The sequence below is a fragment of the Dunckerocampus dactyliophorus genome, chromosome 15 (genome assembly GCF_027744805.1).
Source record: "Dunckerocampus dactyliophorus isolate RoL2022-P2 chromosome 15, RoL_Ddac_1.1, whole genome shotgun sequence".
Classification (NCBI taxonomy): Eukaryota; Metazoa; Chordata; class Actinopteri; order Syngnathiformes; family Syngnathidae; genus Dunckerocampus; species Dunckerocampus dactyliophorus.
In genome coordinates this window covers 26,057,654-26,122,500 of record NC_072833.1, presented here as the reverse complement: position 1 = coordinate 26,122,500, position 64,847 = coordinate 26,057,654, and the positions used below count along the sequence as shown (strand labels likewise).

The following is a 64,847-nucleotide window of genomic DNA, read 5'->3' as shown; positions in this document are numbered from 1 at the left end:
CACTGTCATGATCTGTGGATGGCAAAGGCAAAAAGGCTCTCTCTCTTTGAGAGCGTTGGGATCGTTGAGGCCTCTCACAGCGCGCCATTGGTGCTGAGGTTGCAGAGTTGAAATATTAAAGGAATAAAATGTTTTTTTTAATTCATAATATTATGGTAAACAAAAAAAACCAAAATAAAAGTTGTCATTTTGGGAAAATTAGGTTGGGCAAAAAGTTACAATATGCAAATAAAGTCAAAAGATTACAAAATTCATGAAACTTACTTAAAGAAGTTGAAAAATTTGGGGAAAAAAAGCACAACGGGGAGAAACAGCAGTAATTTTACAAGAAAAAAGTCAAAATATTAAGAGGAATTTTTTTTTTTTTAAGTCATCATTTTACAAGAATATTGTAAAACGTAAAATATAGTATAAAATATAAAAAGAAAAAAAGTGTAATCGAATATTATGAGGAAAAAATAATAATTTTAGTAGCATAAAGTTGATTTTTTTTTTTTTAAGTATTCACTTAAAAAGAAAAAACTTCTTTCAAGTCCTTGTCTCCTTCGAGGTTTGGAATTTGCAGGAGAGCACCAAACATGGGACATTGAAAGGTGGAAGAAAGTTTTATTCTCCGTTGACGCTCCTGATGGCTTCCAACGTTACTGGCATGACAAGGAGATCCCACCTGAGATGTTTTCCACATGGGGGCACCATCATGATCCTTCAATGGAACAACGGAGCTTCAGGTTGCGGGGGGGGCGTCAAACAGCATGTGATATAGGCAATAATGTGGCGATGCTGCAGTGGGCATCCCTCATGACCGAAGGCCCTCGTCTGTGTGGTGATGACTGGCTTTTTCAACAGGACAACGCTGCACTTCACAAAGGACTTCTTCCAGAGGAATAAGATCACTCTTTTGGACCATCCTGCATGTTCCCCTCATCTAAATCCAATGGAGGACATTTGGGGATGGATTTACAAAAATGGACATCAGTTCCAGACAGTGGATGCCCTCTGTGAATGCCACCTCATTCCCACATGCCTCCTGGAAACACTGGCATCAAGCACGCCCAAACCCATTTTTCAACTCATTAACAAAGATTTTGCAGCTACCGGAACATTTTATTTCTGTTTTAGGGTTTTTTGTGAGGTTTGGTCTTAAGCTTTTGATAGCTGATGAACAGCCAATTTCACTTTAATGCTTCTTTGCAATAAATTGCTTACTCTAAACTTTTTTTGTCTCACTCCCATTTCTTCCTTTTGCATTTCTGAAGTTCTACTTGTCTAAGATCCCACAGTGCAAAATGTACATTACTGACATTTTTCTTAAGATTTTGATGAGGAGTGTAATCTTTCACAAATGCTGGGAAGAGTCTCCTGTGCTTACCCTCAGCCTGAGAGTGGAAGATGAGCACGGAGGCGGCGGTGGACGGGTGGACGGGCTTGTTGAGCTGCAGCAGCTCATTGACGGCAGAGAGCGAGGGCGACAGCGACGGCAGCTCCTTGACAGTGACGTTGGCTGGCAGGGCGGGATCCAGGGCCAGCATGGGTGCCACGATGCAGTGGGACAGCAAGCATTCCAGCTTCATCCTGGAAATCCGCACCAAAACATCCCGGCATGGAGCGTATTTACAAAACTACAAGCACAATCGGTCGTTCCCAATCACCTGTCTTTTGGCTCTTCTGTCGTCTCGCTTGCATTTTTCCCCAGACGCTCCCTATGTGGGGAGAAAAAAATGCATATTACGAGAATGCTGCGAAAACGGTGATCATCTGTCTTTCTTGTGTGCCCGGGCTACCTCAGGGCTTGTTGTTCCTCCACCAGTTGCTCTCTCACGGCCTTCAGTTCCCTCAGCAGAGCCGTGTCGGTGCCATTCACCCACGTGTAGACCACATCAATGGGCATGGGCAGACAGAGCCTACAAGAGAACGCCCAGAAAGTTAATTCAAATGCAAATCCAGTGTACACTTGGCATGCATTTCACCTCACCTGCTTTGAAATGATTTACCACCCAAGTTGTCCCGGTAAGAGTCAAAGAGCACATGATACTGGTCTCGGCTCCACTCTACAACAACCTGTATGGAGAGCGAAATTGGCCGTAGGTTGTGAATAGGCGGGTGAATGGTTGTATATACAATATGTATCCTGTGACTAACTGGTCACCAGTCCAGCTGAGATAGGCTCCAGCTACCTCGTGACCCTAATGAAGACAAGCGGTATTGAAAAAGATGGATGAACTGCAAATGCAGTTTCCAGGGGTCATTTGAGCACTTAAATGAATTGTTACCATGCGGAATTGTCAAGAAGAACTTGCTAGAGGCAAAAGTCTAACAAAGTATCTATAAAGGGTGCTAAGGAGTTGTTTCGTCCGGGTTGGTGCTTAAACGCCCTTTTTATGATTGGAGTTTGGCAGGGCGAGGTAACTAGCTGTTGGCGACAGACGACGAGGAAGCAGCTCATTCTTCTTGCATGCAACCTCAACGGGTTTGACCAAAATGACAGCTCCCTCACCTCTCCAAACTGGAAAGCAGACACAATCATGAGGACGATGCCTCCGAAGCAGAGGTAGAGTCCATATCGGTGGGACAGACAGGTGTACGTCTGTCTCTGAAGCAGCTTGAGCACCGAGTTGACGACTACCATGGCTCTCCTTGGCCAAGCATAGCGCCGCATTCATTAAACGATAGCGAGCTGCGACAAATAAACCCAGCAAACATCAGGAGCAAGCCGGACCTGTCAGCTGACCGTCTGCACACATGATAACCACCCATCCGCTTTGACGCTTCTTCTGCGGCTGGAGAGTTTCCGCTTCGTGCTGCTATGCGATGTGTCGACCCCTAGCGGCGAGGAGAGGTATGCACTCACCTTATGTGACTTATTGAAAGCGACCTCAAATGTAAAATGCTCAATTTACTGCAGTTGACGCTTTACTAATATGGAATCACAGGGGTGCCAAAATTAAAAGGGAATACGTGCGGAAATACAAAGAGAATCATAATACAATGTCTACTTGGACAAATCCACTCCTTTGGACAAACCCAATTTCAATGGACTAACTCACATTTCTAAAGAGCCTATCCACCTACAAAATAAAGATGATTAAATGATTCTCTGACTTAAATGAATCTTTCCATTGTGTCCCAACTCTTAAAGAACCACTACCCCTTTCCCACAACAAAAATATACAAATGTGGAAATACAAAGAGAATCAATAATTTAAAAAATATACAAATGTAGTCATATTTTTTACTATATTGTTTTTGTTTTTTCTGTATTGTCTTTGTTTTTTCCAATTTGCCGTTGTTTTTCCTGTTTTGTATTTGTCTTTTTCACTTGCGTTTTGTCATTGCATTGTGTCATTGCATTTGATAACACCATGCAAATGGGGTTCGGCGGAGCCTCCATCACGGAGGTTAAGACACACCCGACTCATCGTGTCAATTCGTGATGACACGCCCCGCTTAGCCATCACTGGCTGCAGATAATCACGTTACATTGCTTGCCTTGGCCAATCAGTGCTGCGAAGAATTGAGCGCGCTCCTGGTGCGTTCCATTTGTACTTGGAAGCCGGAATTTCCGAATTGAAAGTTAGAGCATCCACACCACCTCTGAGTTAACAATCAATGATGGCTGCCTCGTGTGTCAACGGTAAATAATCAATAAATAATTTATCAAAAATATTGCTGTCGTGTAAAGTTTTTCTGACTTGGCAACTGTAAGGCTTTTAATTCGGAGATCACCTCACTCTCACTCCAACTTCCCAGTTCCGAGTAAAATTGAAACGCACCATCAAGTAGTCAGTTTGTGACTGATGTGCTAGCAGGTCGTGTGATTTCGTTCTTAATATTTTAATCCATACTATGTCGAGCAAAAAAAGAAAGTGGTCGGACGAATATGTACAGCATGGATTCACATGTATCACGGACCGTGATGGGAGTCAGCGTCCTGTCTGTGTAACAGATGCGGAAAAAAACATGTATTGTCATGTCTGAAATGTTTTTGTTTATGGGTTAATTTCTCCAAAATCCCTATTTTGTGATTTGTTTCTGGTTTCTTCTTAAGTTATAATTTAACATTTGTAACTTTATTTTCGTATTTCCTTTGTCATGGTATAAGCTTTTATTTTGAAGGTTCGGGGGATGTCGTACTGCTGCTCACGTTGTCAGCCAGTCCATTTTTGTGTTGGCTGACAGGTACGTTGGTGTGGGAGCAACTAAGTTCTGTAATAACATTTCAGTGGTTAAAATATCGTTTTATATTAACCTAATGGAAACCATGTTGTTACTTATTTATGTTTCTTCAGTAATATGTTGTGTAGTGTGGTTTTGGGGATGGTTTTGACTGTGGGAGAGCAAGCTAACTATCAGCCACGTTTTTCTCTCCTATTAGGGGTGTGCGTGAGCGTGCTATCGTGCATTGTGCTGAATGTGCCTTATTCCTGCACAGGCCCGTTGTTATTGAGAGGCTCACGCGCATGTCCTCTTCATGTATTCCACCACACTGTAGGTATATTGTTTTACTTTGAATGATTCATTTCTTTTATTCCATTTCTTGTGCTTCAGTTATGTGCATTTCAGTTAACGGAATTGGATTATTATTATGTATTGTATTCATTTCATGTCATTTCATGACCTTTGTTATTTACTTTACTTTCTTTACATTTTGAGTCCATTTTTGTGTTGGCTGACGGGCCCGTTGTTATTGAGGAGCTCACGCGCATGTCCTCTTCATGTATTCCACCACACTGAATAAACTTGTGTTCCAAAGCCATCTCTGTGTCCCTCTATCGTGCACCAGAACACAACGCAGTGTAGTCGGGACAGGCGGATACACTGGCAGCCCGGCTACATTGGTGCCGTGACCCGGATCTCTTCTCTTCAGATCATCGTCAGCGTGAACACCGGCAGTTGCTGGAACAAGTACAGTAGGGACACTGTAAAGATTTACACACTGAAGCCACCGAGGACTGATATTTTTTTTCATGAACCTCAGTTTAGTGAATTTGTTTGTGTGTATGTAAAATAGTTTGCCTTTCTATACTGTCAATGGATGAAAGTGAACACATTGGCTACGATGGCAGACAGTGAGGGTGGTATGGGATTGCTTACCTATGATGACAGTGTTCATACAAGTCTTGGGCAAGGTCGGGGTTTGGGAGGTTATGCAACTCCACTTAAGGGTGTTAGTATGGTGGGTCACCCAGTTTAATCTTCCACTCGCACGAACCATGATAGCCTCACACCAAGACAGCATGAGCCCAAGTCTGTCACTAGTTTTACAGGCATGGGGAGGGGAGCTGGAGTGGTTGGTCTCAGTACACCATGTTTAACCGACATGCACACTGATGCATCTCCTCCCAGGCAGCAATGGTTTGATGGAAGCAGCAACTCCCCAGACATAGGAAGCCTTATAACACAGTTAGCCCACCAAATTGGTGAGAACATTGCTAATCAGATACAGAAGACTGCAGGTAGTCAGAATGACAAAAGTACTCCCACATCTAGTGCAAATATTGGAGAGGCCCATCCTGAGTTAAATATGACTGGAATGAAGTTTGTGATGCAAGCTGATGTCAAGCACAGCATTTCAGGGGTGATGGAACTGATAAGCACACAATACATGAATGGGAAGAAATTATGGATGTCTATTTGAGGAAAAGGAGCATTCCAACACATGAACAATCACAAAAGGTAACGTCGAAACTGATGGGAAAAGCTCGACATGTTGTAAAGGTCACACTCCGCAGTATCCCTTCTTTAAAGCCTGATGAAGACCCCAAGCTTGTTTTTGATATTCTTAAGCAGCATTTCAGTGAGGTAACGTATTCGACAATGCCCCTTGCAGATTTTTATAACACATTACCTCTGGCAGGAGAAGGTCCAATGGATTATTGGATCCGCCTGAACAAAGCAGTGGATGTGGCTGACGAGTGTCTAAGGAGGCAGAGTAGGAATATTGAGGACCCTGCTCATGAAGTCACTATGATGTTTGTAAAACACTGTCCTGACACTGCACTCTCAAGTGTTCTCAAATGTAGAACAGCAGAGAAGTGGACATCACATGAGATACAGGAACACCTCATTGAACATCAGAGAGAGGCCAAAACAAAGACCCAAGGTAAACTGTGTCGCCCATCACCGCACAGGCAAGTAGGGGCCCATGCTCAGATTTCAACCCCGGAAGGTGTAACTGTCGATAAGGTGAGGGAGTTCACTGTTGAACAGAATGCGACAGGGCTGACGTCCACTTCCCCAGCGGAGAATACTTGCATTCAGTCACTCATCGGCTTGCTGGATCGTGTTTTGGAGCAGAAAGTCCATGCAGTAGTGGCCACAGAACCTAGAAGGGAACAATCACGTGTCTTTCAAAGGATTTGTAAAGTCTGCCAGGCCATTGATCATTCCACCACAATGCATTGCAGGCAGGAGAACCTTTGCATGAGCTGTTTCAGACCAGGTCACTGGAAGCGAGAATGTCGACAGCGTAGGTCAAGACAGAATGGCCTACCTAATCTGACCCAGTCTCAACCCAGAGATGAACAGGGTGTGTCATCTTTAAACTATATGGCTCACATATAGGGAGGGGGACGTGTGAGCGCCAAAGAAACAACCCTCAAATGTGTTGAAGATTTGAAGGAAGTGTATGCCAATGTATGTAAAGTGATACCAAATGATTGCACAGTCATTGTTCAAAACATCCACAGAGTTGACCCGTATGGCGAGTTATTTCATGCTGCAGTGACAATCAATGGTTCTGTTCAGTTGCAAGGACTGCTTGATTCTGGATCAATAGTTTGTACAATAAGTGAAGTGGCAGAACAGCAACTTGTATCAGAGAACATCCTGACACAACAGCAAGAAATAACACAGCGTGTTATCCTTGTCGCTGTGGGGGAGTACAGGTGACTCCAAAGGGCATGTATGACCTGGAAGTGGAATTGTATGGAGTTAAGTGCATGGTTCCAGTGCTGGTAGTTGCTGGACAGAAAGATGAGATCATCATAGGCACTAACATGTTGAAGTATGTAGTCCATCAAATGAAGAACGATGATGATTATTGGAAACTTATCTCTTGCAATGTACAGGAGTCTGCAGAGTGTGAGCAGTTTCTGGAGATGATGGCTAACCTGACAAGGTGGAGAGGGACTAATGTACCAGATAAGGTGGGCACAGTTAAGTTGACCCAGGCAGTAACACTACAGCCTAAACAGGAAAACCTGTTGTGGGGCCGGTTGCCCAGTAATGTCCCGATGTCACCTGGTAGCACGGTGGTGGTGGAGCACACATCTGCTAAGTGTGGCCCGCGAGGCACTGTTATTGGCAGAGTGATCACACCTTTGTGGGGAGATGGTTGGACTCCTATGAAAGTGACCAATATCACTGAAAAACCTGTCACTTTGAAAAGAAACTGCAAGCTAGCGGATGTCTCTCCATGCATTGCTGCTGAAGACTTCACACTGTTTCAAGGCTCTTGTCAGGGAAAGAAGGGCGCAGATGAAGTAAAGTATGATCAAAAGGACGTTAGTACTGCTACGACTGACCCGAAACAGAAGTTGAAGAACCTTGGCCTGGGAGATGTTGATATTGACAGTTACCAGGTGAGCCACTCTAGTAAAATTCAACTGCTGGAAATGCTGGAGCGATATGAGGATGTTTTCTCAAAACACCCCCTGGATTGTGGTGAAGCCAAGGGCTTTGTGCACAGAATTCGACTCACTGACGACCGTCCTTTCCGCCTCCCATACCGCAGAGTCTCTCCAGCTCATTATCAAAAACTGCGCCAAGTCCTCACTGAGATGGAAGAGCAGGGAATCATTCGCAAATCACTGAGTGAATTTGCCTCCCCTCTAGTGATGGTGTGGAAAAAAAATGGCGACCTCCGAATTTGCACAGATTTTTGGTGGCTGAATGCAAGGACCATTAAGGATGCTCACCCTCTGCCACATCAGGCTGACTGTTTGGCTGCCCTTGGCGGGAACTCTGTCTTCAGCACTATGGATTTAACATCAGGGTTTTATAACCTGCCCATGCACGAGGAAGAAAAGACGTATACCACCTTCACAACACCACTGGGCTTGTATGAATATAACAGGATGCCGCAAGGCCTTTGTAATAGTCCTGCATCCTTTATGAGAATGATGCTGAGCATTTTTGGGGACCTAAACTTCAGCAGTTTGCTATGTTATCTTGATGATTTGTTAGTCTTTGCCCCATCGGAACAAGAAGCACTCATGAGGCTGGAGATCGTCTTCCAGAGATTAAGAGAGCACAACCTTAAGTTGAGCCCAAAAAAATGTCACCTGCTCCGAAGGTCTGTGAAATTCCTTGGCCACGTCATTGATGGGGATGGAGTCGCTGTTGACCCTGATAAAGTGGAAGTCATTGTCAAAATGACAAAGAAAGTGTTGATGGAGGATGACGGCTGCACAGCTTCAATTCGAAGAGTAAAGTCATTTCTGGGGATGGTATTTTACTACCAACACTTCATACCAAACTGCTCTTCAATTGCAAAACCTCTGTTTGCTCTCACCGCAGGTCAAAAACGGAGAGGGAAGGTTGATAAATTAAATGGAAAGTCAGGAGTCTTCCGGCTGACTGGACTGATGATTGCGACTCTGCTTTTGTCAGTCTCAAAGAGAAGCTTTTGAACTGTGCAGTCCTCACTCACCCAGACTTCACTAAACCACTGATCCTGTCCATCGATGCCTCGCTCGATGATCTTGTGGTAGTTTTATCTCAGATACCGGAGGGAGAAACCAAGGCTCGTCCAATAGCCTTTGCAAGCAAGACCCTCACTGGCTCACAAAAGAGGTACCCTGCCCAAGGCTCTCTCTGGTGTGCATGACCTTGCAGGGCATCAAGGGCAAGCCAGGACCCTACACCTCGCCAGACAACGTTTTTTCTGGCCGCAAATGGAAAGAGACATTAAAGAATATGTGAAACGCTGCCAGCGATGTATTCTCGCTAAAACCCCTGAACCAGCTGCATGGGCTCCTTTGGAGAGTATCCATACTTCCGCACCCATGGAGTTGGTGTGTATAAATTTTTGGAGCGGTGAGGACAGCAAACAGAGGTCAGTGGATGTTCTGGTAGGAACGGACCACTTTACGAAGATGGCGCATGCTTTCCCCTGTCTAAATCAGACGGCAAAACAAGTTGCAAAGAAATTGTGGGATAACGTGTTTTGCATATATGGTTTTCCCGAGCGGATCCATTCTGATCAGGGAGCCAATTTTGAAAGCAATCTCTGATCAGAACTTTCCAATCTTACAGGGGTGACAAAGTCACACACAACTGCATATCACCCTATGGGAAACGGACAAACTGAGAGGTTCAATAGATCGCTTGGCAGTATGATACGTTGCTTGCCATTAGCAGCCAAACAGCATTGGGCACAGTAGATACAAACCTTGACTTTTGCTAACAATGCCACTGTGTATGAAACAACTGGATATGCTCCATTTTATTTGATGTTTTGCACGGAGGCGGCGGTGGACGGGTAGACGGGCTTGTTGAGCTGCAGCAGCTCGTTGACGGCAGAGAGCGAGGGCGACAGCGACGGCAGCTCCTTGACAGTGACGTTGGCTGGCAGGGCGGGATCCAGGGCCAGCATGGGTGCCACGATGCAGTGGGACAGCAAGCATTCCAGCTTCATCCTGGAAATCCGCACCAAAACATCCCGGCATGGAGCGTATTTACAAAACTACAAGCACAATCGGTCGTTCCCAATCACCTGTCTTTTGGCTCTTCTGTCGTCTCGCTTGCATTTTTCCCCAGACGCTCCCTATGTGGGGAGAAAAAAATGCATATTACGAGAATGCTGCGAAAACGGTGATCATCTGTCTTTCTTGTGTGCCCGGGCTACCTCAGGGCTTGTTGTTCCTCCACCAGTTGCTCTCTCACGGCCTTCAGTTCCCTCAGCAGAGCCGTGTCGGTGCCATTCACCCACGTGTAGACCACATCAATGGGCATGGGCAGACAGAGCCTACAAGAGAACGCCCAGAAAGTTAATTCAAATGCAAATCCAGTGTACACTTGGCATGCATTTCACCTCACCTGCTTTGAAATGATTTACCACCCAAGTTGTCCCGGTAAGAGTCAAAGAGCACATGATACTGGTCTCGGCTCCACTCTACAACAACCTGTATGGAGAGCGAAATTGGCCGTAGGTTGTGAATAGGCGGGTGAATGGTTGTATATACAATATGTATCCTGTGACTAACTGGTCACCAGTCCAGCTGAGATAGGCTCCAGCTACCTCGTGACCCTAATGAAGACAAGCGGTATTGAAAAAGATGGATGAACTGCAAATGCAGTTTCCAGGGGTCATTTGAGCACTTAAATGAATTGTTACCATGCGGAATTGTCAAGAAGAACTTGCTAGAGGCAAAAGTCTAACAAAGTATCTATAAAGGGTGCTAAGGAGTTGTTTCGTCCGGGTTGGTGCTTAAACGCCCTTTTTATGATTGGAGTTTGGCAGGGCGAGGTAACTAGCTGTTGGCGACAGACGACGAGGAAGCAGCTCATTCTTCTTGCATGCAACCTCAACGGGTTTGACCAAAATGACAGCTCCCTCACCTCTCCAAACTGGAAAGCAGACACAATCATGAGGACGATGCCTCCGAAGCAGAGGTAGAGTCCATATCGGTGGGACAGACAGGTGTACGTCTGTCTCTGAAGCAGCTTGAGCACCGAGTTGACAACTACCATGGCTCTCCTTGGCCAAGCATAGCGCCGCATTCATTAAACGATAGCGAGCTGCGACAAATAAACCCAGCAAACATCAGGAGCAAGCCGGACCTGTCAGCTGACCGTCTGCACACATGATAACCACCCATCCGCTTTGACGCTTCTTCTGCGGCTGGAGAGTTTCCGCTTCGTGCTGCTATGCGATGTGTCGACCCCTAGCGGTGAGGAGAGGTATGCACTCACCTTATGTGACTTATTGAAAGCGACCTCAAATGTAAAATGCTCAATTTACTGCAGTTGACGCTTTACTAATATGGAATCACAGGGGTGCCAAAATTAAAAGGGAATACGTGCGGAAATACAAAGAGAATCATAATACAATGTCTACTTGGACAAATCCACTCCTTTGGACAAACCCAATTTCAATGGACTAACACACATTTCTAAAGAGCCTATCCACCTACAAAATAAAGATGATTAAATGATTCTCTGACCGGAATCTTTCCATGGTGTCCCAACTCTTAAAGAACCACTACCCCTTTCCCACAACAAAAATATACAAATGTGGAAATACAAAGAGAATCAATAATTTAAAAAATATGCAAATGTAGTCATATTTTTTACTATATTGTTTTTGTTTTTTCTGTATTGTCTTTGTTTTTTCCAATTTGCCGTTGTTTTCCTGTTTTGTATTTGTCTTTTTCACTTGCGTTTTGTCATTGCATTGTCATTGCATTTGATAATACCATGCAAATGGGGTTCGGCGGAGCCTCCATCACGGAGGTTAAGACACACCGGACTCATCGTGTCAATTCGTGATGGCACGCCCCGCTTAGCCATCACTGGCTGCAGATAATCACGTTACATTGCTTGCCTTGGCCAATCAGTGCTGCGAAGAATTGAGCGCGCTCCTGGTGCGTTCCATTTGTACTTGGAAGCCGGAATTTCCGAATTGCAAGTTAGAGCATCCACACCACCTCTGAGTTAACAATCAATGATGGCTGCCTCGTGTGTCAACGGTAAATAATCAATAAATAATTTATCAAAAATATTGCTGTCGTGTAAAGTTTTTCTGACTTGGCAACTGTAAGGCTTTTAATTCGGTGATCACCTCACTCTCACTCCAACTTCCCAGTTCTGAGTAAAATTGAAACGCACCATCAAGTAGTCAGTTTGTGACTGATGTGCTAGCAGGTCGTGTGATTTCGTTCTTAATATTTTAATCCATACTATGTCGAGCAAAAAGAAAAAGTGGTCGGACGAATATGTACAGTGTGGCGCATGTTGGACATAATTCACCCATAGGAACTTTATGTCAGTTGCAGTTTCACCTGGGCCCTTATGGTTGAGGGACCCTTGTTTTTGCAGTAGAGAGACATGTGCATTTTGCTCTGTCAGGTTGTAAGCTCGAGAGGAGCAGGGAAATAAATGTTGCCAGTTGCTGTTCCAATAACTCCGCCTGCGACTCCTTCTTCCTGGCACCACATTGGTGACCTCGACAGTGGACCTGTAGTCTCCGGGACCACAGCGAACACAATGGCGGACAACGCCACACTTAAGTTGCCAGAGTACTGGGGGTCGGCACCTGAAGCGTGGTTTGCGCAGGCCGAGGCGCAGTTCGGTCTTCGCGGCATTGAAGACGACGAGAAGAAGTTCTGGCATGTCGTTACGGCAGGACCGCGTCCCAGGTGGTCCGCTTCATCACCTCGCCGCCGGCCCGGGATAAATTCGGCGCGCTGAAGGAACACCTACTCAGGGTGCACAGCCTGTCCCGGCGTGAGCGGGCCCGTCGGCTACTGGACATTAGCGGCCTTGGCGGACGCTCACCGACTCAACTAATGGACCATATCCTGAACCTCTTGGGCGACGAGGAGCCGGGTTCGCTTTTCAGGGAGCTGTTCTTGCGACAACTCCCCGTGCAAGTGCGCACCGCCCTCGGCAACTCCGACGTCTCGGACCAGCGCTCTCTCGCAGAGGAGGCAGAAGCCTATTTTACTGCGACCCCTCATACGGCGCACGAGCAAGTGGCGCCGGTGCAAGCACCTTCCGAGTACCTGGCCCCTGCGCGCAAGATGCGCGCATCAGCCGACCAGCGGGGGAGTCGACGGGACCGCGACCATCGAGAAGGCTGGTGTTTTTACCACGCCCGCTTCGGGGCCAAGGCGAGGGCATGCCGGCCGCCATGCACTTACTCAGCGGCGGGGAAACGCCGGTGCCCGCCCCCTGTAGTGGCCGGGGTGGCGGGCACTCCCAACCAGCTGCTTTTTGTGGTGGATTCTCTCTCCGGTCGCAAGTTTCTGTGCGACACCGGCGCGCAGAGGAGCGTGATACCGGCAGCGCCTGGGGAGCAGGCTGATGCTTCACCCGGTCCAGCACTCCGTTCAGCGGATGATACGCCTATACGGACGTATGGATTAAAGACTTTGGATTTGCGTTTTGGCAGTCAGCGGTTCGTGTGGGAGTTTGTCGTCGCGGACGTCGCCTTTCCCCTCCTTGGGGCGGACTTCCTTTGTGCGCACAACCTGCTGGTGGACGTTGTTAATGGACGCTTGGTGGACGCTCGGACATTCCTTTCCATTCCCGGGGTCAGGGGTGCGGCCGGACTTATTTGCCTTTCCAACTCGCTCGCGGAGGACAATGTGTTTTGCCGGTTGTTACGTGAGTACCCAGACCTCACCCGCCCTACCTTCTCCGCCGTCTCCGCTAAACACAGTGTCGTTCACCGCATTGTCACTTCTGGCGCACCAGTGCATGCCCACGCGTGTCGCCTCGATCCGGCTAAACTGTCTGTGGCTCGGGCCGAGTTCGAGAACATGGAGCGGCTGGGGATTGTTAGACGCTCCAGCAGCCCCTGGTCGTCTCCGCTACACATTGTGCCCAAGCACGACGGAGGGTGGAGGCCGTGCGGGGATTATCGTCGTCTTAACGACGTCACCACGCCCGACCGATACCCTGTGCCTCACGTGCAGGACTTTTCGGCGCACCTCGCCGGTTGCGTCGTGTTTTCCAAGATCGACCTGGTGCGCGGCTATCATCAAGTGCCTGTTCACCCCACCGATGTTCCCAAAACGGCCGTCATTACGCCGTTCGGGCTTTTTGAGTTTTTGAGGATGCCGTTCGGGTTGAAAAACGCTGCGCAGTCTTTCCAGCGGTTAATGGACTCAGTTCTACGGGACATGCCGTCCGTGTTCGTCTACCTGGACGACATTCTTGTTGCCAGCGAGAGCGTTCAGGAACACTTACAGCATCTGAGGGACTTGTTTGAGAGACTGAACGCCCACGGTCTTATCATGAACCCCGCGAAGTGCGTTTTTGGGGTCGAGTCTGTACAGTTCCTCGGCCATATCGTGGACAAAGACGGCGTGGTTCCACTCCCCTCCAAAGAAGAGGCCGTCACCGGTTTCGCACGTCCACGGTTGGCGCGGGGACTCAGGGAATTTTTGGGGATGGTGGCTTTCTACCACCGTTTCATGCGTCACGCGGCGCACGTCATGCGCCCACTGTACGAAGCACTCAGAGGTACGTCTCCCAGCCAGGTCATTGAATGGTCGGCGGACAGGTTGGCGGCGTTCGAGGCTACCAAAGCTGCACTCCGACAGGCGGCGTTGCTGGCACATCCTCGGCCCGACGCACCCGTGGCCCTCACTGCCGACGCGTCTGATTACGCAGTGGGGGCGGTCCTTGAGCAGTGGGTTGACGGCGCCTGGCAGCCACTTGCCTTTTTTAGTCGCCAATTGGCGCCTCGTGAGCGCAAGTATAGCGCTTTCGATAGAGAGTTATTGGCCCTTTGGTTAGCGGTGCGTCATTTCCGTTTTCTTTTGGAGGGCCGTGACTTCACCGCGTACACGGATCACAAACCCCTCTCGTTCTCGATGTCACGCACGGCGGAACCGTGGGCTGCGCGGCAACAGCGACAACTTTCGTATATTTCGGAGTTTACCACCGACATCAGACACGTCTTGGGGAAGGCCAACGTAGTGGCTGACTGTCTGTCCAGGGCGATCGCCAGCACGGTCCAGCTTGGTTTGGACTATGCCGCCATGGCACGGGATCAAGAGCATGATGACAGCGTGCGTGCTCTCCGTTCTGCAACCTCTGGCCTACACGTGCAGCGTGTTCCAGTTGGCGACTCGGGTGCCGTTTTATGGTGCGACGTTTCTTCCGGTGTTGCTCGCCCTTTAATCCCTGCACGCTGGCGGCGCAAGGTGTTCGATGCGGTACATGGTCTTTCCCACCCGGGTCGTAAACCGTCCGCAAGACTGGTGTCCCAAAAGTTCGTGTGGCGTGGTCTCAAGAAGGACGTGCTGGCGTGGTCCGATTCCTGCGTTGCTTGCCAACGAGCCAAGGTGCAGTGCCACATCAAGATGCTCCTCGAAACCTTTCAGGTACCTGAGCGCCGTTTTGACCACGTCAATATTGACTTGGTTGGGCTGCTGCCCGAGTCACAGAGGTTCACGCATCTGCTCACCATGGTTGATAGGACCACACGTTGGCCCGAGGCCGTTCCACTGTCGTCCACGTCCACGGCGGACGTAGCGCGGGCGTTTATTGGTACGTGGTTGGCGCGTTTTGGAACACCTTCTGACCTTTCGTCAGACAGAGGCGTGCAGTTTACGTCCGAGCTTTGGGGCGCTGTTGCCGGCAGCTTGGGAGTTAAACTGCACCGCACCACCGCTTATCACCCGCAGGCGAATGGGCTGTGCGAACGTTTTCACCGCTCCATGAAAGCTTCACTTCGTGCATCTTTATGTGACGGGGACTGGGTAGATCGGCTTCCATGGGTGCTGCTAGGTCTCAGGTGCGCACCCAAGGAAGATCTGTGGGCGTCTTCCGCAGAGTTGGTTTACGGCCAGGTGTTGCGTGTCCCCGCAGATTTTGTGTTGGAAGCGACCGTTCCATGGTCGGCCGCGAATCAGAGGGCTGACCTGTTGGAGTTCGCCGGCAGGTTTGCCCCGGTCCCGACCTCGCGGCACTGCGTGCCCGATGTGTGCGTTCCGGCTTCCTTGCGTTCGGCGAAATTCGTTTTTCTCCAGCACGATGCGCATCGCGGGCCCTTGCGGCCACCTTACGACGGCCCGTATAGGATTCTGGAGCACAGGGACAAATGTTTGGTGTTGGACATTGGAGGCCGGAGGGAAACTGTCTCACTGGACAGAGTGAAACCTGCGTGTTTGGACCCTTTTCTGCCGTCGGAGGTTACAGTACCTCCCCGCCGGGGTCGTCCCCCTGGTCGGCGTCGGGTGGAGTTAACGGATTCGTCGGTTCCCTCCCCCTCCGCCTTGGGGCCGCCGCGAGTGTCTTCCCCCCGACCTCCCACACCTGCCGCCTCCCCACGGCATACGCGTCGGGGTCGGGTGGTAGTGCCTCCTACCGATGCTGATTTTGCATATGGGTGAATTCTGGGGGGGCTTGTGTGGCGCATGTTGGACATAATTCACCCATAGGAACTTTATGTCAGTTGCAGTTTCACCTGGGCCCTTATGGTTGAGGGACCCTTGTTTTTGCAGTAGAGAGACATGTGCATTTTGCTCTGTCAGGTTGTAAGCTCGAGAGGAGCAGGGAAATAAATGTTGCCAGTTGCTGTTCCAATAACTCCGCCTGCGACTCCTTCTTCCTGGCACCACAACAGCATGGATTTACATGTATCACGGACCGTGATGGGAGTCAGCGTCCTGTCTGTGTAACAGATGCGGAAAAAAACATGTATTGTCATGTCTGAAATGTTTTTGTTTATGGGTTAATTTCTCCAAAATCCCTATTTTGTGATTTGTTTCTGGTTTCTTCTTAAGTTATAATTTAACATTTGTAACTTTATTTTCGTATTTCCTTTGTCATGGTATAAGCTTTTATTTTGAAGGTTCAGGGGATGTCGTACTGCTGCTCACGTTGTCAGCCAGTCCATTTTTGTGTTGGCTGACAGGTACGTTGGTGTGGGAGCAACTAAGTTCTGTAATAACATTTCAGTGGTTAAAATATCGTTTTATATTAACCTAATGGAAACTATGTTGTTACTTATTTATGTTTCTTTAATAATATGTTGTGTCGTTTGATTTTGGGGATGGTTTTGACTGTGGGAGAGCAACCTAACTATTTAGCTATCAGCCACGTTTTTCTCTCCTATTAGGGGTGTGCATGAGCGTGCTATCGTGCATTGTGCTGAATGTGACTTATTCCTGCACAGGCCCGTTGTTATTGAGGAGCTCACACGCATGTCCTCTTCATGTATTCCACCACACTGTAGGTACAGTATATTGTTTTACTATGAATGATTCATTTTTTTTATTCCATTTCTTGTGCTTCAGTTATGTGCATTTCAGTTAACGGAATTGCATTATTATTATGTATTGTATTCATTTCATGTCATTTCATGACCTTTGTTATTTACTTTACTTTCTTTACATTTTGAGTCCATTTTTGTGTTGGCTGACAGGCCCGTTGTTATTATCACGCGCATGTCCTCTTCATGTATTCCACCACACTGAATAAACTTGTGTTCCAAAGCCATCTCTGTGTTCCTCTATCGTGCACCAGAACACAACGCAGTGTAGTCGGGACAGGCGGATACACTGGCAGCCCGGCTACATTGGTGCCGTGACCCGGATCTCTTCTCTTCAGATCATCGTCAGCGTGATCACCGGTGGTTGCTGGAACAAGTACAGTAGGGACACTGTAAAGATTTACACACTGAAGCCACCGAGGACTGATATTTTTTTTCATGAACCTCAGTTTAGTGAATTTGTTTGTGTGTATGTAAAATAGTTTGCCTTTCTATACTGTCAATGGATGAAAGTGAACACATTGGCTACGATGGCAGACAGTGAGGGTGGTATGGGATTGCTTACCTATGATGACAGTGTTCATACAAGTCTTGGGCAAGGTCGGGGTTTGGGAGGTTATGCAACTCCACTTAAGGGTGTTAGTATGGTGGGTCACCCAGTTTAATCTTCCACTCGCACGAACCATGATAGCCTCACACCAAGACAGCATGAGCCCAAGTCTGTCACTAGTTTTACAGGCATGAGGAGGGGAGCTGGAGTGGTTGGTCTCAGTACACCATGTTTAACCGACATGCACACTGATGCATCTCCTCCCAGGCAGCAATGGTTTGATGGAAGCAGCAACTCCCCAGACATAGGAAGCCTTATAACACAGTTAGCCCACCAAATTGGTGAGAACATTGCTAATCAGATACAGAAGACTGCAGGTAGTCAGAATGACAAAAGTACTCCCACATCTAGTGCAAATATAGGAGAGGCCCATCCTGAGTTAAATATGACTGGAATGAAGTTTGTGATGCAAGCTGATGTCAAGCACAGCATTTCAGGGGTGATGGAACTGATAAGCACACAATACATGAATGGGAAGAAATTATGGATGTCTATTTGAGGAAAAGGAGCATTCCAACACATGAACAATCACAAGAGGTAACGTCGAAACTGATGGGAAAAGCTCGACATGTTGTAAAGGTCACACTCCGCAGTATCCCTTCTTTAAAGCCTGATGAAGACCCCAAGCTTGTTTTTGATATTCTTAAGCAGCATTTCAGTGAGGTAACGTATTCGACAATGCCCCTTGCAGATTTTTATAACACATTACCTCTGGCAGGAGAAGGTCCAATGGATTATTGGATCCGCCTGAACAAAGCAGTGGATGTGGCTGACGAGTGTCTAAGGAGGCAGAGTAGGAATATTGAGGACCCTGCTCATGAAGTCACTATGATGTTTGTAAAACACTGTCCTGACACTGCACTCTCAAGTGTTCTCAAATGTAGAACAGCAGAGAAGTGGACATCACATGAGATACAGGAACACCTCATTGAACATCAGAGAGAGGCCAAAACAAAGACCCAAGGTAAACTGTGTCGCCCATCACCGCACAGGCAGGTAGTGGCCCATGCTCAGATTTCAACCCCGGAAGGTGTAACTGTCGATAAGGTTAGGGAGTTCACTGTTGAACAGAATGCAACAGGGCTGACGTCCACTTCCCCAGCGGAGAATACTTGCATTCAGTCACTCATCGGCTTGCTGGATCGTGTTTTGGAGCAGAAAGTCCATGCAGTAGTGGCCACAGAACCTAGAAGGGAACAATCACGTGTCTTTCAAAGGATTTGTAAAGTCTGCCAGGCCATTGATCATTCCACCACAATGCATTGCAGGCAGGAGAACCTTTGCATGAGCTGTTTCAGACCAGGTCACTGGAAGCGAGAATGTCGACAGCGTAGGTCAAGACAGAATGGCCTACCTAATCTGACCCAGTCTCAACCCAGAGATGAACAGGGTGTGTCATCTTTAAACTATATGGCTCACATATAGGGAGGGGGACGTGTGAGCGCCAAAGAAACAACCCTCAAATGTGTTGAAGATTTGAAGGAAGTGTATGCCAATGTATGTAAAGTGATACCAAATGATTGCACAGTCATTGTTCAAAACATCCACAGAGTTGACCCGTATGGCGAGTTATTTCATGCTGCAGTGACAATCAATGGTTCTGTTCAGTTGCAAGGACTGCTTGATTCTGGATCAATAGTTTGTACAATAAGTGAAGTGGCAGAACAGCAACTTGTATCAGAGAACATCCTGACACAACAGCAAGAAATAACACAGCGTGTTATCCTTGTCGCTGTGGGGGAGTACAGGTGACTCCAAAGGGCATGTATGACCTGGAAGTGGAATTGTATGGAGTTAAGTGCATGGTTCCAGTGCTGGTAGTTGCTGGACAGAAAGATGAGATCATCATAGGCACTAACATGTTGAAGTATGTAGTCCATCAAATGAAGAACGATGATGATTATTGGAAACTTATCTCTTGCAATGTACAGGAGTCTGCAGAGTGTGAGCAGTTTCTGGAGATGATGGCTAACCTGACAAGGTGGAGAGGGACTGATGTACCAGATGAGGTAGGCACAGTTAAGTTGACCCAGGCAGTAACACTACAGCCTAAACAGGAAAACCTGTTGTGGGGCCGGTTGCCCAGTAATGTCCCGATGTCACCTGGTAGCACGTTGGTGGTGGAGCACACATCTGCTAAGTGTGGCCCGCGAGGCATTGTTATTGGCAGAGTGATCACACCTTTGTGGGGAGATGGTTGGACTCCTATGAAAGTGACCAATATCACTGAAAAACCTGTCACTTTGAAAAGAAACTGCAAGCTAGCGGATGTCTCTCCATGCATTGCCGCTGAAGACTTCACACTGTTTCAAGGCTCTTGTCAGGGAAAGAAGGGCACAGATGAAGTAAAGTATGATCAAAAGGACGTTAGTACTGCTACGACTGACCCGAAACAGAAGTTGAAGAACCTTGGCCTGGGAGATGTTGATATTGACAGTTACCAGGTGAGCCACTCTAGTAAAATTCAACTGCTGGAAATGCTGGAGCGATATGAGGATGTTTTCTCAAAACACCCCCTGGATTGTGGTGAAGCCAAGGGCTTTGTGCACAGAATTCGACTCACTGACGACCGTCCTTTCCGCCTCCCATACCGCAGAGTCCCTCCAGCTCATTATCAAAAACTGCGCCAAGTCCTCACTGAGATGGAAGAGCAGGGAATCATTCGCAAATCACTGAGTGAATTTGCCTCCCCTCTAGTGATGGTGTGGAAAAAAAAATGGCGACCTCCGAATTTGCACAGATTTTCGGTGGCTGAATGCAAGGACCAATGAGAATGATGCTGAGCATTTTTGGGGACCTAAACTTCAGCAGTTTGCTATGTTATCTTGATGATCTGTTAGTCTTTGCCCCATCGGAACAAGAAGCACTCATGAGGCTGGAGATTGTCTTCCAGAGATTAAGAGAGCACAACCTTAAGTTGAGCCCAAAAAAATGTCACCTGCTCCGAAGGTCTGTGAAATTCCTTGGCCACGTCATTGATGGGGATGGAGTCGCTGTTGACCCTAATAAAGTGGAAGTCATTGTCAAAATGACAAAGAAAGAGTTGATGGAGGATGACGGCTGCACAGGTTCAATTCGAAGAGTAAAGTCATTTCTGGGGATGGTATTTTACTACCAACACTTCATACCAAACTGCTCTTCAATTGCAAAACCTCTGTTTGCTCTCACCGCAGGTCAAAAACGGAGAGGGAAGGTTGGTAAATTAAATGGAAAGTCAGGAGTCTTCCGCCTGACTGGACTGATGATTGCGACTCTGCTTTTGTCAGTCTCAAAGAGAAGCTTTTGAACTGTGCAGTCCTCACTCACCCAGACTTCACTAAACCACTGATCCTGTCCATCGATGCCTCGCTCGATGGTCTTGTGGTAGTTTTATCTCAGATACCGGAGGGAGAAACCAAGGCTCGTCCAATAGCCTTTGCAAGCAAGACCCTCACTGGCTCACAAAAGAGGTACCCTGCCCACCGCTTAGAATTTTTAGCATTGAAGTGGAGTGTTTGTGAAAAATTCGGCCATTGGTTGAAGGGTCACTTTTTTACAGTATGGACTGATAATAACCCTCTGACGTACATAATGACGAAACCGAAACTCGATGCGTGCGAACAACGGTGGGTCGCCAAGTTGTCCCCATACAACTTCAAGCATATCCCCGGAACAAAGAACATCGTGGCAGATGCTTTAAGTAGAGATCCATTTACCCGGTCAGTGGGTCAGAGGCTGATCAGTGAGTCATATGAGGACCTCTTGGCAGAGGCTAATGGGACGAAGGAAGGAGGAGTGCAGGATGTTTTTCGGTGCAAAGTTCAGTGTCTTCAGACAGATGATTCTGGTCATGTCACCCTGGGTGTCACTTCGTCTGATATAAAGTCCATGCTCGAGGCTCACATTGAGTGGGAAAAGGCTGCAGAGACACGGGCAGTACAGTTTATCAAGGCTCTTCCCCAGATGGTGCCCTCAGGACATGACGCACTATCAGCTCTGTCCTCAGAAGAGCTCAGGCGCAGTCAGGAGACAGATCCAGATATCCAGGATGTCCTGCTATCTGTGGCGCGCGCAAAACAGCCATCTAGGAGGGAGAGAAGTAGGTTAGCTCCTAAGGCACGAGCACTATGTAAGCAGTGGCACCGTCTGAAAATCCAAGATGGCGTCCTGTATAGACTCATCAGAGATCCATTGACCAGACATACAAGGTACCAGTTTGTCCTACCTGCTATTTGGAAGACCAAGGCTCTCTCTGGTGTGCATGACCTTGCAGGGCATCAAGGGCAAGCCAGGACCCTACACCTCGCCAGACAACGTTTTTTCTGGCCGCAAATGGAAAGAGACATTAAAGAATATGTGAAACGCTGCCAGCAATGTATTCTCGCTAAAACCCCTGAACCAGCTGCATGGGCTCCTTTGGAGAGTATCCACACTTCCGCACCCATGGAGTTGGTGTGTATAAATTTTTGGAGCGGTGAGGACAGCAAACAGAGGTCAGTGGATGTTCTGGTAGTAACGGACCACTTTACGAAGATGGCGCATGCTTTCCCCTGTCTAAATCAGACGGCAAAACAAGTTGCAAAGAAGTTGTGGGATAACGTGTTTTGCATATATGGTTTTCCCGAGCGGATCCATTCTGATCAGGGAGCCAATTTTGAAAGCAATCTCTGATCAGAACTTTCCAATCTCACAGGGGTGAAAAAGTCACACACAACTGCATATCACCCTATGGGAAACGGACAAACTGAGAGGTTCAATAGATCGCTTGGCAGTATGATACGTCGCTTGCCATTAGCAGCCAAACAGCATTGGGCACAGTAGATACAAACCTTGACTTTTGCTTACAATGCCACTGTGTATGAAACAACTGGATATGCTCCATTTTATTTGATGTTTGGTCAAGTTCCAAGACTCCCAGTTGACATGGTCTTCAAGCAGGTCTTGAAGGATGCCAGTGTGGGTGACAGCCGGTCTTATGTCAGCAAACTTATGACAAATCTTCATGAAGCTGCTGCTATTGCCCAGCAACATGCACGAAAAGAGCAGCGACATCAAGCCGATGGTTACAGTCTTGCTTGCCAACAAAGCAGAAAGGGGAAAAAAGAAGTTGGCTGATAAGTGGGAACCAACAATTTATACAGTCATTGATTGCAATCCACAAACTCATATCTACAAAATCGAAGATGTGACTGGGAAGACCAAAGTTGTGCATCGGAACTTGATACTGGATGTGAGTTTTTTACCATTCCCTGACCAGACCAGTGCAGAAGCAGAGTCAGTTGCCTCAGATGGGAATGATGGGTCTCAGTATAGGCCACCCAGCACTTTGAATGGTCTGGCAGAAGAGAACTCTGTGGACAGGACTCGATCATGGCTGCGTTTGCCACCTAATGCTGACAGTGAGTCACTGGAACAGGAAATGGAGTCAGAAGAGGAGAATGACATGTCATGTTTCCCAATCAGAGACGCTGGTCACATGATGTGCGAAGACTCCCAGACCGACTCTGTAGTTGACGGGAGCGTGGGACAAAGTGAGAATGTCTCATCGTTGAAGGACTCAACCAGTCCTAATGCATTTTCGGAATCACGGGTAGTCATTGACTATAAGGGCCCCTTGACAGGAGTCCCTAACATGAGAGAGACAGGGTCTTGCGACATCTTGCCCGCAACAGTGAGTGGTGGTCATCCACCAGCCCAAGATTCAGGGCCTGGGGGTCGTGTTGTTAGGACACGTACAGGCAGGGTTGTTAAAGCAGTTAACAGATTGATAGAGAATATGGTGCAGAAGCCACTTTCTAAGGGTTTAGTGGACGGGTTTAGTAGGAAATCTCAATCGTTGTTGAATTTGTTCTGATATCCGTAAGTTGCTTACCTGATCGCAAAGCAGGACAAGCCACACACCATTGGTGAAACGCTCATAAAACCAGCTGCGTTAAAGATGACGAATCTGATACTCGGAACAGCAGCTGAAAGTAAATTATCCCAAATTCCTCTTTCAAATGACACCATTAGCGACAGAATAGAGGACATGAATAAAGACATCTTGGCTCAAGTAGTCACAGATCTGATTTCAAGCCCGGCAAAATTCAGCCTTCAACTCGACGAGAACACAAACGTTTCTAATCTAAGCCAGCTTGCTGTTTTTGTGCGCTATGTGAAAGATGACATGATAAAAGAAGATGTTTTGTTTTGTAAGCCTCTTACAACAACAACTAAGGCAGCCAATGTAAAAAAGCTTGTGGATGACTTCTTCAGAGACAACAATCTTTCATGGGACATGGTTACTGCAGTTTGTACGGACGGACCTCCTGTCATGCTGGGAAGAAAGTCTGGTTTTGGTGCGCTAGTAAAAGCCGATGCACCACACATCATTGTTACGCATTGCATTCTGCACAGGCATGCGTTGGCAACAAAAACCTTGCCTCCGAAAATGGCAACAGTATTAAAAACTGTAGTGGAATGTGTGAACTGTGTGCGAAATAGTGCTCTGGGGCACCACATCTTCAGGGAGCTGTGTAAAGAAATGGGCTCTGAATTCGAGGTACTTCTGTACCATTCTCATGTTTAGTGGTTATCCCGGGGACAGGGACTGAATCGTGTTTTTACCTTGCGTTTGGAATTAGCCCTGCTTTTGCAAGAGCACCAACATTGTCATGCAGATTGCTTAAAAAATTCTGAGTTCATTCTCATTTTAGCATACATGGCTGATATATTTGCAGCTCTCAATCAGCAGATGCAGAGTGGTGGAGTCAACGTCATAGAAGCGAAAGAAAAACTGAAGGCTTTTCAAAAAAAGCTATCATTGTGGAAACGACTAACAGAGAACAACAACTTTGCAAACTTTGCCCTTCCGGACGACTGTGTAAGTAAGATCCAAGATGTGTCTGGAATCGGAGATGTTTTTGTCCCCATGGAACTGAAGCAAACAATTGCCACGCACTTACAGTAGATGAGCTTGCAAAGTCTCAACGGATATTTCCCTACAAGACAGTCGTATCCAGCATGGGTGAGACAGCCGTTCACATTTGCTGTTGAGACAGCAGATGTCAATGACGAATACCTTGGCGAAATCATTGAAATTCAGCAGAGCCGGGTTCAACAGCAACTCTTCAGAACAACGCCGCTCTCAACGTTTTGGTGTCGACAGATGGAAAAATATCCAGTTATTGCTAAGAAAGCCCTGGAATTTTTTATACCATTTGTTACAACATATCTTTGCGAGCAATCCTTTTCAAGGATGCTGGACATAAAAACTAAGAAAAGGAACAGACTTTGCTGTGAAAATGACATGAGAGTGGCACTTGCCAAGGTGAAGCCACGCATATCTGAACTGGTCTCTCAAAGGCAGCAGCAGAAGTCACACTGATTTGCAGGTATGTTTGTTGTGAGTTCATGCATTGTGTTGGTTTTGTTCTTTGAACAAGGTGATATTCATGCACGGTTCATTTTGTGCACCAGTAAACAAACATATACCTATGTCTTGAATTTAAGGTTAAATTTGAGGTTAAGAACCACTGAACTAGAGTAACTATCATGAAAGTAATAATAGTTATGTCATAGTTATGACTTTCTCATTTCATAATTAGGCCTTTTTATGGCATAATTTGGACTTTTTGTCTCAATTAAACTTTTTATCTAATTATTTCAACTTTTCATCTCATAATTATGACTTTCAAAACTCATAATTTTAACTTTTTGTCTCATAATTTTGAATTTTCATCTCATCACTTGGACTTTTTATGACCTTCTCATCTCATTATGACTTTTTCTGGCATAATTTGGACTTTTTGTTTCATAATTCAACTTTTCATCTCATAAATTCGACATTTCCTCTCATCATTTGGAATTTTTTATCTCATGAGTTTGACTTTTTGTCTCATAAATTCAACTTTGTCTCGTAATTTGACTTTTTATCACATAATTATGACTTTCCTGTCTCATAATTATGACCGTTTATTTCCTAGTTGTTACTCTTTTATCTCATAATTTACACATTTTATCTAATAATTTTCAAGATTCAAGAGTTTTACTGTCATATGCATAGTAAAACGGACAGTTATACTATGCAATAAAATTTTTATTTTGTTCATTCTCCCAAGAAAAGAAAGAAAACACAAGAAAAAGAATAAGAACATAAGAAGCATAAATATCAATAAATTAAGCAACAACAACAGAAGAGACATTAATACAGATAAATAAATAAATAAATAAATAAATAAATAAATAAATAAATAAATAAATAAAGTGCTATGGGTGTGTGTGTGTGTGTTGCGTGTGGCGTGTGTGAGTGCTTCGTTGAGAAGCCTGATGGCCTGTGGGTAAAAGCAGTTTGCCAGCCTTGTGGTCCTGGACTTCAAACTCCTGTAGCGTCTGCCTGACGGTAGGAGTGTGAATAATGAGTGTTGTGGATGTGTGCTGTCCTTGATGAGGTTGTGTGTTCTTCGTAGGACTCTAGTTTTATAAATGTCTTGCAGTGAGGGGAGGGCTGCCCCAACAATGTTCTGGCGTAATGCAAACTGTAGAGGGTCCACAGTTGCCGGGATGCTCTTTTTGATGTGGGTCATGACTATTCTTTCAAAGCACTTCATAACAATAGGAGTGAGTGCTATAGGGCGATAGTCATTCAAGCAGGTCACGTTGCTCTTCTTGGGTACGGGCACTATGGTGGTGGACTTAAAGCAGGTCGGTACAGATGATTGTGCAAGCGACAGGTTAAATATGTCAGCAAGTACGTCAGCTAGCTCTGATAAGCAAACCCGAAGTGCACGTCCTGAGATGTTGTCTGGGCCTGCTGCTTTTCGTGGGTTTGTTTTGTTCAGAACCCTGCGCACATCAGCTGATGTCACCATGAGAGGTGAGTCCTGTGTGCTCCCCAAATCCAGCCACCCTCTCTGCTCATCAGGAGTTTGGGTGTCAAAGCGTGTGTAGAACTCATTCAGCTCATCTGGAAGTGTGGTTTGGCTGGACGTGGCTACGCTACTCCGCTGGCGATAGTCTGTGATGTGCTGGAGCCCCACCCACATGCGCCGGGGGTCAGAGGTGGAATAGTAGCCCTCCAGCTTCTGTCTGTACTGCCTTTTGGCCTCTCTTATGGATCTTCTCAGGTCATATCTGGCCTTTTTGTAGTCCCCAGCGGTGCCCATGACAAATGCACCTTTTAAACTTTTTCTCTCATAGTTATGACTTCCTTATCTCATAATTATGACTTCATACGTCATAATTTTGACTTTTTGTCTCATAATTTGGACTCTTTATCTCATAACTTTTACTTTTTGTCTCATAATTTCAATTTTGTCTCATAATACGACTTTTTATCCTATAATTATGACTCTCCTGTCTCACAATTTTGAGCTTTTTATCTCATAGTTTTTACTTGTTTATCTTGTAATTTAGACATTTAATTATCCATTTTTATCTCATAATTTTTACTTTTTATGTCATAATTTTTACTTTTATCTCATAGTTACGACTTTCTCATCTCATAATTATGACTTTTTATGGTGTAATTTGGACTTTTTGTCTCATAATTCAACTTTTTATCTCATAAATTCGACTTTTCCTCTCATCATTTGGAATTTTTATCTCATAAGTTTGACTTTTTGTCTCATAAATTCAACTTTGTCTCGTAATTTGACTTTTTATCACATAATTATGACTTTCCTGTCTCATAATTATGACCGTTTATCTCCTAGTTGTTACTCTTTTATCCCGTAATTTACACATTTTATCTAATAATTTTCAAGATTCAAGAGTTTTATTGTCATGTGCATGTTAAAACAGCAGTTATACCATGCAATGAAATTCTTATTCTGTTCATTCTCCCAAGAAAAGAAAGAAAACACAAGTAAAAGAATAAGAACATAAGAAACATAAATATTAATAAATTAAGCAACAACAACAGAAGATACATTAATACAGATAAATAATACAAATAAATAAATAAATAAATAAATAAATAAAATGCTATGAGTGTGTGCGTGTGTTGCGTGCGGCGTGTGTGAGTGCTTCGTTGAGAAGCCTGATGGCCTGTGGGTAAAAGCTGTTTGCCAGTCTTGTGGTCCTGGACTTCAAACTCCTGTAGCGTCTGCCTGACGGTAGGAGTGTGAATAATGAGTGTTGTGGATGTGTGCTGTCCTTGATGAGGTTGTGTGTTCTGCGTAGGACTCTAGTTTTATAAATGTCTTGCAGTGAGGGGAGGGCTGCCCCAACAATGTTCTAGCGATATGCAAACTGTAGAGGGTCCACAGTTGCCAGGATGCTCTTTTTGATGTGGGTCATGACTATTCTTTCAAAGCACTTCATAACAATAGGAGTGAGTGCTATAGGGCGATAGTCATTCAAGCAGGTCACGTTGCTCTTCTTGGGTACGGGCACTATGGTGGTGGACTTAAAGCAGGTCGGTACAGATGCTTGTGCAAGCGACAGGTTAAATATGTCAGCAAGCACATCAGCTAGCTCTGATGAGCAAACCCGAAGTGCACGTCCTGAGATGTTGTCTGGCCCTGCTGCTTTTCGTGGGTTTGTTTTGTTCAGAACCCTGCGCACATCAGCTGATGTCACCATGAGAGGTGAGTCCTGTGTGCTCCCCAAGTCCAGCCACCCTCTCTGCTCATCAGGAGTTTGGGTGTCAAAGCGGGCATAGAACTCATTCAGCTCATCTGGAAGTGTGGTTTGGCTGGACGTGGCTACGCTACTCCGCTGTCGATAGTCTGTGATGTGCTGGAGCCCCGCCCACATGCGCCGAGGGTCTGAGGTGGAATAGTAGCCCTCCAGCTTCTGTCTGTACTGCCTTTTGGCCTCTCGTATGGACCTCCTCAGGTCATATCTGGCCTTTTTGTAGTTGTTTGGACTTTTTGTCTCATAATTCTGACTTTTTTTACCTCATAATTTTGACTTTTTATCTCATAATTCTGCCTTCCCATTGAAACATTATTATCTTCCATGCAGTAAGTTCTTCAGTGGTTAAGTCTAATTTTCAAAGCAAGTAATTACTGCATATGTCATCACCTTTCACCTGTTCCAGTATGAATATGAAAGAAATGATTTGTATGGAGGTGTCGATGTGCTCTTACACAACAGCAGCCCTAATTGATCACACCCACCGTTGTACTGTTGCTTATGAGGAAATTGTCGAGGTGTGTGTTAGCTCACTTGAAGAATGCAACGATATGCTCCACTCCCGAGAACCATGCGGGTATTCACGGCACTTCGGAGGAAATTTTACACCCGCCTGTCTCAGAGATACAGATGTCACGTCTACTGCACGGCCCTCATCCTTGTCATAGTGACTATCTACCAGACAGGAGAGGTGAGTTGCCTTGGCCAACATTTGCTCGAAGTAGTAGTAGTAGTTGACTTGGATGTTATAAAAGTAATATGTCAGTTGTCGTCTAGTATTCTCGTAGTGTTGTGTCTGCCGTGGAGGGCAATTTCTTATATACTACTTACTATATTATATGATTATCTACTAACAGACGTTTGTCTTGATATGATGTTAATTATTGTCAATCATACAGATTGTGGAAAAGTGGAGTCGGGACCGGTCTCTCCAGTTGCATGAGATGTTTGAGCCGCACCAAAACTATGAGAACTGTACATCATTCCACAGCAGGTGAGCAATGCACCTCAGCCTATGAAAGAACATGGTGTCATGGTTTAAGCTTATATAAGCTTATATAAGCTTATATATATATATATATATGTGTGTGTGTGTATATATATATATGTATATGTGTATATATGTATATGTACAGTATATGTTTGTATATATATATATATATGTGTGTGTGTATATATATATGTATGTATAAATATATATGTGTATATATACAGTCAAACCTGTCTTAGCGGCCACCTTTATAGAACGGCCACCTGCCTATAGCGGCCACTGAAAAATCCCCCGCAGCAAATTTACATGTTATAGACCCTGTGTATAGCAGTCACCTGTCCAACGCAGCCAGCGGCCACCCATTTTGTCTCCCTTGGTCAATATCTGACTGCATATAGCGGCCAAATTACCGACTCAAGTAGAAGCTTCATGCACGAAAAAGTTTCGTTTTTCAATCAATGAAGCCGACGTGTGTAGACTTTAATTACTGAGTCCTAGCTCAGTCACAATCATTCACAAGATCCACACAAACTGTCAGTTGTTCCACATAAAAAAGCCGTCTTCTTTTGAGCTTGCTATTTCCTGGTCAAACATGTAACTTTAAGAGCATTTGCACCAAAACATTACCACAAAGTAGGCTGGGAACAGGACGTGCTCCCAGCGACGCTACAATAAAAAAAAACATACGCTCGCATGCATGCAGCAGCGGGAGCAAAACTGAGTTCGGTTGTACTTAACTGAAGTATTTTATCAGTTATCAGTTATTATTAAGCCTCTAGCTTCCTTTTAGTAAGTAAAAACCTTGGCTATGATTGCACTACATTGTCATGTAGACCTACAAAGTACACTTGGAAGAACAAGAGGTGAATAAATGTATTGCATTACTTAATTGAAGTAATTGAAGTATTTTTTCCCCCCTTTTCCCCCCTTTTTTTCTTTTTTTTCCTCTACTGGTCAACATTCAAACTGGACGCCAACCTGTCTATAGAGGCCACCTGTCTATAGCGGCCATTTTTGCAGACTCCCTCTAGTGGCCGCGATAGACAAGTTTGACTATATATATATATATATATATATGACTATATATATGCGGATGACTATATATATATGTATATATATATATATATATATATATATATATATATATATATATATATATATATATATATATATATATATTGCAACACACATTGTTGTTGCTTGTCTCCGCACCGGTGCTGTCACCTTAGGAGTACACTTACCTGGATTTCTCACTTACCTTGGTGTCTCAGAACCATTTTTCCTCTGTCGCCTTTTCTTTGTTCCTGTTCACACATCATGTAAAGATCCTTTGTTTTTGCACGCCATCGCCTTGTTTCTGCATACTGGGGGGCCAACACTCGACAGCCGCTGCCGTGCCGTGACAATTTATCTCAAAATTATGACTTTCCTAGCTCATAATCATGACTTTTTATCTGGTAATTTTAACTTTGTCATGATTCTGACTTTGTTTTATAACTTTGACATTTTATCTAATTTAAACTTTTTATTTCATTCTTATGATTTTTTATCTCGTAATTTGGACTTATCTTAATAATTACTTATCTCATAGTTATGACTTTTTATTTCATAAGTTAAATTGTTTTAATCTTGTAATTTTATTTTTTTTACTTTCATTTCAAAGTTTAATGTTTAAAAATTCAGTTAGCTAAAATAGTGTTTTAAAACTCAGTATATAAAAATGTAATTCTAATTTATATAAAGTATAAATATAAAAAAATAAAGAATTTAATAAGTGTACGTGTGTGTGTGTACATATATATATGTATATGTGTGTGTGTGTATTCTATATATATATATATATGTGTGTGTGTGTGTGTATATACAGTCAAACTTGTACAGGTGGCCACTATGGACAGGTTGTCGTCCAGTTTGAATGTTGACCAGTAGAGGGAAAAAAAAAGAATTTTTTTTTTTTAAATAATGTTGACCAGTAGAGGGCACTGTGGGACTGCGGATAAAAGTTGTACAGCACTACTAGGCTTGTTATTATCCACGACCCACAGAACAAAGCTGTGCTACTAATGTCTTACGCTTGTTTTTAATATTTTACTTTTTATACGGCAGAGTGTCATTACAGTTTTAGTTCATCAGGAAGTGACGGGAAGTGACGGTGGGCGTCCCAAGCAGGAGAGCTAGGCTCAGTGCTAACTGTGAGTTTGGAGAGAGTTGGGAAGTGTGTTTATGTTGGCGTGGATGTAAAGTCCTGCAGTGTTCTCCGCTGTTAATAAAGCCATTAAAGTGCATCGGCGACGTGAGTCTCTCCTTCCCCACAACAAGCGGCATTACAGTATTGACCAGTGCACATTGTCTCACACCAGGAAATAAACGGTGTCATTTGTTACAGGCATTGCTTGGACAGCTATGTAGTGGGGCTTGTTTAACCTTTGCCTTGTGGGCAAGCAGGAACGAGAGACGATGCTGAGAGATGTGTGCGTGTTCTGAGCTGCTGTCTGGTGGCCGCGTTCAATAAATAAAGTTGGCAGAAGCAACAGGAGAAGTTTCCTTCTTTGCTTCGGAGCTGAATAACACTGACAAGTTAACAGACTAGTAGCGAACGGAAAAGAAGACGGCTTTGTTTGTGTGGAAGACAGAAGATGAGGACTTTGATGGATTTGTGGATGAGGATTGATCAAAAATAACGTGAGTACATTCTAAAATACTTCAATTAAGTACAACCGAACTCTGTTTTGCTCCCGCTGATTTTTTAAAAACATACGATAGCATGCATGCTAGCGTGTTTAGCGTGCATGCAGTATTGTATTTTATTGTATTGTAGCGTCGCTGGGAGCACGTCCTGTTCCCAGCGTACTTTGCGGTAATTTTTTGGTGCAAATGCTCTTAAAGTTACATGTTTGACCAGGAAATAGCAAGCTCAAAAGAAGACGGCTTTTTTATGTGGAACAACTGACAGTTTGTGTGGATCTTGTGAATGATTGTGACTGAGCTAGGACTCAGTAATTAAAGTCTACACACGACGGCTTCATTGATTGAAAAACAAAACTTTTTTGTGCATGAAGCTTCTACTTGAGTCGGTAATTTGGCCGCTATATGCGGTCAGATATTGACCAAGGGAGACAAAATGGGTGGCTGCGTTAGACAGGTGACTGCTATAATAAATGGAATGTTTTTGTAGTCAGAGCATCGAAAACCTGTTTATGACGTTCTCAATGCACTTTTTAACATTATGAAAGACCTGTAGACATGAAATAACACCCCTATAGTCACCTTTACACTATTATTCATTGTTTACACCACATTTTAGCTCATATTATTATTTTTTCAAAACTTAAGAAGTCAAAAATGTACCACTTCCACACGGAATGGGAGGATATTTTTTTCATGGCTGACTTCATGCAGTGTTAAAGGAACAGTTGGGATGTTTTTGGCATGAAGTTGTATGACATCCCCATCAACAGTGTACTACACCACCAGTGACTTACCCCCCCCTCCCAGTCCCCCGAGTCAAGTTGTTGTCGGATTTCCGTGACGAGGAACGTAGTTCTGCTTAGTTGCTGGGTCATTTAAGTGAAGAGTTTGGCTTCTCAAAACAATATGCGTTCAAAACAGTAACACATTTGTATTTTGAAAAATGCCTACTCGAAAAAATCAGACCTCACAAATCGCTTAGAGTACATTTGTCTCCCGCCGTCGTCTCTCCATTCTTGTCTATGTGACAAAGACGCTTGTATCTTCTTCCGCTCTGGAACACACACGTAAAGAAGATGGCCGCCGCGATCAACTAGAGAAAAAGTCAACTGTTGATGGTTTTGCTTCACGTCCTGAACTCCACTATATTGTATTGTATTGTATTACACTATAGAAATGCATGTTTTCTACACTTCCGTTTCTTAAACTATTATTTCATGATGAATTGGAAAATGTGCTCATTGCTGAAATCTTTAGAACAGGGGTCACCAACGTGGTGCCCGCGGGCACATTTTGGTAATGTTTTGGTAAAACAAGCATATTTGCTTTGTTTGGGTTTAGAATAATCTCTGAAAATAAATGTTACAAAAATGAGTAGCTCTTGGCCATTTTCATTTTGTAAAAGTAGCTCTCACAAGGAAAAACGTTGGTGAACCCTGCTTTAGAATATGTTGCCTTGACTCCGGCTGCATTGTCTTTTGAATCATCATTTTCATTCCTTGTAAATCTGTCATGTTTGATAGAAAATGTTAACTGGACGTAATACATGAACTGTGTGTATAATGAACGCTATGTAGCTATTTTGACTGATAGTTTATGTACAGAACTATTGAATTTGAATTATGTGTAATTATCTTAATTGCCATATTGAACTGTGATTAGAGATTAGAAAGTCAAAAATACTAATACTAGCAGTTTCACACCTCTCAATTTACCGGCCGGTCTATGTTCCCACCCGCACCTATGGTCATGAGCTTTGGGTCATGACCGAAGGAACGAGTTTCCTCGGTAGGGTGGCTGGACTCACCCTTAGAGATAGGGTTAGGAGCTCGGGCACCCGTGAGAAGCTCAGAGTAAAGCTTCTTCTGCTACACATTGAGATGAAGTTGCTCGGGCATCTCATCCGGATGCTTCCCGGGCGCCTCCCTGGTGAGGTGTTCCGGGCATGCCCAGCCGGGAGAATGCTCTGCGGCAGACCTAGGACACGCTGGATGGATTATTATTATTGGAAGAGGTGGCAGAGGACCGGGAAGTCTGGACTTCCCTACTGATACTGATGCCCCCACGCCCCCGCTCACAGGCTGAAAAGTATGATCATTAGGATTTGGTCATTATGGTCAGGCTGAAAGAGTGTGAGCAGCCCTGCTAGAGATCAACTAGTCTTTAATGCTGGCTAGATTTCTTCTTCTTCTTTCTTGCAGAGAGTGCACGCCCATGCCCATCGATCTGGTGTACACGTGGGTGAACGGCTCAGATGTGACCCTGCTGAGGGGCCTGGCGGTGGCCAAAGTGCAATTGGAAGAGGAACTGGGGTGGGTGAGCGTGTAGCGTTGCTTACGATGACTGGGCCGTTGACTGCTTGAAAAAATGTGAAGGCTTTTTTCTGAAACTGTGGAAATATTTCACAATAAAAATCCCCAAATACAATCCAAACATAAAAATCGTTGTATGTTTGTTGAGTTTGGAGATGGCTTATGCAGTAATACAGTAATATAGTGTAAAACAGTGTATAAGAATGTCTGTCTGATAAATGTCATCATTACCATCAGGCATCCTTTGTGCTCAGCAAACACTTGGAATGAAGTGCAGAGTTCAAGGTTTGGATCTGCCTGGTCTGCTTGGCTTTGTCTGCCGCTGACTTACTTCTGGTACAGATAGAAACCTGTTGTTCTACATTATAGCACCCTGGGGATTGAAAATTACACAAGAGATTAACCCTGAGATTACACAAGAGTCAGAAAAAGTGTGAGTGTGTGGATGAGAATGTTTCAAACACCACCGTTATGCTCGTAAATATATTTTTATTCATTCAAGTCCATCATCACTGTGCAAAGAGAACCATCAATCCCCCAAGTACAAAAAAACCCAACAGAATTTAGGGTTTCGTGCTGTTCATTGGATAGCAACATGATGCTTTTTGGGTCTCATTCATTTCCAGGGAGAAGCCCAAATGCCCGCTGGCCCACTGCTTCCCAGCGCCGGTGCTGGTGCTCGATCCTGCTCTTCCTGCCAGTATGACGGTTAACGAGCTACCTCTGCTGTCGCCCTCCCTTTCAGCTGCAAAGGAACTGCTGCAGCTCAACAAACCGCTCCAACCCGTTTCCGCTGTCATCTTCCATTCGCAGGCTGACGGTAAAGATTGAAACCGCATATTCCAAATTGTACATTGAATGCAGCACAAACACAGATACAGTAATATTTCATTAATCATCGTATTGCCTATTATTGCCTGACTCACCCCCCCCGAACATGCTTGTGCACCGCCCACCCAATGTAACAGCACACCCTGCAGCCCCACAGCCAGATAGTGGAAAAGCAAAGAGATGGAAAACGGCCCAGCGAAGCACAAAGACAGGCGGCAACAAACACCCTAGTGCGTGACAGAGCACCGCCACCACAACGGACCCCGCTCCAGGATGCCCCCCATTTTAAAGCACAACTTAACCAAGATGAATTGAGATCTATCAGTGTGGAAAATGTTATAAAGCCATTTCTAAAGCTGTGGGACTCCAGCAAACCACAATAAGAGCCATTATCGACAAATGGCTAAAACATGGAACAGTGGTGAGACTTCCCATGAGTGGTCGGCCAACCAAAATGAACCCAAGAGCACAGCGACGACTCATCCGAGGTCACAAAAGACCCCACAACAACATCCAAAGAACTGCCAGCCTCACTTAAGCCTCAGTTAAGGTCAGTGTTCATGACTCCACCATAAGAAAGACACTGGGCAAAAACGGCCTGCATGGCAGAGTTCCAAGACCAAAACCACTGCTGAACAAAAACAACATTAAGGCTCATCTCGATTTTGCCAGAAAACATCTTGATGACCCCCAAGGCCTTTGGGAAAATACTTTGTGGTCTGACCAGACAAAAATTGAACTTTTTGGAAGGTGTGTGTCCCAATACATCTGGTGTAAAAGTAACACCGCATTTCATCATAGCACCTGTAAAATATGGTGGTGGTAGTGTAATGGTCTGGAGCTGTTTTGCTGTTTCAGGACCTGGAAGACTTGCTGTGATAAATGGAACCATGAATTCGGCTGTCTTACAAAAAATCCTGAAGGAGAATGCCCGGCCATCTGTTGGTGAAAGCAACTTGGGTTCTGCAGCAGGACAATGATCCAAAACACACCAGGAAGCCCACCTCTGAATGGATGAAGACTTTGGAGTGGCCTAGTCAAAGTCCTGACCTGAATCCTATAGAGATGCTGTGGCATGACCTTAAAAAGCAAAAGCCTCCAATGTGGCTGAATGACAACAATTCTGCAAAATCCCCCCACAGCGCTGAAAGAGACTCATTGCAAGTTATCACAAACGCTTGATTGCAGTTGTTGCTGCTAAGGGGGGCCCAACCACATATTAGGTTTAGGGGCAATCACTTTTCACACAACGCCATGTTGGTTTGGATTTTTTTCTCCGTTATTTACAAAATGTTTCATTTAAAAACTGCATTCTGTTTTGGGTTGTGTTGTCATTGACTAATATTTACATTTGTTTGATGATCTGAAACATTTAAGCGTGAAACATGCAAAACAAATATGCAAACATGCAAAAAAATAAGAAATCAGGAAGGGAAGTAACACTGAAAGTACTGCCTGCCTTTCATGTCCCCCCTGACAGTTCGCTGCTCCCAGGGGGACCCTACCCACTATTTGAGAAGCACTGTTTTATAGTATGATCATGTGGACTTGTAAGTTGCACGCTGAAAAAGTGTGTACAACGTATACATAAATATTCATATTTAGACAAATACAGTAGTAAACATATTCCACATTTATAAATACAGTATATTTTCTATATTTATATTAGGAGGTAGATCTTTGGGACTTTTGAAAAGTACCTCATGGGCTGAAAAAGTATGAGCATGTCACAGCTGGTGTGAGGAGTCTGGTGTAGGATCCCAAGATGCAGCAGCAAGACAACTCCAGGTAAGTAAAAAGGTCTTTATTCTTACACAAGGCACTAAACTAAAAGGAACAAAAACAACGGTGCCAACTAGAGTCCGGGGGCACCACGATAAAAGGAGTAAAACAGGTAGGAAACAAAATATAACTGAGATACAAGCGGGTTGCCAGATGAGCAGGCGGAAAGTTAAAAAGGCACAAAAACACTGTCTAGGAAGACACAGAGTGTAGCGGAAACGGTCCAACACACGGAATAATCCCACGTTTTCCAGACGCAGCCACAGGGATTAAGTAGCTGGGATAATAAGATACAGCTGTGCTCATCAGGCAGCTCCGCCCATCACAGGAGGGACAGCACCTGAATGACACAGAAAGAACAGCAGTAACTGGATCTAGAAATGAACCTTATGAAAACCAAAGATATGTCATTGTAGAGCGTGACATTATCCCCCCCTCCCCTCAAGGAGAGCCACCTGGCGGTCTACCAGGCTTGTCTGAAAATTTATGATAAAATTCGGAAAGAAGGGTGGGGTCGAGGATGAGCGACCGGGGAACCCAGGAACGATCCTCAGGGCCGTAACCCTCCCAATCGATGAGGTACTGAACACCCCTGCCCCGTCTCCTAGCGTCCAAGATGGACTTAGCTGTAAAGGCGGGATGACCAACGATCAAGCAAGGAGGGGGAGGAAGCACTGGTGGCGGACTCAGGTCACTCTCGGCGACGGGCTTCAGGTGTGACACATGGAATACCGGATGCGTCTTGAGGGAGGGAGGAATCTTGAGTCTGACGAACATTGGACCCACCTTCCGATCCACTTTGTACGGTCAGACAAACCTGGGAGCCAGTTTTTTGGACTCCACAGCTAGGGGCAGGTCCCAGGATGACAACCACACCCTCTGCCCAGGTTGAAAATTCGGTGCCGGCTTGCGATGACGATCAGCAATCCTCTGATTCCGCTTCGCAGTGCGTAAAAGGGCCGCCCGTGTGTTGCGCCAGACCTGGTGGACCCGGCGAAGAAAACCGGCCACAGATGACACCGAAGATTCTGCCTCCTGGGATGGGAATAGTGGAGGCTGAAAACCGTGGACTACATGAAATGGGGAGAGACCAGTGGAGGAGCACACTAGTGTGTTATGCGCGTACTCCACCCAGGGAAGGTCACGAGCCCAGGATGTGGGGTGCTGGTGGCACACGCACCGTAAGGCAGATTCCAGGTCCTGGTTAGCCTGCTCCGTCTGGCCATTGGTTTGAGGATAGTAGCCCGAGGAAAGGCTGACAGAGGCCCCCAACGACTTGCAGAAGGACCTCCAGGTGGCTGAGGCGAACTGGGGACCCCTGTCCGATACCACGTCGACGGGTATTCCATGGAGTCGCACAACGTGCTGGACCAGGAGTTTGGCTGTTTCCAGCGAAGAGCGGAGTCTGCGTAGAGGGACAAAATAGGTAAGTTTTGAAAATCTGTCCACAATAGTTAGAACGGTAGTGAACCCCCTAGAAGCGGGCAGACCAGTAACAAAATCCATCGTTATGTGCGACCAGGAACGGGAAGGGATATGAAGAGGTTGGAGTAATCCGGCTGGTGGTTGGTTCGATGACTTGTTTCTGGCACAGATGGAGCAGGCTGCCACGAATCTTTTGGTGTCTGTGTGGAGGGAAGGCCACCAAAAGCGCTGGGTAAGGAGGAAGGCCGTGCTTCTGGCTCCCGGATGACAGGCGATCCTGGAACAATGCGCCCAGGTCAGGACCTCTTAACGAAGAGTACAGGGAACGAAGAGCCGGCCTGGCGGGCAACCTGCCGGAGGAGGTGTGTCCCGAAAAGCTTCTGCCACTCTCTTCTCCACTTGCCACTGAAGACCCCCCAGGATGCGGGAATGAGGAAGGATGGTCTCCGGAGGACACTCCTCAGCCGGGGGGGCGAACATCCTGGACAACGCATCTGGCTTGCCGTTGCGTGACCCAGGCCGATAGGTCAACGTAAGATCGAACCTGGTGAGGAACAGTGCCCACCGAGCCTGGCGGGGGTTGAGGCGTTGAGCTGCACGTATGTAAGCGAGGTTTCTGTGGTCTGTGAAGATGATGAACGGATGTGTTGCTCCCTCCAACCAGTGCCTCCACTCCTGCAGGGTGAGGACCACCGCCAGCAGCTCCCGGTTGCCAACATCATAGTTCCTCTCAGCAGGCGAGAGACGCCTGGAGAAAAAGGCGCAGGGGTGCAGCCTCTGGTCGTGACTGGAGCGCTGGGAGAGCACGGCCCAACCCCCGTGTCAGACGCATCAACCTCAACGGTAAAAGCAAGAGAAGGATCAGGGTAGATCAAAACAGGTGCTGAGGTAAAGGCGGACTTCAGGCGCCTGAAGGCCAGGTCGGCCCCCGGCGACCAATCAAAGGGGACCTTAGAGGATGTTAGCTTGTTCAGAGGTTCAGCTACTTTACTGAAATCTCGGATAAAGCGCCGGTAAAAGTTGGCAAATCCCAGGAACCTCTGCAAAAGCTTTCTAGATGTAGGAGTAGGCCAGTCCACCACTGCCTGAATTTTGGCAGGGTCAGGACGAAGTTGGCCCTTCTCCACAATAAACCCAAGGAAAGACACCGAATGAAAAGAAAAGAAGGAATGAAAAGAGCATTTCTGTGGTTTAACGAAAAGCCTGTTCTCTAATAATCGTTGCAAGACGAGACGGACGTGGTGGTGGTGCTGATCGAGAGAGGTGGAGAATATGAGAATGTCGTCCAGATAAACAAAAATGAAACGGCCGATCATGTCTCGGAGGACGTCATTAATAAGGGATTGAAAAACTGCGAGGGCGTTGGTGAGTCCAAAGGGCATGACATAATATTCAAAGTGCCCCAGAGGAGTGTTAAATCCTGTTTTCCACTCATCCCCGTTACGAATGTGCACCAAGTGATAAGCGTTCCGTAAATCCAGTTTAGTCAAAATATTTGCGTTGTGGAGCGGCGAAAAAGCAGAATCGAGAAGGGGTAGCGGATAGTTGTTGCGTTCTGTAATCTTGTTGAGCGTGCGGAAATCAATACATGGCCGTAGGGAGCCGTCCTTCTTTTTAACAAAAAAGAACCCCGCCACTAGGGGAGAAGAAGATGGTCGGAAGTGACCAGCGGCGAGCGAAGTGGTAATATACTCCTCCAGGGCACTTTGTTCAGCTAGAGAGATGTTATACAGGCGAGAGGAGGGGAGAGGTGACCCAGGAAGCAGATTGATTGCGCAGTCATAGGGCCAGTGGGGAGGGAGTGTCATGGCTTGGTCTTTACAGAACACTTTCCCAAGGGAGTGATATTCCCTGGGAACAAATGAAAGGTCAGGAGAAACGAGTGAGGAGGTGTGGGAGGGAGTGACAGGAGGTGAAGCTGAGCCTAAACAGTGTGAATGACAAAAAGTGCTCCAATTGGAAATTTTTAATGTGGACCAATCAATAGTGGGGCTATGTCGGTGAAGCCAAGGGAGACCCAGCACCACGGGAGCAGAACGAGAGGGAATAATCAAAAAACGAATGCATTCATGATGATTACACGAGAGTAAAAGAGAAAGGGGACGCTAGCTAGGTGCAAACCGTCAAGAGAACGAACATGTTTGCAAGTTTCAACAGGCATAGTAGGAATGTCCAGCTGTTTAACAAGACCAAAGTCAATAAAATTCTCGTCAGCGCCAGAGTCAATAAGACCAGTAATAGTGTGCCCCTCCCTCCCCTGCCAAGACAGCGTACCTTCCACTTGGAGACGCCCCACGAAGGAACTGGAGGGGGGAGGAGGAGGTGAAGATCCTCTCTCCGCTGGAGCGCTCGTGGAGGCCGCCGATCGCCGTGGCCGAGGACGACTTGGACAGCAGGTGATAGCGTGGTCCGCTGCTCCACAGTAGAGACATAACCGCAGGAGAACGCGACGCCTCCTTTCGGTGCCCGACAACCGGCTGGCTCCCAGCTGCATCGGCGACTCATCTTCGGCGGTCTCCGACGGGGAGACGACGAAGATCCAGGCGACAAAGCGATGACTGGTCGGCTGTGTGGGGAGGGGCCCCGCCCCGCTGTCGGACCAACTCCCGCAGGCGGTTATCCAGCCGAATAGAGAGAGCGATGAGTTCCTCGAGCGTCCTCGTCTCATCGCGGGCAGCCAGCTCGTCCTGTATGCGGGCGCTGAGACTGGCCAAAAACACACAGCGGAGGGCTTTTTCGTTCCAACCACTCTCCACTGCCAGGATGCGGAACGTGATGGAATGCTGAACTCAAGCCCTGGCGGAGAGCCAAAAGCCGGAATCCGGCCTCTCGTTCCCGCACTGGATGGTTGAAAACGCTCCTCATCTCCTCCATGAATGCTTGCAAACTGGTGCGGAGCTCCGGCTTGCTTTCACAAACGACCATAGCCCATTTGGTGGCGCGACCCGTGAGCAAGCCAATTATATAAGCCACCTTAGCTGAGTCGGAGGCATAGGTCTGAGGCTGCTGGTTGAAAATCAGGAAACAGTGGTGAAGGAAAAGCCTGCACCCACCAAAGTCCCCCTCATACCTTGAGGAGTGAGGGAAGTTGGGCTCACGTGGTAACGGGCTGGGTGGTATGAGCGTCAGAGGACCAGACGCCAGTGGTGCGGCGCTGCGGTGACAGAGGAGCTTGCCATGCGGGCATGCATCTCCCAGACGAGGGTAGATAAGTCCTCCAGGGTCTGGTCGTGGCGACTTAGCATCTGACCCTGGGCTTTGAGGGCGAACTGCAGTTGCTCATGCTCTGCGGGATCCATGACTCTGGTGGGATTATTCTGTCACGGCTGGTGTGAGGAGTCTGGTGTAGGATCCCAAGATGCAGCAGCAAGACAACTCCAGGTAAGAAAAAAAGGTCTTTATTCTTACACAAGGCACTAAACTAAAAGGAACAAAAAACAACGGTGCCAACTAGAATCCGGGGGCACCGCGATAAAAGGAGTAAAACAGGTAAGAAACAAAATATACCTGAGATACAAGCGGGTTGCCAGATGAGCAGGCGAAAAGTTAAAAATGCACAAAAACACTGTCCAACATGGTGGTCCAACACACCGAATAATCCCACGTCTTCCAGACGCAGCCACAGGGATTAAATAGCTGGGATAATAAAATACAGCTGTGCTCATCAGGCAGCTCCGCCCATCTCAGGAGGGACAGCACCTGAATGACACAGAAAGAACAGCAGTAACTGGATCTAGAAATGGACCTTATGAAAACCAAAGATATGTCACCGTAGAGCGTGACAGAGCACCTCTTAACTAAAGTAAGTTTCATTTCATTCTTGTTGTGAATTCCGACTTACTCTAAAAGTCGACTTACAGGTACGGAACTTGTTTGGAACCCGAAGAGCACTTGTAAAATAAGAAATGATCACAATGAAGCCTGTGATGTGGTTTTACAATTGCAGTCATGCTGGAATAGTAATTCATTGAAAAGAAATGACTGTTGTCTTCACTGTGATGGCAAAGCGAAACCGTTTTCCAAACAATAGTTAGACAGAATGGAAATGTCATTTGTGGAAGGTTGTGATTGAAATGCTTGGAAGACATGTCCGCATACTTGTGATACAGACATTTTGAAAGTCTTATCATTAGCCGACGTCTATGGTGAGCTGCCAACCCATCCATCCATCCATTTTCTATGCCGCTTCTCACTAGGGTCGCGGGGGCATGCTGGAGCATATCCCAGCTGACTTCAGGCGACAGGCGGGGTACACCCTGGACTGGTCGCCAGCCAATCGCAGGGCATATACTGTATAGACAAACAACCACATTCATACCTATGGACAATTTAGAGTCTCCAATTAACCTAACATGCACGTTTTTAGATATATATATATAGGAAATGCTCCCTGCAGCCTCATGAAATGTGTAAATTCAGTGATTTTTTACTTTGAAAAATGTTTTAAAAAAAGACTGGATTCATACAGAAAATGAATTTATAATACAGTAAAGATATAAATATTAAAGATATGAATATTTATTATACGTTGTCATGATTTGTATTTTTTTTTCACCATGGCTCTGCCTCACCTGACTGCATGTCACTGTGTTTTGTATTCCAGCTGATAAGGCATTGGCAGGCGTGCTCAAAGAAGACCAGACATTCTCCGTCTCCAGAAGTTACCTGGTGAGGTTTTGTTGTCTGTTTGTCAAACGTTACATCACCAGCTGGTTGTGTGTTGTTGTTGACAGACCACGGACAAAGAGCCTCCAGGTCTAATCCAAATGCAGACTCTGGCTTATCTGAGCGGATTCCCGGGGTCCTTTGAGGTATTGGAGGAGCTGCGAGCCAAATTGCCCACTGCCATCAATGACAAGATCACTGCGGTAAAGCTTCTTGTCTACAATGTACTGTACCAATATGAGCCCTAGTGGTAGAGAACATGCACAACCAATCATAAGTTTTTATTCAACCAACCAAAACATCATTATAATAGGAAAAACACTAATTGTCATCATACTGTAGTGGGCCAAATCAATCCCTCACTGTACTGTTTGTTTATGCATGTGATCCTCAGTGTGAGTTGTACCCTGAAGCCAGTATCGCTCTGCTACACCTCAAAAGTCCACAGCACTTGACTGATCTCCTCCAGGAGGCTAACAATAAACTGACGCTGGATGGAAAGGAGTTGGCCATCAGCCCTGTGTACTTATTCTATGACATCATCAAGGTTGCACACCATTGCAAAACAGCACTGCACTAACTACCATGTTGCTGGAATAATACCTCTATGACAGTGTTCAACCTTTTGTCCTCAGCCTGACTTTATAAAGAAAGAGACCAAAGATATTCTGAAAGCCAACCGCTTTGAGGACAATGATGCGCTCCGCCATTCGCTGCGCTCCGTGGAAAAATACGCCCCCTGGGTGCGACACATCTTCATTGTCACCAACCGGCAGATTCCCTTCTGGCTCAACCTGGAGAACCCCCGAGTTTCAGTTGTCACACATCAGGTAACCGGGCCCGACTTGCGGCGTCAGCTGCATGAGCAAACCACAACTCTATTTGGCTTGTTGTCGCGGACGAGTGATGGTAGTTGAGGAGGGAGGGGCTGGTCAATGCGTTAAAACAGTCTGCCCTTAGGAGCCGTGTTGAGCAGGTTGAAGATTTTTTTAGAGGCGCACATCTATGGAGTTATATTTGTGCCTTTAATTTTGAGGTAGCAAAGGCAGATTTGGATAATAATAATAATTTAATAATTTCTCTTGTGGCGTAGGCACATTGCTGCGCTCTGTCACTCCCTATATTCCTCTCTCTCAACCTCTGCACGCTTATCGCCCAAAATGTGTTGCTTGCACAACAAGCGAGCCAGTGTGCTCGCGCTGGTATCTCCAGCCAGGTTTTGGGGACTGGGCTCCTGGCTGGGGCTTGCGGTTGTGTGCCTGGAAAGCGGCGATTCGTACGGTGTGTTCAGTGGACAAACTGTGTGCCTGTTGGTCACTCTCCGGAAGGGGAGGGCACTGATGTGATAATACTTTTTTTTTTCTAATATTCTAGTGATCAACCGGCAAAGTCCCAAAGTGGACTGGTCGACCCCTAGTCCAAACTAACATGAGCAAAAATGTCTTGCAGAACTGGTAGAACGCTTGTGCGAGGTTATAGTATCTCAAATGAGCATATATATCTTCTGAATTGCAGGAAATCTTCTTGAACCACAACCACCTCCCCACCTTCAGCTCCCGCGCTATCGAGAGCCACATCCACCGCATCCCTGGGCTTTCGCAGAAGTTCATTTACCTGAACGATGACATGATGTTTGGCAAAGACGTCTGGGTGGACGACTTCTACACCCCATCGAATGGGCAGAAAGTAATCTAAATAGACAAATGGTCAAACATTTGCATAAAATGTACACCACTCTTCTATATCATGTCACTAGGGTGACAACATACTGTACCTGGTCCGTTTTCCACTTTCCCCTCAGAGGTACAACATTTTGTCACAAGGGTGACAACTAGGGATGAGCGAGTACACCAATATCTGTGTCTGTATCTGTATCTGTTCACCCATCTAAATTATCCATATCAGTCGCTGTACTTGGAGTGGGCGGGGCATAAATGGAACATGGGCGTGGTTTAACCGGAAATGGGCGGGGCTTCAATCGGTACATTATTTAAAGTCTGAAATTGACATGGATTGATCAGAAGTTGCTATATTTATTGTTTATTATACAATGTATACTGTGTATGTGTGTTAGCACGAGCTGTCTTGTGAAACGCACCGCCTACATTACGAAACAAGTTTAAGATTGCGCCGTGCATACTGCAACGTATTGAGAGGGGTGTAATATTTGACCACCATTATGTATAAAATGTAGTATGATAGCCATACAGGCAGAATGTTTGATGCAACTGTGCAGGTGTACTTAATGTTGTGGCCAGTCAATACACGTTAGTGTTACGACTGTCTGGCCGCACGGTGGTCTAGTGGTTAGCATGTTGGCCACACAGACACAGTCTGGAGATCGGGAAGACCTGGTTTGGTTTGGTTTGGTTTAGTTTATTTGAACATGAAGGTTACAATGCAATACATCTCATGAATCATTCTTTCACAGTTTCATATGTCCAAAAGGAGTAGGAAGAAGCAAAGCTTATTTAATCCTACCCCCCTTCTATTCCACATCTATTACAGTACATATTATTCACTTCCTGCATTCCATGTCATGTTTCCTATGGTAATCAGAATAATAGTACATCCTAAATAGTAAGAAGACAAAAAAAGAAAAAAACAACACATGTATATGTATATGTATATATATATATATATATATATATATATATATATATATATATATATATATATATATATATATATATATACATACACATATATATATATGTATACATACACATATATATATGTATATATATATATATATATATACACACACACATATATATATATACGTATATACATATATATATATACATATTCATCATATAAGAAAAAGAAAGAGAGATTACTAGAATCAGAGTTGGAGAAAAAAATCCAACTCCTCGAAACCGCTCATGCTGACTCAAAGGATGAGCATATCCTAAGTAACCTAAGGAAACTGAAACTAGACTTAAAAGAAATTACTGACAAGAAAATTCAGTTCCAACTGCAGAGACTACGTTTGGAAAAGTTTGAGCATGGCAATAAACACGGAAAATACTTAGCTAACCAGCTAAAAGTCAATAAAGAAAAAAGCTCTATCTCCTCCATTAGAAACTCAGGAGGTCACATCACTCACCTCCCGGAAGAAATTAATTCTGTCTTTAGGAGCTTTTATAAAAATCTATATACACCTCAGATTAAACCATCTCTCCCAGATATCAAAACATTTCTCAACAACATAGAATTACCAAAATTAAATGACGAACAGGTGACCAACTTAGATGTACCCATTTCATTCATAGAACTCCATAATGCTCTACACCGGTTGCCGAATAATAAAGCACCAGGACCTGACGGTTTCCCTGCCGAGTTTTATAAAACATTCTGGCCATTACTATCTCCAATATTTCTTAGAATGGTTTTGGAAACTAAAGACAGTTCATGCTTGCCTCCAACCATGAACTCAGCTACAATCAGTCTCCTGCTGAAACCGGATAAGGACCCAACACTACCTTCCAGTTATCGTCCAATTTCACTGATTAATGCAGATCTTAAAATAATATGCAAAGCGTTAGCTATAAGGCTGGAAAAAGTTACCCCTCATATAATACACCCTGATCAATCAGGATTTATTAAGGGGAGAAACTCAACTAGCAATGTACGCCGTCTAATCAATCTGATTGATTACTCTATCATCCATAATTTAGAAACCACAATTGTCTCATTGGATGCTGAAAAAGCATTTGACAGAGTAAACTGGAAATTTCTCTTTGCAACACTACATAAATTTGGCTTTGGAGACTCATTCAGAACATGGATTAAAATACTATACAACACCCCGAAGGCCTCTGTTCGGACCAACAATCACATCTCTCCAGAATTTACTTTACAAAGAGGTACTAGGCAAGGGTGTCCACTCTCTCCCTCACTATTTGCTATCTTTATCGAACCTCTTGCAGCTGCAATTCGACAACATATAAATATTAAAGGGATCCACACCACAAATGTTCATCATAAGATAAGCCTTTATGCTGATGATGTATTACTCTTCCTGGATAATTCACATTCTTCACTTCACGAATCTATCTCACTCATTAACAATTATAGCACCTTCTCAGATTACTCCATTAACTGGTCTAAATCCACAGTACTGCCCATTAACTTTGGTTTCCAGAGCACCCCCTCTATACCACTGTGTTCAGGGAACATTAAGTATTTGGGTATTAACATTTCCTCCAACCTGTCAGACCTGATCCGCTTGAATTATACTCCACTATTGAAGTCAATAGAAGATGATCTTGCACGTTGGAGAACCTTGCCCATCTCACTTACAGGCAGAGTATCCACCGTGAAAATGATGATTTTACCCAAGGTTAATTATCTATTTTCCATGATCCCCACTAAACCATCTATAATTTGGTTCAAGTCATTAGACTCATATATAAATAAATTTCTTTGGAAAAATAAGCCAGCACGAATAAGTCTCAAAACATTACAAAAATCTAAAGAATATGGGGGCTTAGAACTCCCAAACTTCTCCAACTACTTCCTTGCAAACAGGTTACAGTATATCTTAAAATGGATCAACCCTAACCCATTGGATTATTTATGGCTAGACATAGAACAATCACTTAGCCACGAAATCCCAATTTGTAACCTGCCCTTCATTAGCCAAATCCTCCGAAAAAATAATTGTTTTAAAAGTATAAATATAAGCAACACTCTGACAGCTTGGTGGGAATTTTTAAAAATAACAAAATTCTCGCTCACTCCTTGCCAATACACTCCCGTCTGGAATAATCCTGACATCTTGCTTAAAAAGAAACCATTAAATTTCCCAACATGGCACGAAAAAGGAATAAGTTGTATGAAAAATATAATTATAGGAAACAACTTTATCTCATTTAACGACCTTGTTACACAGTATGGAATAAATCATAACAAATTTCTTGAATACATACAAATTAAATCCATAATTAAAGCAAGTTTCAGGACCATATCATGGGAAAGCAATACCACTATTGACCAATTTTTAAAAATATCTGCCCCTAAAACATTATCTAAATTATATATTCTACTTTCAAAAAATGACAACACAATTGGAGTACCAATCTCCAAATGGAGCTCAGATTTATCTACAAGCTGTGACCCTGAATTTTGGAAGCAAATATGTCTTAATGCTTCCCGGTTAATCAATAATCCCAACCTACAGCTGATTCAGTTTAAAATCCTTCATAGAGTACACTACACAGGACATAGAATGTTTAGAATGGGCTTAACTGACTCTAACATCTGTACACACTGCTCAGACCATAGAATAGATGACTACTTACACTCCATGTGGACCTGTGCTCCCATTAAAAATTTTTGGCACGGAGTGTGTGAGTACCTATCTTTGGCACTTGGGTTCTCCATTCCTACCTCTCCTTTACTATGCCTGCTGGGCGATCTCTCCACAATTGATGTAGAAACAAATCAAACACAGCTTCTCATCACTGCATTAAGCATCGCCAAGAAAACCATTCTCATCAATTGGAAATCAAGGAAGAAACTGAACATAGCTCTTTACAAAAATCTTTTGTTAGATCATATAGCTATGGAGAGAATGTCTGCTGAATCTAAAGAACAAATGTCAGAATTTCAGTCTATATGGGCACCAATAATTAATTCCCTGACCTGACTCTCAGGGGGGTGAGGGCATCTGTCTCTGCCCCTGGGGGTCTCGTTCATCTGGCGTGGGGTGTGGTCCTGGTCGCTGGGTGGGCCTGGTACCTCGGGGGCGGGCGGTGGCGGGCTTGGTGTCCCGGGTCTTCTTTGCTGGGCTGCCTGCCTGGGGGGGCTGGTGGGTGGCGGTGGGGAGGGGTCCGGGTTGGGTGATGGGGCGGGGGCGGGGTCGGGGGGGTCGCCCAGGGGGCGGCGTTGGTTGGCCTCCGGGGTGGTGGGTGGATGGGGTGCTGCATCCTGCTGGTGCCGGGCGCCTACTGCTGCTGGGGGGGCCCGTGTGCGGCTGGTGGCGCTGGCTCTCCCTCGCCTCCTTTGCCTCTGGGGGTGGGGCGGGGACTGCCCTGGGCCCTCCTGCTCGGCTGCCGCGTGGGGCCGTCCGGTGTGGGGTGTGGGGGCCGGCCTTTCCCCCTGGTGGGGGCGCGGGTGCCTGAGCCCAGCTGCCCCCGCGGAGCCATCTCCCCTGGGTGGGAGGGTGGTTTGGGTTGCCCCTTTTTATTTATTTATTTTTATTTTATTTTATTTTTTAATTATTTTATTTAATTTTATTTTATTTCGCTGATTTATGTGTGTGGTGTATGTGTGATAGGTGGGAGCTGCCTGTTATCCTCCGGCGCCTGTGGCTGTCCCCCGGGTGACGGGGGGCGCGGAGGTGGGGGTCGCGGATGTGCGGTTTGGGCTCGGGGTGGGGGGTGCGTGGTGCTGGGGTGGGGGGGATCCCTTGCTTTCTCCCCTCAGGGACGGGGCCGCTGTGGCTCGGTGGGTGGGGCGTGTGGGGGCCGTGGGCGGGTTGCGCGTGGGGGCGGGCGGCGTGGTGTCCATCTGCGTGGTGCTTTCCGGGATCGGCGGGAGGATGCTTGCTCCGGGGTGGGGCAGTCGGGGGGTGGCTTTGGCCGGGGGCTTGGGGGTCGGGCTGGCGGGGGGCTGGCGGGCGGTCCCTGCTGCCTGCTGGTGTCAGGCTGGTCCTTGCTTCCGGGCCGGCGGTTGTCTCCCTCCCTCCGGGGTTTCCCCCTTGGCGTGTTGGTGGATGGGCGGGGGGTGGGGCGGTGGCCGGTCTGTGGCGTGGCGGTGGGCGGGGCGGGCGGGGGCATCTGCTTGGGCGCCGGGCGGGGGCCGCTCCTCTCGCGGGCCCGGTCGTGCGGTGCTTGCTTCTCTGTCCCTCCCTGGCGCCTCTGGCCTGCGTGCTTCGTGGGTGCGGCCGTGCTCCGCTCTATGTGGGGTCCGGTGCTCTTGTGGTCGTCGTGGTGTTGCTCCCTTGCCGGCCGTGGTGGTATGCGGGGGGCGCGTGGGCGCGGCTCCCGCTGTCCTGGTGGCGGTCGGATCTGCCTTGGGGGCGTGTGGCTTGTCCGTGGTGTTTGGCGGTTTGGGGGTGGCGCTGTGAACGCTACCTCCGGTGGGGCTCCGGTGTTGGGGGGCGCTGGGGGTATCGCCTCTGGGGGGTTGGGTGGGCCGGACTGGGCATCCTGGCGGGCCGGGTAGGGCCTGTGGTGTGTCCTGCGGCACGCCCGAGCCTGGGCTGTGGTGGGCGGCCGGTCGGTCATGTGTCCTTGGTCCCCCCCCTGCTCGGTTTGGGCGGCGTTGGGGTGTGGGGCCCCCGTCCTTCCTGTGCCACTGCACCACCTCACATATATATAGGACATTGGGGGGTGGCCTACGGTCGGGCGTGATTGGGGAGGGGAGCTGCCTTGCGGGGCTCCTTTGCTCCTGCTGTGCCACTGACCTGTTGCCCCCCAATTTTAATCGCAGAGTAGACACTTAGGGTTTGGGGGGGCTGGCCAGGTGAGGGGCCCTCCGAGCGGCAGCTGTCCCCCGATTTTAATTGCATCATTAGCTATCATCCACATACACTCCATATACATGCACACAGATACACCATCCTCTTTTATTTTATTTTATTTATTTATTTATTTTTTTTTAATTGCATCATAGACACTATCACACCTTATCACATACACGGGTGGGGCGGGCTGGATTGGGGTGCCTCGTGCACCTCGGCGTCTGCCCGCCAGGGTCGGCGGTGTGGCCGGGGGCCTGGCCGTCGCGGTGGCTCGCCCGGGGCGGCCTGGCCTGTGGGGTGCCCTTGTCTGGTTCGCCTGCCCTTCCCTGGGGTGGCCCTCTGGGGCCTGTTGATGCCGGGGCTTGCGCCGGGGGGGGCGGCTTGCGGTGCCCCCCCTGGACTGACACGTGCCGCGGGCGCCTCTGCGCTCTTGGGGCGGGTTCGGCGGTCTCCGGGGGGCGGTGCTGGTGCTTCGGGTGGCCCGTGTGCTGTCGCGGCGGCCGGTGGTTGCTGCGCTGTGGCGGCTGCTGGGGCGCCGGGCCGGCTGGTGGGTTGGGGCTTGGTCATGCTTGCGGGTACTGTGGGCCTGGGTGGCGGGGTGGGGGTGGGGGGGGCGGGTGCCCTGGGGCCGGGCTCGCTGGGGGGGGTCGTGCTCTGCCGGGCGCTTGGGCGTCTGTCGCCGTTGCGCTTTGTGCGCTGCCGGGCCGCTGTCTGTGTCCTCGCCTCCCCCGGTCTGTCTGTGGGCTTGTCGGGGGTGGGGCTCCGGTGCGCGGGTGGTGCGCTGTCGGCTCTGGTGGCATGTGGCTGGTCTGGCTTCTGGTGGTTTGTGGGGGCCGTCGGCTGGTCAGCTGCTGGTCTCGCCTTCTCGGCGCTGGTGCTTGGCCTCCCTGCGGCTTGGGGTGTGGTGCTCCCGCTCTCTCTTCGGGGTTTGCTGGCCCGCGGGTCTCGGTTGGCGCTGTGTGGTGGTTCGCCTGGCTGCTCGCCCGTTTTCCCGCCTGCCTGCTCGGTTTCCCGCTCTCCTCCTCGCTGACTCCCCTGTCTGCCTCGCTGGCGGCGTCCTACTGCTGGGGGGGTGTGGCCGGGTGTCTTCCTGCTCCCCGGTGGTCTGCGCTCTCCGCCCCTGGGTTCTGAATCGTATGTCTGGGACCCCGGGGTCCCCGGCTCCGCTGCTCCTTGGGTTACCAACGGGGGATAGGGTGGGGCTTCCGGGTGTCGGGCAGTCGACCACTGTGTGTGTGTGTGTGTGTGTGTGTGTGTGTGTGTGCGCGCTTGAGTAAGTAAGAGTGTGTATGAGCGTGCGCATAGGGGTGTGTTTGTGCGTAGGAGTGTTTATGTGCGTGTGTGTGGGTGCGTAGGAGTGTGTATGTGCGTGCGTGTGTGTATTTTTATTTATTTATTTATTTTAGTTATTTATTGGGGGGGGGGGGGGGGGGGCATACAGGGGTTTGCTCCGTGGGGTCAGGTGCTGGGCGATACATCTCTGCCGCCCGTGCCTCCGCCGGGTGGGTGGAGGGTGTGCCTCCTGCATCCCTTGGCGGGGCGGCCCTGTGTCGGGGGTCGGGCGGGGGTTGGCCCGGGGCGGGCCGGGCTCCGCTCCCTGGGGGTGGGGGTGGCGGTGGGGGGGAATTGGCGCTTCCGGCGCGGGCGGGCTTCTTTCCGGCTGTGGAGGCGTCTCTGGGCCTGCCGGTTTGTGGCCCCCGGTACCCGTCTGCCTTTGTGGGGTGTGATCTCTCGCTGGTCTCGGGGGTTGGCAGTCCTCCGGCCCGCTGGCGCCCTGTCCTTGGCTGGGATTACCTCTCTTCGGCCCCTTACTGGTCTTCCCGGGGGGGGGGGCTCTCTGGGCTGGCTCTTGGGGCACTGATCTTTGTGCTGCCTGCCCCTATGGGCCTGGTGGCCTTCTGGCGGCCGGGGCCCGGCCTTGCTATTTGGGGCGGGGCTCTCTGGGAGGTGGAAGGCGGCCCCTTTCCTTTCATGCACTCTCAGTGACAATCACACGCCCACACATTCCTGCACCTTTATATATATATGAAGTCTTCCTTACATACAGAGATACCTGTACATATGCACACTCACAGTACATACGTACTTCCCCACATTACTCACTGAGTTATCCAGGGTGTTATTATGTTGTTGGTTTTATTACAGCGACGGTGATTTCAGCAAGATGACTATATATATATATGTGTGTATGTGCGGTATATATGTGTGTGTATATATATATATATATATATATATATATATATATATGTATATATGTATGTATGTATGTGTATGTATGTATATATGTGTGTATATGTATATTTTTTTTTTTACAATGATGTGCATTACAGTAACTTTGATTCTATTCACTATCATGGATAATCATTTCATTACTACAGTTATGTGTGACTGTTTCAATGCGGTATTATCATGGTGATCACTATCATAATTCATCATTTCATGACTGCTATTGTGTGCGACTGTTTCAATGCAGTATTGTCATTGTGATCACTGTCATAGGTCATCATTTCATGACTGCTATTATGTCTGATTGTCATTGACAGCTTTGTCATTGTGGTTGTTGATATTGATTTGTCCTTTATCCTTGTTCGTCTTTATAGTTGTCACGGACATTTATTTGCTGATGTCGTTCTGTATGTTTCTGTTGTTCTGTCACAATTGTTGTTGTTGCTGCTGTTGTCCTTGTCTCTTGTCTCTCTTTTTTTTGTTTTTGTCCCCTCTCGCCCCCCCCCCGTTTCCTTTTCTCTTCTTCTCTGTCCCCTCCTGCTCCGGTCCGGGCGCTCCAAATTTGCTTTATAACAAGCATCAAGGTCGAATAAATTTTGTATGACAGGGGAAGTGTATATCACACTTCTCTCTGGCAGAGTAAATCTGTTGAGCACTTGACGGCATTTAGGTATACAATTCTATCTGCTTTAAAGGCTGGACAGGACAGGGGAAAAAAAAAAAAAATATATATATATATATATATATATATATATATATATATATATATATATATATATATACATATATATATATACGTATATATATACATATATATACGTATATATACATATATACGTATATATATACATATATACGTATATATATACATATATATACGTATATATACATATATACGTATATATATACATATATACGTATATATATACATATATATACGTATATATACATATATACGTATATATATATATATATATATTAATAAAAAACAAAATTTAAAAAAAAGGAAAAAAACTGAACATGACAGAACATCATTGTGATGATGAAGACTCTTCTGCTTGTATTTAACAAACATCAACTGCTTGTATTGTTTATGAATGTGCTCATCTCTGTACTTTGTTTGAGTTCCTTACTCAATCCGTTCCATCATTTAATTCCACACACGGAAATGCTGTGGCTTTTCAGCGTAGTTCTGGCATATAAATGTATGTTTAATTTTCCTCTAAGATCATATTTCTCCTCTCTGATTGAGAAATACTGTATGAGGTTTTTGGCTAATAAGTTATGAACGTTATGCATTATTCTAGTGGTTTGAAAAGATACTAAATCTTCACATTTTAATATCTGTAATTTTAAAAATGAAGGGTTTGTATGTTGTCTATACTTGGCATTATGAATGATCTTTTTTGCAGTACAGTGAGTGAGTGATGATGATGATAATGATTTCCCATATCTCCACACAATACATTAGATATGGTAATACTAAGGAACAGTACACGGTGTGGAATGATTTTTGATCAAGAACATATTTTGCTTTATTCAATATTGAAGTATTTGTCGCCGCCTTTTGTTGAATATATTTAATATGAGATTTCCAACTCATTTTTTCGTCTATTATGATCCTCAGGAATTTATATTCCTTCACATTTTCAATATCCACTCCGCTAATTTGTATACAGTCACACGTATCCCTTCTGCTATTTCCAAATAGCATTATTTTAGTTTTACTTAAATTCAAGGATAATCTGTTCCTGTCAAACCATGACTTTAATATGACCTTTTCATCCTTGACCTTTTTAATGAGTTCTTGTGAGCTTTCCCCACAACAAAAGGCGGTGGCATCATCCGCAAACTTTACAAATGTTGTTAATGTACAAATTAAACAGTTTTGGTCCCAATATGGACCCCTGGGGTACTCCACACGTGATGTATAAACTCCCAGATGTGTATTCTCCTAGCTTTACAAATTGCTTCCTCTTTGCTAGGTAGTTTTTAACCCAATTCAAAACTAATCCTCTAAGTCCATACCTTTCTAATTTTGATGTTAAAATATTGTGATAAATTGTATGGAAGGCTTTTGTCAGATCCATGTATACTGCAGCTGCACATCTTCTGTTGTCTATGGCAGTAGTGATTTCCTCCGTGATTTCCATCAGTGCCATAGAAGTTGAAATGTTGGCTCTGTAACCATATTGGCTGCCTTCAAGTAATTTATTCTTATTCATAAAATTTGTCCAACCTATTATTAAATAGCTTTTCCACAATTTTTGAAAATTGAGGTAACAAGGAGACTGGTCGATAATTTGTAAATTGATGTTTGTCTCCTTTTTAAAAAATTGGAACCACCTTGGCTGTTTTCATTTTGCTTGGAAATATTCCAGTCTGAAAAGATAAGTTACTAATATATGTTAACGGGTCTGCGATCTCATTGATGACCCTTTTAATTGTTTCCATTTTGATTCCATGACAATCAGCTGATGTTTTTGCCGTAAAGTGTTTGACAACGTCAGTGATCTCCTTTTTAGTTTTAACAGTGAGAAACATAGAATTCAGGCTCCGATCAATAATATCTTTCCATTCATCAATTGTGTCATGTTTTGGAATTACTTCTTCCAGTTTTGGTCCAATATTTACAAAATAATCATGAAACATTTCAACTACTGCATTCATGTCATTCCTGTTAGTGTTTCCAACCATGAAATAGTGGGGGTAGTCTGCGTTCTTAATGTTGTTCTTTATAATACTATTTAAAATGCCCCAAGTTGCTCTCATGCTATTTTTGTTCTTATTTAGTACGTGACTATAATATTCCCTCTTACACACTCTCAAGATAGTTGTTACCTTATTTTTGTAAATCTTATACTTTTGTTCTGCTTCTTTAGTCTGTTGGATGATGAATGTCCTGTATGATGTGTTCTTCTTCTTACAGGCTTTTTTAGTCCTTTTGCCATCCATGGCTGGTTGTTTTTCTTTTGCTTCTTGGACTTTTCTTGCCAGGGACAGTTCTTATCGTAGAGCTTCATATAAGTACCAAGGAAGCTGTCATATGCTTCATCCACATCTGTTGCACTGCAGACACTCTCCCAACTTTGTTCTTCTAGATCTTTCCTGAAGGCACGGATGCTGTCCTCAGTACGCAATCTTTGAAAAGTATTTTTTCCTGCCACCTGTCTTTTCTTATAATGTTCATTGTAAATTGTGAACACTGGAAGATGATCACTGATGTCACTAATTAGCAGGCCACTGATGGTGTTGTTATCAAAGTCATTGGTGAATATATTATGGATGAGGGTGGCACAGTGCTCTGTTATTCTACTTGGTCTAATGATTTTAGGATATAAACTCAAACTATACGTTGTGTCTATAAAGTCATCTATTTCCTTGTACTTGTGTGGGTTCATAAAATAGTTTTTTGACCTATGTCTGTAAACGTTGTCTTAATCCAATCCTCAAACATTCCAATCTTTGACTTTGGAGTTCTGTACACACAACTTATTAACACATTTTTGCTTTTGTCTTTACAGATTTCAATTGTAATACATTGTAAAATGTTATCAATGACAAATGACATATTCTTTACCATTTTGTAGTTCAGATGATTGTCCACGTATACGGCCACACCTCCTCCATTTGAATTGTTCCTGTTTGCACTCATCATTTCATATCCTTCCAGCCCAAAGTCTATTCCTTTGTTGGCGTTGATCCAAGTTTCTGAGATTGCGATTACTTTGAAAGGTTCTTTGAATTGATTAAAAAATTGTTTGATGTTAGTAGAGTTTGCATACATGCTTCCACTGTTCATGTGGATGATGGATAACTTGTCGTCATTGCTGAAGCTGTTGTTATATTGCTCCTCCGTATAATAACAGCAGTCGGTTGTAATGTGAGAGAAAACATTTGAGTCCGGATCAATATCTTTTTCATATCCAATTGTTTGTGATCTGTAAAGCGAAAAGTGTCCAATTGTAGATCTTCTTGTAGCATATTAGAGCTGTTGCATGTTCTCCCCGTGCGTGGGTTTTCTCCGGGTACTCCGGTTTTAATTGGTGACTCTAAATTGTCCATAGGTATGAATGTGAACATGAATGGTTGTTTGTCTATATGTGCCCTGTGATTGGCTGGCGACCAGTCCGGGGTGTACCCCGCCTGTCGCCCGAAGACAGCTGCGTTAGGCTCCAGCATGCCCCCGCCACCCTAATGAGGAGAAGCGGAATAGAAAATGGATGGATGGATAGTTACCACTGTCTGTGTACTGCCAACTGAAAATTAATAAAATTCTTATATTGCAGGTAGCACACCTGTTTTATGTACTTCATGGAATAAGACAAAAATACACTTCAAGAAAAAAAGCGGTCATGCTACCCCAATTGAGTTGCATGAGTGACTGACGTAAAACAGGCCTGCACAGCGCTGTCTTGTCAAATGCACCGCGTACTTTACGAAACACGTTTACCAAGTAACTTTAGATACAAACCAAAATAGAGGCAAGCTGAGGAAAACCTAAAAAATCCACTTGACAATTGCATCGTGTACGTGAATGAGGCACTGCTCAGCTCCTATGTGGCTCCATCCTGCACAGTGTGTCTCAGGAGGGGCGGTCGCTGTGTGTGACTGGCCAATTGCAGAGCGTGAAGAGTGAATACATCATGAGGATTTTCTTTCATGACGATTACAGATAATGACGAGATGTACTCGTTTCATGCTTGTATTCGCCAAAATGCATTATCCGTAACGGAGTATCTGGCTCATCCCTAGTAACAACATAAAAACATTTACTTTTGCTTCCTTGTCTTTGACAGCTTGGGAACATACCTGGTCACAGGAAAACAGTTTCATTCAAGGGTAGAAGTGTAGATTGTGTCTTAATAGACAGAAACATTGACTCTTGCACTGTCACTACTGCTGACAGCGCAGCGTGAGCACACCAACACAAGTGTCCTCTTACTTCCTTGCAGGTCTATCTCACCTGGAGGGTTGCCCCTTGTTCCAAGGGCTGCAGAGAAGCCATGATCAGCAACGGGTACTGTGATCAGGCATGCAACAACAATGACTGTGAATGGGATGGAGGAGACTGCAAGGGTACAGACATCAACAATGACTGCACTAACCTTTTGTTCAGATTTTAAACACAGTACATTTAATTGCTTTTGGTTGGTGTAGCAGAGAAACGCAGGTCTGTACGCAGTGTTGGCATTCAGAGGGCCAGTACAACTATTGGAGGTCACCTTCCTCAAGCTATCATATCCCAGGCTGCCATCCAAAAGCTATCACTGACAACAGCATCACCATTCTTGAATGAGGACAAAAGTGTTCCCAAAGCGGGATTGTCCGTTGCTGCTAAAAAGCCAATGGAGAGAAAGCTCCAACAGCATGTCCCCTCTAACAAAGGCTTCCTGCCCTGGCAGAAGATGGAGTACTTGGAAGACCTACTGAAAGTGAGCATGATCTACATCTCTAGCTTTGTACTTTGTCATCACACCGTGTCTTTTGTGTTTACAGGAAGATGAGCATCTACACAGAGTGCTAATGTATGAGACCAATGGTGCTGCCACTGGCCGAAAGCTGCAGGGCAGTTTTGGTGCTTCCTTAAGCTATGTTGATAGGCTGTACAATCGCAAGTTTGGGGTCATGTCCCGTAAAGTGATTGCACATGCACCCTACATGATCGACAAGTTTATCATGCAGGAGCTGCAGGACACGTGAGTGCTCACAGGCTCTGATGTCACATCTTCAAAGGCCTGACTGCTAAGGCTGCCTTGCTGATTTTCTTGCAGATTCCCAAAAGAATTTGAGAAGACCTCAAGCCATCGCTTACGTCACACAGATGACATGCAGTTTGCCTTTTCCTACTTTTACTTCATGATGAGCGTCAAGCAGCAGGCTGACATTTCAGAGGTGTTTGACACAGCGGACAAAGACCAGTCTGGCGTTCTGTCGGATAGTGAGGTTGAAGCCCTCGCTACGAGAATCTACAAGCAACCGCTCAAGCCTAGGGTGGGTCCACTTATGAGAAACCGTGGACCAAAGATAGCGTATGATGATTGTGACTGCTCCCTTCTAGGACTTCACGAGTTTGGTTAATGAGTTGATCACCTGTTCTGAAATGCTTCCAAATGAAGTCATGCAGAACCACCAAGTGACATCCCGTCAGGAGGTCTACCATGACCAAAACATGGTGAGCCATGAACCTCTATGTCTCAGCACACAAAAAGCTTAATTGTGTGGTTGTTAGCTTTGTGGTTGTAAATATTCAATAATAAAGTTGTAAGGTTTCTTTATTGACAGCCTCAGATCACAAAATATCTCATCCTGAACTGCAAGCCCGTCACGGATCATATTCGTCGAGCCTTCGCAGATAAGAAGAAGTACAAGTGAGACTTTCACAGTCAACAAGTTGGAATAAACATTTCTACGCTGTTGCTAACAAGTCTACTATCCCACAGATATCAGATCATGGGGGAGCAGGAGATACATTTTAAGTTAATCAAGAACGACAAGTCCATGAACATTCTTCATTTCAAAGACATTCAGAACAATGCCAAGTAATGACAACACTCCAAACCATAAAAGCATTTCAATTGATGGCATTTGAAATTTAAAATGCTTCTGTGCTTGCCCCAACAGGAAGTTCATCTGTTTGAATGATGACATTGATCACAGCAAAAGCAATGCCAATGAAGTGAAAGCAATGCTGGCAGAATTCTACAAAGCCATGTTCCCACAGCCATCCCAGTTTGAACTGCCCAAAGACAAGACCAACAGGTTCCTGCACATGGATGATCTCCAGAAATGGTAGGGACCATGATGAAGACATCAGTCCAGCCAGTAAAGCAAATACTAAAAGAACTGCTAGTATCAATGTCACATTTTTACTAGGGGTGTAAGGGTTCACATGGATGTACTGAACCGTTTCGGTTCTACATGTTGGGTACGGTCCACTTGCGTCCCAATTCGATTATATTTTATGCTATTTTTGTCATTAAATTTATCTAGTGATCTAAGCAGTTCACGTAGAACGAAGGCCTGGGCAAGTTTCCACAAGGATGCCTCTGAGTGTCGGACACTACTGACTGAGGGGGAGCAACGCAAGTAGCTTGCAGGCGTGACAAATGGCATCATGGCAAATTCAGCCTGAGCTGGAAGACCCTCCCATCTCACAACGACCTCCTGTTTGGGAACACTTTGGCGTCTATTTATCCATTACATTTCACCACAATGTTTAAACAATTGTTTAAATACAACAGTTTTTATTGTATTTTAATATTTTATGATTTTTTTTTCTAAAAAAAAAGTTATTACTTAATTTATTTGAAATATCACCCAAATGGGTCGCTTTCATTGATTTAAAAAAAGTTTTCTTTGCATTTTTTTAAATGAAACCATTATAAGTCATTTTTTTCTTCCTTTTTTGTACCAAAAATTAACCAAACCGAGCACTTCAATAAACCGAACCGAACCGAACCGAAATTCCTTTTCGTGTACCGTTACACTCCTAATTTTTCCCAAAGTCGTTTCGGTTGGGTTCCCTCCACAAAGTCTTGTGGAATATGTAATCCTTCTAGCACATAAACGTGGACACACACCAAAAACACTTCCTAATTAATAAAACCACACATTTCCCAGGCACGCTTACCAGGAGAAGTGGAGGTTCTACAGATACTCTGCCATTGTGGTCTTCATCATTGTCACCCTCAAGTTCATCTCCAAAAAAGTCAGAATCCTTGCTAAGATTACTTACGCATTTAAGGACAATCACTCACAATGTCCCCATTTTTCCTGCAGATGACTCAACTGAAACAAAACCTGCTGCACATAGGCAAAAAGTCGAAGTTGTAAAAACTTTAGCAAATGTGAAAGAGGCAGACCTCCCAGGCCAGTGGAGAGGATCCAATCTCAGCGAACTCCTAACTTCCTTGTGTTCAGTGAAATACAACATCTTTAGCTGGTGAAGGACCAAGTGAAGGAGTCCCAAAAAGTCACTTCATGATAAGCTGTGATAAGCTTATGCTTCGTCTGACTCCTTTTCGGATGTGTTTGTATACTATTATTTTCAACATTTTTACTTCTATTGTTCAATGTTATATTGTAATGTTGGAAATAAAAAAACTTGATTCATTCATCCATCCTTTTCCGCTTGTCCCAGGTTAGGTCACGGGGGTAGCAGCCTAAGCAGGGAAGCCCAGACTTCCCTCTCCCCGGCAACTTCGTCTACATTAGGCTAAATACCAATTATGACAGATTATGACAGACCGAATCTCGTTAATCAGCTGTATACAACTACAGCGTCTGAATGGCGGTTGTCTACACCGATCCCCTCCAACTGGCTAGATTTAAGACGATACAAATGAATTCATGCAGACTGTATGTTTTTTTTACCAATAGAGATTTTTTGAAAATGATATATTGGAGTAAGAGTATTTATTCAGAACATATATATCACTCATTAAGTAGTTTTAAAGAGCATTCTTTCTGATTACAGGTTTTAGCGCTCTTTACAAGTGAAATATACTGCTAAAAAAAAATTAAAGGAACACTTTGAAAACACATCAGATCTAAACTGGGGGGAAAATGATCTTGAATATCTTTGCTGATAATAAGTGGATGATGTATTCGTAACAAAATGATGCCACATCATTTGATAGAAATGAAAATGATCACCCTATAGAGGGGGGAAATCAAAGACACCCCAAAAATGAAAGTGAAAAAATGATGCAGCACACTGGTCCTCCTCCCAGATCTGAACATCACTGTGGTACCTGGACGCAAGGAGGAGATTCCAGGAGACAGCTGTGTTGTTACGTTGTTACTCCAGGAGAGCTGGACAGGGCCATAGAAGGTCCTTCAACCCTCAGCAGGATCGGTATCTGCTCCTTTGTGAAAGGAGGAACAGGATGAGCACTGCCAGAGCCCTACAAAATGATTTCCAGCAGGCCACTGGTGTGAATGTTTCTGCACTGCAGAGCTGGATTGGTATTTGCCATAGACCACCAGAATTGGCAACTACACCACTGGTGCCCTGTGCTCTTCCCTGATGAGAGCAACCTGAGCACATGCGACAGACGTGAAAGGGTCTGGAGATGCCGTGGAGAACGTTATGCTGCCTGCAACATCATTCAGCATGACCGGTTTGGTGGTGGGTCAGTGATGGTCTGGGGAGGCATATCCCTGGAAGGCTGCACAGACCTCTACAGGTTAGATAATGGCACCCTGACTGCTATTAGGTATCGGGATGAAATCCTTGGACCCATCTTCAGAACCTACGCTGGTGCAGAGGGACCTGGATTCCTCCTGGTCCACGACAATGCCCGACCTCATGTGGCTAGTGTATGCACGTAGTTCCTGGAGGATGAAGGAATTGATACCATTGACTGGCCCCCACGTTCACCTGACCTAAACCCAATAGAACACCTCTGGGACATTATGTTTAGGTCCATCCAGCGCCGCCAGGTTGCTCCTGAGACTGTCCAGGAGCTCATTGATGCCCTGGTCCAAATCTGGGAAGAGATCCCCAGGACACCATCCGTAGTTTCATTAGGAGCATGCCCCCACGTTGTCAGGCATGCGTACAAGCACGTGGGGGCCACACAAACTACTGAGAATCATTTTGAGTTGCTACAATGACATTTTAGCAAAATGTCTTTGATTTCCTCCCTCTATAGGGTGATCATTTTCATTTCTATCAAATGATGTGGCATCATTTTGTTCCTAATACATCACCCACTTATTATCAGGAAAGATATTGAACATCATTTTTCCCCAGGTTTAGATCTGATGTGTTTTCCAAGTGTTCCTTTAATTTTTTTGAGCAGTGTACATTTAATATTTTTCTTGACAAACTTGGTGACAAGGGCATCATTCTTTTTTATATTATCAGAATACAGCCTCATTACTTATTGAAAAGAGAGTCCTTTAAAGCGTTGACAGAGGAAAAATATAACGTGAGCGCCACAAGTCTCAGAGTTGTCATCTTGTACTTGGAGTTTGTTGTAGCGTATTTCATGAGAATTTCTTGTGAGGAAAGTTATAAAGTTTTCAGGATAGAATATAAAATCCGGTCCATGGCCATAACTGTCGAAGAAGCATGATTTGTGTTGTTCAGCTTCAATAATCATCCCCACCAGTGTTGATCCTCACGGGATTGGTCATGGGTGTTAACGACGAGCTAGCATGGTCGTTTATCAATCTTAGTTGGCAGTAAATCACTAGGCCAAACCCCTCCAAACGACTCGCCCAAGATCGGTCTCAGGATAGAATCTATTTGATGCTTGTTCATTTCTCAAGTTTTAACAGTCGATCAGAACCTGGAGTTTCTATGACACTGTCGTAACGGGCGTACACAATCAACGTCATAGTTCTCAGTAATGCCGCTCCGAATCTTAAATCCCAATGGCATGTTCGATGTACCGCATGAGAGAAAGTGTCCATTTCATCGTCTCTTGGCAGATTGAACAGAAACAGTAAGTAACTGTTTTGAAAGTTTTCATGGTCAATGCACAGAGGAGCGTCTCTGATATGTTTGTTTGTTCCCAGATAGAGATTGTAAAATTCACGAACACTCTGATGTGTATTAAAGTTGGCTGGTAAGGTTTCGCCGGGATAAAACGTGAATTTACACTGAGAGACAGGTATTCAAGATTTGCATGTTGGAACTTAAATGGGTTCAGCTCCCTTGCTCCAACAAATGCCCTGTGGTCGACAACTCCGGCGACTATATATTTCGGAAGTCTACCCAGATATAAGTTGTCCTGTGAACACACACGTGATTGCGCCGGAATGCAAAACATTTTAACGACAACACGACTTATCGCGTAAATTGCGTTGCATTTCATTCAAGCGGCTGAATGTCCAAGCATGACATCCGGCTAGACTTTCACCTTTTTCACAAAAATGGTAGCACTCAGAATGTTTAAATTGAACTTGTCAGCTGCAGCGGACATCGATGTAAAAGCACTTTTAGCCTTTACAAGTTTCAATCGCACATCCACATTGTTTAGCAGGAGCCTTTCGGGAAAAAAAAAAGTCACTGTGCAGGGGTCCAATTAACTTGAATGGTTGCGAACCACGAGCTAAGCTTGTACGCTTGACAAGACCTTTGTTGGGGACACTGGGTGCCATGTCAATTAAATCTAAATCTTCACCAACGTCTTTGTACCACAGACATGCCGAAAACTGACTCTCCAATGTTTGTCGTGAAAAGTTGAGGAGGGTTTCAAAAGTAGATCTGTAAGAATGTGTTGCGGACGAAAAGCTAATGAGAACACGGTTCAGGCTGACATCTACCTGTGAAAATATAGTATTTAGAGGGCACTGTTTTATTCCACAGTTATCAGCATTTCCGAGATTAGTCCCATCGGCATTTGTAATCTTGAGGCGTAAATAGAGTAGTGTTGAGTTTAGATCTAGATAGAAACTCCCACTTCCATGTATCAGGAAATCTAACACTTCTTGATCAGCAATAGAGTTTAAAGGATGGATCTCGACATAATTGGTCTGATCTATAGGTAGCTGTGTCATCGGCGGGGCAAAAAGGTTGAGCTCTGATTTGGTGCGCTCTTTTTTTTTTTTTCTCACCTGTCCTGTCCAGCCTTTAAAGCAGATAGAATTGTAGATCTAAATGCTGTCAAGTGCTCAACAGATTTACTCTGCCAGGGAGAAGTGTGATATACACTTCCCCTGTCATACAAAATTTATTCGACCTTGATGCTTGTTATAAAGCACATTTGGAGCGACCGGACCGGAGCAGGAGGGGACAGAGAAGAAGAGAAAAGGAAACGGGGGGGGGGTCACAAGAGGGGGACAAAAACAAAAAAAGAGAGACAAGAGACAAGGACAACAGCAGCAACAACAACAATAGTGACAGAACAACAGAAACATACAGAACGACATCAGCAAATAAATGTCTGTGACAACTATCAAGACGAACAGGGACATAAAAACAAAACAATATCAACAACCACAATAACGAAGCTGTCAATGACAATCACACATAATAGCAGTCATGAAATGATGAACTATGATAGTGATCACAATGACAACACTGCATTGAAACAGTCACACATAATAGCAGTCATGAAATGATGAACTATGATAATGATCACAATGACAATACCGCATTGAAACAGTCACACATAATTGTAGTAATGAAATGATTATCCATGATAGTGAACAGAATGAAAAGTACTGTAATGCACATCATTGTAAAAAAAATAACCAAATATATATATATATATATATATACATATATACACGCATATATATACATACATATATATACACACACACACATATATATAGTCATACTG

At 45.4% G+C, this 64,847-nt stretch overlaps 3 protein-coding genes across 8 annotated transcripts in view; 1 reads left to right on the top strand and 2 right to left on the bottom strand.

Annotated features, from left to right (window-relative positions):
• The window catches only part of LOC129194687 (N-acetylglucosamine-1-phosphotransferase subunits alpha/beta-like), a 27,716-nt gene extending 24,953 nt beyond the window's left edge, over nt 1-2,763 (bottom strand). For both annotated transcript variants that reach the window (XM_054799981.1, XM_054799980.1), the window contains exons 1-5: nt 2,495-2,763; nt 1,973-2,058; nt 1,782-1,901; nt 1,650-1,700; nt 1,370-1,572 (exon numbers count right to left, since the gene is read on the bottom strand). In XM_054799981.1, the coding sequence (XP_054655956.1) occupies nt 1,370-1,572; nt 1,650-1,700; nt 1,782-1,901; nt 1,973-2,058; nt 2,495-2,656 (622 nt within the window). In that variant the 5' untranslated portion in view covers nt 2,657-2,763. The remainder of the gene's footprint in view (nt 1-1,369; nt 1,573-1,649; nt 1,701-1,781; nt 1,902-1,972; nt 2,059-2,494) is intronic.
• Nucleotides 2,764-9,445: 6,682 nt separating this feature from the next.
• Nucleotides 9,446-10,747, bottom strand: LOC129195066 (N-acetylglucosamine-1-phosphotransferase subunits alpha/beta-like). The gene is made up of 5 exons (XM_054800781.1): nt 10,561-10,747; nt 10,039-10,124; nt 9,848-9,967; nt 9,716-9,766; nt 9,446-9,638 (listed from the first exon to the last, which is right to left on the bottom strand). The coding sequence occupies exons 1-5, from the start codon at nt 10,720-10,722 to the stop codon at nt 9,446-9,448; spliced, it is 612 nt and encodes a 203-aa protein (XP_054656756.1). The 5' UTR covers nt 10,723-10,747.
• Nucleotides 10,748-28,703: 17,956 nt separating this feature from the next.
• LOC129168119 (N-acetylglucosamine-1-phosphotransferase subunits alpha/beta-like) lies at nt 28,704-60,644 on the top strand. 5 transcript variants are annotated; one of them, XM_054753017.1, is made up of 19 exons: nt 28,704-28,845; nt 29,054-29,148; nt 34,035-34,145; nt 34,772-34,965; nt 42,787-42,851; nt 42,917-43,051; nt 43,243-43,395; nt 43,484-43,678; nt 44,364-44,534; nt 57,501-57,624; nt 57,709-57,980; nt 58,045-58,244; nt 58,320-58,539; nt 58,607-58,720; nt 58,831-58,916; nt 58,989-59,087; nt 59,170-59,337; nt 60,169-60,256; nt 60,328-60,643. In XM_054753017.1, exons 1-19 carry the CDS (start codon nt 28,726-28,728, stop codon nt 60,379-60,381), a joined length of 2,664 nt encoding a protein of 887 aa, XP_054608992.1. In that variant the 5' UTR covers nt 28,704-28,725; the 3' UTR covers nt 60,382-60,643. The 5 variants fall into 5 exon arrangements, with proteins under 5 accessions (XP_054608992.1, XP_054608991.1, XP_054608994.1 ...); XM_054753016.1 differs by having other exon boundaries at nt 57,706-57,980; nt 60,328-60,642; XM_054753019.1 differs by lacking the exon at nt 60,169-60,256 and having other exon boundaries at nt 57,706-57,980; nt 60,328-60,644.
• The last annotated feature ends 4,203 nt before the right edge of the window (nt 60,645-64,847 follow it).

Coding starts and splice junctions, on each gene's coding strand:
- LOC129195066 (XM_054800781.1), bottom strand. CDS start 10,722: ATGCGGCGCTATGCTTGGCCAAGGAGAGCCATGGTAGTTGTCAACTCG. Junction 9,968..10,038: donor GGTAAATCATTTCAAAGCAG/GTGAGGTGAAAT, acceptor GTTCTCTTGTAG/GCTCTGTCTGCCCATGCCCA. Junction 9,639..9,715: donor ACAGAAGAGCCAAAAGACAG/GTGATTGGGAAC, acceptor GCGGATTTCCAG/GATGAAGCTGGAATGCTTGC.
- LOC129168119 (XM_054753016.1), top strand. CDS start 28,726: ATGCGGGTATTCACGGCACTTCGGAGGAAATTTTACACCCGCCTGTCT. Junction 43,052..43,242: donor TCAATGACAAGATCACTGCG/GTAAAGCTTCTT, acceptor TGTGATCCTCAG/TGTGAGTTGTACCCTGAAGC. Junction 43,396..43,483: donor TATTCTATGACATCATCAAG/GTTGCACACCAT, acceptor TTTTGTCCTCAG/CCTGACTTTATAAAGAAAGA.